The following is a 72,089-nucleotide window of genomic DNA, read 5'->3' on the forward strand; positions in this document are numbered from 1 at the left end:
GACACACACCCATTTGGCCATGTCTTGTCCCGTCGAGGATCGTGAAGAATCTTCCCATAAATGATCGTCATCCCAGCTTTCAAAACTTAACTCCAGGCATTGAATCTGTGGAATAATAATAAAGTCCAAAACAAACTAGAAGGAACAAACAGGAATAAACTAGATAATGTAAAATAAAACAGTTGCATGAGTATGATTATTAAGATGATAGAACGTAAAGGTGTGACTGAACTATCATGGGAGATCTTACCTGACAGGTTGAAGACTCTTTTCCTAGGATCTTATAGAAGTCCATGTCAAATCGTGAGTGACATATCGATACTTCGCGCAGCACAAGGCTGGAAGACATTCCCTTGGCTAAGTCACGCGACAGGGTTCTTCCACACGTCACTTTGTGTAACTTCAATGATCGCTGTAATGGAAACAAACGTGGATTGGTAGTAGAGGAAAAAGAGCAAGCAATTTAAGACGTGCTGCATTCAGTTCATACTTTGATTGACGCCTGGCAAGAAGAAATAAAGATAAAGGAGCTGTGAAAGCCTTTTTGTATTATCTTTTTGTTAGGAGAGCTGAGACTTCATCGTTTTCTACGCATGGCTTCGTAAATGCCGAGTACAGATATTGTACGGAATACAAGGTATTTATACGTCTCATCTCGAGACACAGATCATTCAATATAGTCACAATAAAATTTGAACATATACTAGACTAGTAACATATTGGCAACTGCAACATAATTTTGCTTCTCTCCTATAGTGACACAAAGTTGTTCTGTCATGACATACTATTTCTGGTCCAGACAGCGCTTTTTAAGGACGCTCGTGAAAACGTGTTTTACACAGTGAATACAAAAAAAAAAATAAAAAATTGGAGGAAAAGGCTTCTGCTGAACATAGTTATCATTGATCGATGATAGTTCTGAATCAATTCATGTGCCATTTAATCTCATAACTGCATAGCGAAGTATTTTCTAATCAGACATTCAATTCTATGCGAATTTGCATACACAAAAAGCAGAGGAGGTTAACATTAATAAAGCTTTCACACTCGGTCAACAGTGATCAAGCACAGAAGCCATGGAAGTCGAGACGCACACTAGAAATTACATCGTCATTTTACCTAATCATTTTGTCTGTAAATGACTTTTGAAATCGATATGAAAGCTAATACATCACTCACCACTTGCTTACAGTGCACCATGTACACAACTCCTGACATTGTATGTTCTGATCTGTGTATTGATGGTAAGTATTCTTGCCATCTTTCTCCCACTAACTTGGCGGCCTCCGCAGAATGGCATTCAAACGCAACGTCGATGCAGAACTCCTGGTTAGCATACTTAATCAAGCTGTCGATGATATCAAGGCCAATCTCATTCCCTAATGATGAGGTAAAGTAGAGCACGTGGCGGAACTCTTCATGTCGATAAAGAATCTTGTGTTTCAGTTCGTCATACTTTGCGCGATCATTAGCAAATAGATTCTCGATGTATACCCCTGCAATATATTCTTGGAACAATTTGTGGGGAAATGAAATCGTTGACGTAACTGAAGATTGAATGTTGACATCGCGCCGACGTTCCATATCAATGAAATCTCTCTCTATTGTCAAAATCCCGACTCTGTAACATGTTTCTATGGCATCCAGACAGTTTTTGAATGGCTCTTCAGAGAATGAAAACTTCTTTTCTAATAAACCGACCAGTGCTATCTCACTTACGTCTTTGATAGCCTTGTCGGCTTCCCTTAAACGCTTAGCAACGTCCTGCAAGTGAGGATTATCACGCATTTTTGCTGCGTAATGTTTTTTCAGAAAAGAGATCATTGTTATAAAAATCTTAGAAAAAGTTTGCAAATTTCGAAGTTTCTCTCGGCTCTCCTCATTAAAGTCCTCCCACATGAGGCAAAGCATTGCGCAATAAATGGGAAACGGGGCCATATACGACCGAATGACATCATTTTCTACCATGAATGCGATCAGGTCTCCTGCAAGAGCATCCTTCTTTTTAATCCGAAAATATTTTAAGATGTAAGTCGTCAAATTTTTCTGGTTGAATCCTTCGACTATGATAAAATTGTAAGCTTCATCAAGACTCTTATCCATCGTGAAGTCACTTATTCTCCATGGTCGTGTGGTCACTATTACCTTGCATGATTTATATTTCTCTAATCTTAGAATACCGATGACCTCACTGCTGTTTGTGTCACTCAGTTTCTCGTTAAACTCGTCGAACCCATCAAACACAAGGAGAACTTTACTTGGATTTCTTAAGATGTAGTCGTCTATCTGGTTTGTTGTTGCCAAATTTGATTCAGAGAGATATGTCTTTACAATATCACCGATACTCTTGCCGTCAGAGACATTTCGGAGAGGAATTAGGAGCACCATGTCCAAATCCTGGAGAATCCTTCCCTGGCACCAGTCCCAGGCGATCTTTGCGCAAAGCGTTGTTTTGCCGGCACCTCCTTCACCCTGGACTAGAAGACGCTTTGAAAGGCTTCCGTCTTCACACATGGTCAAAAGATCTTTGTAAGTTATTGTTTTTTTATGCATGCTCCTTTGATCTGTAAGACTCAAATTTGTGTAGATCTCATCCAAATCTGCACTTTCCAAGAAGTTGAGTGGATCTACTTGTACTCTGCGGCGTGACGAGCGGTAGTATTCCTTCAGCTCCTCTTTACAATACTGTACCTGTTCCCTTTCCAGCGATGATCCTTGCAGTGAAGCAAAACAGACCATGAGACAGAATCATTACTATGTGTATATTTATCTATAAATGTATATATTTACATGTACGTAGTCCTACAGCCACTTCATTGCTGCACAGCACTGCACGTATCCATGTTCCATTCCGTCATTCATAGAAGTGAATTAAACGAGAACGTCCTTAGAAGCAGTACACTGCATGCATAGATCCAGTGGATAACATTCCTGTTGAGGATTCCTTCAAAGTTTCGCCTTTAAAAGAACAATGCATCTGAAAGCTTTTAAGAACAGACCCAACTCAGATGTTGGAGACTTGGCGCCGGGAACATTCAGTGTATCTATTTCAATTTAACACGCGTCTCCTTTGATTCTTTACGTGTTTTGTAAATCAGTGTGTAAGCCTTGAATACATTTATTTAAGATAAGGTGAAACACACAACCATTCTTTTCGCAAACCCCGATCACCCACCCCCCCCCCCCAAAAAAAGAGAAAGAAATGGGAAACACATTAAAAAAAAGATATTCTACAATTTACTGAATGAGTAATTATCCTTTGGCGGAGTTACCAGTTTCCATAATGATGAAAGCTGTGGGTATATACTACTGTAAACAGGATGACAGGGCTATTTTTAAAGAGATTGAATATGTAAACATTTCTCATACTTAAAAGCAATTCTGTTTCCATGTTAGATGGCTCTGTTTCGTGTTTGCTCCGCCAACAGGGATTCCAGTCACATCCTGTAAAATAGCAGGATCAACAACAATAAATGCATCAACAGAATGAGCATTGTTAACAGCGCAAATATGAACCAAATAAGGCAGTCCCCCACTACAAGAAGGGACCTTCCCCATTCAAAATGACATAGCTTTTGTAACGAAAATTTCTTTCCAAATAATTTGTTTTATTAGCACACCATTTCGTCTTTATTGTGTGATTACTCATGCATCGCAGCTATCGAAATACCTTTATAATACCACATTGTTCTGCCAAAATCTTTTGCGAAAACTAATGGGAACTTGCTGCCAACTCATACCTCAAAATGAAAATGGGAGTAAGGCAACAAAGATGGATAAATGAACAGAATATCTTTATATTATTATTTGGCTTATTAATCTTAGAATTCATGACACAAATTTTCGAACCAAATATCACTTACAATTTTCCCCAATATATCGATTCAAATTCCTATCATTTTTGGTAGTATTGCATCGTCTCTCATTTCGATTGAATTTAGATTTGAGAGAAGATTCTTCATTTTCCTCCATTTTTTTTTTAATTTGTCTATTGTTCTCATTATTTCAAGGAAGAGCACTCACGCATGAATGACGACTTCTTTTTTTTTTACTTTTGTGCATTGGGAGAGAAATATAAAGGTATTCACTCATACGTAAAGTTACACTTTTTATTGACCTACCAATTTGATAGCCAATTAGATTACTTTTCATATGGAGTATAATACATCAACCTTTAGCCAGATATCTATGAGAAATATAAACTTGAAAAAGTGTTTACTTTTTTTTTGCTCAGTGCATATATATATTCATTTATACGATTATTGATAGATGGGGAAAATACAATATTAACACCTTTTTGTGGAAGATAGTCAGGATGGTATTGTTGCATATACTTTCCAACAAGAAGAACTAGAATGACTATGGCAACAGGTATACAAATGTCACGGAATGAGTAGTCCAATATATATATATATATATATATATACGATTGATAAATGGGGAAAATACAATATTGGCACCTTTTTGTGGAAGATAGTCAGGATGGTATTGTTGCATATACTTTCCAACAAGGAGAGCTAGAATGACGATGGCAACAGGTACGCCAATGAGTAGTCCAATGATGAGTCCCAAATTATCTGGTTTTCCTAAAAATCCACACAGACATAATCATAAACATAGTTAAAACATTTCATTCAATTATTATAAGGCCATTGCAAGTTTTATTGTTTTATCTTGTTGATATATGAACGACGTTATTTCTGTATTCTGCTTGTGTTTGTGTAGTAACAAAGAAGTACACATTGTTTAATGTTATTTTTTTTCTCTCTCTCTCTGTCCCGAGGGGTGTTTCATCAACGTTTGTCAGCGCTGACAATTTCAGCAAAATCCTTAGTTTTGATCGGATGAGATGCTCTGGTCATTGACAGTTACTATGGTGATTGTCAGCGATGACAAATTGTCAGAGCTGATAAACTTTATTGAAACACCCCCCCCAGAATAAAACTAATTATCATCTTTATGATGGTTTCACGATAATAAACGTTTATTAGAATATTATAGCAAAGCAATTAGCTTGCTTAAATTATTATATTAAATCAAATCAAAAATAACGAATATGAATCTAAACCTTTATTCATAAGTATTGGTTTGTTATACATGATTATTCAGTTGTTATTGAAGCTATTGAAAGTCACGGCCCGTTATCATTCAGAAATACAAAAGTGTTTCACGAAACCTGATGTATGAGGTAGAACTGTGATTTCCTCGGTTGAAGTTCCATTCAGCGAGTCACCGGTAGCCACGCATATGAAAGTTTGCTCCGTCCCTTGCTTAGCTGCAACAGTGATTGTCTCGAACCTCTCGTATGTGTCGTCAGAAAGTGTTATCTGCAGCGAACTGACGGAATTCAGTCTCTTTCCCGACTCCTCGACCCACATCATCGAGATGTTTGGTTTGAATCCACTCACGACACACGTAAAATTAGAGGAACGAGTGTTGAAGGAAGTTTGGTACACACATCGACTATGATGGGAGTTACTCTCATCGACGCATTCCTCGATTATATGTCTTGATGCTTTCGCTAGGAAAACAAGAAATTAAACTTTTCACGATACATCGTTGCATTCAAGTTCAAACTTTTACTCGGAAATTAATTAATTTCTTCTTTTTTTTTCTTTGAGAAGTTATACGTTGCGGTATAGCTCGCATTTTCGACGTCTGGAACGTGAAAATGTTCAATTGATAAACGTTTTGACATGTAATAAACATATCTTGACCTAATAATATAAAGTGTTGCCACAGTAGACTTAGGATTCCATTTCTCGTGTCACGATTGTCACAACTATCTAATGTTGTATATATTACAGTTCGGACTTTACTAACGTGGCGTATATTATAACGTATCCCAGAAGTGAATAAAACCCTGATCTCACAAAATGAAGCTTCTGGAATTCGATGATATCAGCTTTCAGGACCAATCACGTTCTCTTTTTGTATAAAGATACCAAATATTAAACTATCAAAGTATAAAACTAATATTGCTAAATATTGCCATCAACATTTTCTTTCTTATTCATACTGCGCAATATCAAAAAAAAAAAGGACAATGTATAGGGCCCTATGTCGTTTATGCCACACTTTTAGTTGAATAGCGACATTCCCTCTTCCACATGTGATATCGACTCATATCTTTTTTTAATTATTAAAAAAAAATCGAAACAAAACAACTACACGAGCTATGATATCTGATTAGATATCCCAAAGGTTCGCCATTCCGAACGTTCGTCAATCCGGAAATGAAATAATGTTCGTAATTCTGAATAATCTTGAGTGAAGAATGGCTCATCCTGATGATTATGTAGAATAGAGGAAAGGACGGCTAACACGGAGGAGTGAAAATATTTCTTTGTTCATCAATAGTACTACAATAACGATTCCAGCTCGTCAATAAGTGTGTATATCATGTGTGTTTTTGCGTGTATTACAATATATACTTGTCTGTGCGGGGTCAGCCCAGGTGACCGACACCCATGAGTCATACAGTCCACGAGTTCGACACTGAAAAAAGAACAAGTTCCATGAGTCATACATCCCACAAGTCATACAGCTCATGAGTTCGACAATAGGCAAATAAGGCCTATGAGTTCGACACTAGGTAAAACAACCAACGAGTTGGACATTGTTACACGGGGCTTTAACGAATCGGTCTTGTGGGCCTGTTTGCTTAGTGTTGAAGTCATGGGCTGTATGACTTGTGGGCTGTATAACTCGAGGACTGTATGATTCATGGGTGCCGAACTCATGACGTACACCCGTCTATGCGTGGGGGTGTGTGGATTTCCGTGTTTTCTTTCAATTCTTTTGCTTGATATCCTTGTTGTGATTGAATGAAAACACTGCATTTTGTCACTGAATGAAGTTTATTTCATTTTCGGAATTACCAATCTTATTTCACTTTCGGATTAACGAACCTTTGAAATGACGAATTGTAACCGCTTCTGCCTATACTTCATACGGATCCTTCAAAGGAAAAGTTTGCTTGCTTGCTTAACCACAGAAACTTGTGTGTAAATGATGTCAGCTACCTTAATAAACAGTTCTAGCTTTACATCGTCGATCTTCGCATGATAAGATTATAGGGGCGTTCGTTACGCCATCCAACAACGCCCTTGTGAATCCCGAATCCGCGTACCTAAAAATGAATACTGGTATTCTTTCGCTATGTGTGAAGTAATTTCAATAAAATGATTATTTTTACATTAATTTCTTGAAATGAAAATTTCCATTTGAACTTGTCCACAAACATACACAAGCATGTATGTAGGCCTATTTATGTGTAAACATAATTACACATGAATAGAAGAAACATATCGGAAAGTGTCATGGTGACAAGAGATTACTTACAGCTAACTGTCACTAAGGTGGAATTCTCTATAACTTGCAAATTCTTCAGCGCCACCTGACAATGATAGCGACCCTCATCTGCCATCTCTAGGTCGCTGATGACGAGGCTGAAGTTTTTGTCGATGGCGAACCGTTCCTCCCAGATCTCAAATTTCTCATCGTAGAATCCAGCCTTTGTCTCCTGCTGCTGCGAGCTGCTCCTCTTGACCCAGACCACACTGAGCGGATCCTCCTTGATGTCGCACTGCAGTCGGATGTCTTCTCCCTTCCATCCCTGATAGTTTGGGACCGTGCCTACAGGTGAGGCTAGACGATGGAAATAGAAATAAAAGCAAGTTAATAATATTGTATGTAGGCAAAAGAGACATACAATAACAGTGTAACGTGATTATGTACGTATGCTAAGTGCATGACATTAAGGCACATGTACTAACAAGTTTTTTTTTGATCAGGCCTGCAATCACTTATTTTTCTCTAATTCATCATTCATCAATTTGGATCTTTTGCATTTCTGTTCATTCATCGTCTTCTTATTCTAAGTTGCACCATCCTGCATTCATTAACCTATCTGTATACTTTGTCCTCATCTACAAAGCTCTGATAATCAAATTGGTTTTACATTCATGCTTCTTGAACAAGACCATTTGTACTAGTTTTCATTCTGTTAGGACCGAATAAATCATTTCACTTGGATATCTGTCAGTGCATTTTGCGTCAGTATTTACAACCATTGAGCGTATGACCACCATTCTCATTTAAAAGATGCACTTTCTCCCGTTATGCGCTTTGTTAGCAGTTCAGCGGTGACATTGTGCCCGTGTACAGCGAGATGACTTTTTTTTTAATGATGCTCTAATTGACTTCAAATGAAATGCAAACATTCGGAGAACTTATGATGTGATTTTAATTGTTGCAACGGACTTTTCCAAAAGCAGCACCTTACATTCTCTCCTGCTCTCCTAAGCGTCTTTTGCTGACTGCCCAGAAACACTATGCAGAAAATTAAGATGACTCATCACTTCAAGCTTTCATATTAAAATGAAGGCCTTCCTTCAAGTATAGTTCGGTCTCAAAGTGCCTTTTAAAATGTCAGAGGGAAAAATATCACTGGTAATGATATCTCTTACACCTCTGATATATACTCAATATTTACACAAAACCTATGACTTTCTTTAAGATCTCTGACATTTTTACCTGGCGTTCACAACTAATCTATCTAATTTATCGTTTGAACATTTTCCCTGACGCTATCACAACTTGAAAGTGTTAATTTCACTGTTTATTGTTACAATAAGAAACATCGAAATCATCCATATCATGCAATCCATGATTTCACATTCGTGCAGATGCGGGGTGCAGATTTTAAATAGGACGTTCTATACCATACATTTTGTCCACAAGAAAAGGATGAGCCGGTAGTAATAAACTTTAAAAAGAGGACCGAACATTAATAAAAAAATTGGAAATAGTGAAAAGATACGGACGTATAAATCCGAAACGTCTCAAATTTTGCAGGTTGGGAGCAAGCTGCAGATGCGATATATACAGACTTGTTAAAAGCATACAGTTTTAATGCAGCGGCGAGTACAATAAAGCATAGCTTTGCTTGGCTTTTATATCATATTTTGTTCTTATTTGTTTCTATTTTTTGAGCCATTATCAAAGAAAATCAATGTAACTGCACGACATGCACGCGATTGGGATAAAGAAATCTGACAAAGTCTAGTTTGAAACATAACCTATGTCTAATACTGATGTGACGTTCTGAATAAGAACGCTGCTAAATCATTTGTGACCCTGCATCACAAAACCAAAACAAAACAAAACAAAACAAAACAAAACGCCAGATATGGATTTCAGCTGAAAGCAAATTCTGAAAGAGCAGGTTTTAATCTTTAAATAATGTATAACTCATTTCACATGGACTCTACAAACCTATCTACTGCTAAATATCGGAAAAGAAGCACACACTCTGAAAAATTGTTTAAGGTGAAAAGATGCTCTGAAGGATTGGGTCTATGCAAGCCCTTATAGGATACCAAAACCCAAAGAGCAATGTGGTTTGAGTGAAAGCAGCAACATTAGTAGAACACTCAGTGAAAGTTTGAGGAAAATCGTATAATCGATGCAAAAGTTATGAATTTTTAAAAGTTTGGTATTGGAATCGCCGGATGGGGAGACTAACAGAGTTTTTGGCGTCATGTGTGGACAACAATATAAAGAAAATATAAAGAAAATTCCCTAAAAATTATTCACTTTTCTAGCATAATGGAAGAGCACTTGACTAAATGCTTTCAGAAAGCAGGGGGAATAATTGCTATCCTCAAGTCCTGAAGATATGTTAGTATCAAGTTGAGGGAATAATTTTCATGAAAATGAATTTATGTGGAATTCCCTTTATATTTTCTTTATATCGTTGCACACACATGACATCATAACCACTAGTAGTATCCTCATACAGCGGTTCCAACACCAAAAGATAAACAATACTTTTGCATGATTTTGTACGATTTTCCTTAAACTTTCACTGATGTGTTTTACTAATGTTGCTGCTTTTACTCAATCCACATTTCTCTTTGGGTTTTGGTTCCTTTTAATCTGCCAAACTGTGCTCTGTGCACTCAATGGGGCAATAAAACTGGATCGATGTAAAACACCATAGCATCAACAACAAAGAGATCATCAGATTAAGTTGAAATTGAGAGCATTTTATTAGCACATCCTATGCATGACTAAAACCAAATGTCAAAGTAGCAACATTATCCTTTCAAAAGTAATTAGAGTTGAAAGTGAAGAGTGTGTTAAGGATTTTTAAGAAATAAAAAGCATATAGACTCTACGACACACCTGATCACACTATTCTACGAAAAAAGGTATTCTAGAGAAACTGCTGAAAATACAATATCCCATTCGTTTTATGATCCCAAACTTTAGAATAATGTAGATGAAGACTTGCTCTTTCAGAGAATATAAAAAACTCAAGATTTATAGGTTGACCCATTTCTCCTATTTTCATAAGATCACACTTTTTATTGGCTTTGTGATGCACGGTAACATTAATTTCCATCTGGGTGTTTACCCTTGAATATCTCCTATCACGGGCCCACCATTACATGTATACTAATTAAGCAAACAGTGCAGACTACAAACACACCTGACTGAATACAACAAGTCCCCTTTCGTGAAGAATAAAAAGAAAAAATCAATTCTTTTGCGGATAGAACTGAATCAAGTAAGTGAGAATAGGGGATTTTGCCACCTGGCATTCTCCAACAACCATAAACAGTGTGATTCTAATTACATTTTTTTCCTGGTTTTAATAGCTCTGTCGAATTTTAAAGACATCTCTTGGTTAGGACTTGACCATTGACTCTCTCGATGTAAATGAGTGTCGACTTATACCAGTAAACAAGAACAACAACAGCAAAAAAAAAAGTTATGCATACCTTTTGCAGCAGAGCCACAGAACACTGAAGCAATCAATGCTAGTAGAAGTCCGAGGTCGTATGTTCTATCCATGTCAATTACTCATATGCTATTAGTCATGCAGTTTATATAAAATAGTGGATAAACGTTTTGATTATTGAGTCCAGCAAGCCTGTCAAATTATCACAGTTATCACAATTCTCAAAAAAGGGCAATAATAGAGCACATCCCATCCAACGCACCCTTTCGGGATCTTTTTGTAGAAAAACAATGCGGAAGTAGATGCGCGATCCCTCAAACCCGATGTTAGGTTCTTTATGATATAGTTATCTATATCTCCATATTTCGCAGATAATGTGACATAAAATAAATAGAACATGCTGTTGACACTTGTTTTTATAGCAGATATATAGTGCAATGTTCAACGAGGGTTTGTATGTTTGCTTGTATATGGATATTGATTGTAATGTTCTCCATTCTCGAATCATGAGCGACATGGTAATCCTTATCGACCCGAGTACTGTATTCTTTTTTCAAGGCCGAGCTGAAATGCAGTTACATTATATTGTTACAATCATATTTTTATGCAGTCCGCAGAATAATTAATATCTACCAAAGGGGTACCATCTCAACCGTTTCGATAGTGTCATAAATTTACTATTCACTCGGGCTGTATATACCGCTCCACATCAGTTCTATTCCTTCAAAGTTTAACCAAATGTACAATGATGCATCTGAGACATTTCATAGTAGTCACTTTGTGACACGAACCAAGGGGTGTTTCATTAAGTTGTTCGTAGAGTTAAGAACGATCAGTCGGTGATTAGTTCTGATGTGCTATACTTATCAGAATTTCAATGATTCAGAACAAGAATTGATCATCAGTCCTTCCTAAGTTGTTTGTAACTTTACGAACAGCTTTATGAAACAGGACCCAAGTTATCCTTGCCATTGCATACTGAGCTGCACTTCATATAATACATGTTATTTTGACACGGAATTCGCACTGACTTGAAAGTTTCTGTCGATATTATCACTAATATCAAGAACATTGTAGTATATATATATATATATATATATATATATATATATGGCACAATGTAATGTAAATTAATACGGATATCATCTAAAGGAATTTGGAAAATATGAATGCCGCGTATTATGTTAAAGTCATATAATAGGAAACCTATGATACGCATGACTTTATGTTCAAAATAACTTTAAATTACTTCATTCTGGAAACATTTCTTTACAACCGACTGTTTCCAACTTTAATCTTACTCCGCAATCCTTTTAATAACAATGCAGGTACACTATACATACTTGTATTAAAGTTCAAGTTCAATGTTTTTTTTCTCCAGCTCAACGCAATCAATAACAGTCCCATATAACAGGTCTACACCCAATGCGGATAAAACTAAAAAGATTATTATCAACAAAATTAATATACAAAGCAGGGTATCTTCTGATGAGAATAGACGAAGTGTCAAAGATACGTCGATTGTACTACTACTGTCGAATACACACTTGACATCTTGTTAATCCTATCTTTTCTATCTTTCCAATCGAATGTTGTTGGGTTTTTCCATAGTAAGATGGTAATCGTATGAAAATGTATTAAAAAAAAATCAGCATCCGTATAACAGACCTTAATGCAGTATGCAGTCACAACATGATAACCTGTAACTCTCTGTATACAAAAACGTCATTGATTGCTCTGTTGTAATAAATAGATCATTTGAAAAGAGTGGACCCAGACTGGGTCTAATCTACGCATTCCGATCAGTCATCTCTCTCTCTCTCTTTCTTTTAGTTTGAACTTATTAATACTAATTAATATACTTAGCAAACTTACCAAACAAACATCTCGCCAAACTTGTTTTCTCAGTTGGACTTGTCCGGGCAAGCAAAACACCTTAACTTTTGGTTGTCGCCAAAACAAAGTGGATGTGTTCTAGCATGTCTTATGTGGACTATACGTGAAATGATTGTGTGTGTAAAATCAAAGTCTTGGCATTAGACCTCAAACGTGACGATAATGTATCAATTTGATATGTTGTGCACACTATGTACTTTGTGCTCAAGGAAAAGTCTCAACAGACATAGTGAATCATGTCCCAGCAGCGTGCTTATCACAACCTTTGGTCTCAAGAGTATTAAACACAGGACTTGCACGAAATTTTTCAAGAGTATTACTTCGCTCTATGACTTGCAGCCACTGTTTGCCATTGGGAGCAATGATTATAAGATATTCTTATTATCACATTTGATGCATATGTATAGTCAGTTGTATCACAAAACATACTTTCCTATAGAAATTTGACAATGAATCCGCAAATATAATGAGATATCATTATGTTACTATAACTCTAGGCGGTTTATTCCAGAAACAATTTTGATAAAACTATTGTTCACGTTTTGTATATTAACAATACTTTACATAGTTTATACGGATTACCATTCCGATGGTTGTTTTTATTCCTAGCACATATTTTTAGAACTATTTTGAATCACAAAAGCTGTTTCTTCCATCTGCAAATGATTAATAGTGTTTTTAAAACATACAATTGACTCTGGTCCCGAACGCATGAAAAAAGAACAGACAACTGTATAGATAAGATCAGTAAAAAAACGATGATGGTTTATCATGTGGAACCTTAACTATATATCCATATACCACAGATAAAAAGCAAATGAACTACATAGGGCGGCTACCTATAAAAGGAAATTAACGTGGGTCCGGAGTCATGCATGACTAGTAGTCTCATGTTGAATACGGCACAACGGAGATCAGAATTCTTCATGAATAAAAACAGAAACTAGTGTAGATGAGATTTGTGTTTTTCTCAATCTTGATCATGGTCTTGTTTTAGAGAGCTTAAGAAGTGAATGAAGGACATGTTGGTGTTGTAGCCCGTTAATGCTCTGACAAGCATCGGACTTGTTTCATTGTCTGTATTGCGAAAGAGGTCGCAGCGTTTTCTCCAGATAATGGAATAAGAATAATTATTTACAAAGCCTGTCCAAAAAGGCAGTGCAAAAATCTTCCCTAGAATATGATCTGGACCCCATTTCATAAAATATGTTAGGTATAACAACTCTTGCTGAAATGTCAACTTCCCATAACAACGGCCAATCAGGAACCTGGATTCTTGTCGTTACGATGACGATTGCTTTTCCAGCAAGAGTTGTTATCATATCAACTTTTTATGAAATGGGGCCCAGAAGGTTTCGTTATGCTTAGTGGCATGGTGACTGAAGTGCTGGGAAGTGGAACGACGTGTACTGGACTACCATGACTGCGGAATAATTACACAAATTTCGAACTGCAGAGTGCAGACAGAGGACCAATGTAGTTTCAGGAGCTAATACATACGAATTGTACAATTACATTGTATACACGATGGTATACTTCCTAACACTTGAGCATGCATGCGCGACATTGCATTACTGCATTATGTCCACGAGCTCCAGGCCCGCCAATAGGTGTCGCCCTCCACTATAAGTTAACTTTTCTTGTGTTGGTCAATATCAAGCTGCCATAGTCAAAAACTAACTTTGCAAGTACAAATGCATAGTATTGGATCTGGTATTTCACTAAGATACATGTAACACATCATCAACAGCGCAGTCTGTTTTTCAATTTAGTGCAAGAATGATTTATAATATACACTTAGCAAATCGATCTACACTGTTATACAAACTATACCGTGGTGACGTTTTGTACTTATCAATTAATAACAAGCAATAGTTAACGTGCTTCGTTGCAGCATTATTGCAAGCTTGACCTTTAACTCGAAATAATTATTTAGATATCAAATATAGCCATGGTTAATTCAGTGGCTCATTGAGAAGGACAAGCAAAAACAACCAAAACTGAAAGAAAGTGAAACCATAGACTGCTGTTGGTGAAAGGAATTTTTTTTTTTTTTTTTTTGGGGGGGGGGGTTGGTTTTTGGTTTGCTTTGTTTTTGTTTTTGTTTTTGTATTTTGCTTAAACATTTAAACTCCATTTATCTACAATATCGAGTTGCACTGCAGAGCCGAACAATGCACGTTTGATTTGAAATTTACAGTGCAGTTAAAATCCTTAAAGGCAGAAAAACATTTGGTCTTGCGTGTTGACATGGTTGAGGTCTTTATTTCAGAACACTTCTTCAAGCCTTTTGGATATTGAGTCACTGCTCATCTGCTGCGAACATCCCTCTCATATAACATAACTCATCCACTTCTTTATTTACCTCTTCTCCATGTATACCACAACCTGGAGTTTTCCTTCTCAGTACCTCCCCCCCCCCCCATGTCCTGTTTCTCCTGTTTACATTCTATTTGCGTTTTCTTAGTGCAGATATTTCCTTGTAAACAAGCCCTGTCGCCTCTCCTCACTTGATATAAGTATATAAAGGTACGGGGGCATCTGACGAGTTTGTAAGTAAAATAACGTAATCTGTTGTTGTTTATGTATCTTACTGTCCTCCCACAACAAGGTTTATATATCTTTCGTGTCTGATAGTACTAATGGGGGTAGTCACATCTTGTTGTTGGTACCACTCAAACACAATGATGGGCAACCAAAGTCGGTTTGTGAGAATAACCTTTGACACAAGCTACCCATAAAAGCATCCTACGGTGTTCTCAGCAGAACAACAGCTTTGTGCAATTTAATAGCCTTGCAGTGATAATTAAAACCTCAAAATCTTTATTAAGAAAGATATCAAAGTAAACAAACACATTTTGAATATAATTATTGTATACGTAAAACATTGTCGTTTTCTACATTATACAGATTCTAAAGCATCTTTCAAGAGTATTACCCTACTGGAATCGATCAGAAATGATGGATTACATATGGCGCACGAAGTTGTCAGGTCTGCAACAACAGGTAAAAAAAAAGTATAAGGAATTGTACACTTTGTACAAACTTAAAATTTGTCTTATCAGTACATACGTAAGACGTACATGTCACCCGCGGCTAAATTTTCGTACAGCACATTTTATACACAGAGTGAAGTTAGTGTGACGTCAAGCGTACGGAATATCATTGTAATAAGACCGATGTATCCTACTTTGGTAACAAAACACTCCACTTAACTGTCGACACTTAAAAGACGATGAGCTTTTTCTTAAGAAAATAATGGCCGGCATATGCAATATCATTATAGTGATTAATTGTAGTCTTTTATCAGGTATTCTAATCAAGTTCTTTGTTTAATATTGTCATCATTTGCAGCCGAGAATAGGATATATTCAACTTAACTATTATTATTATTACGCCGTTTGATCGCTGCCCGAAGGCTGGTCGGAAGGTGCCTCGAATGATGTACGGATTCTTCTCGAATGTAGTCAGGAGACTCCCACATAGCTATCAAATATGGTTTTAATGTTCAAGAACTCAAGAAAAAACTGCAGCTCAAATATTCAAAATGTACGTCGAATGTATTCAACACATTGTATAGAATGTTCAAATTGCGACTTACATTCTATAGTGCTATTAGACTAGGACGTAAATTCAAATGAACGACTTTTGCGTCGAGTTGTTTTTATTGCAACTAATTGACTAATTGCCTTCGTGTATGCCAGTGATTTTTTTTTATTGTGGCTAGTGCTCAAAACAGTGAATAATCAGTGTGTATTCACGTTGATGAAAGGCAAATAATCTATCAGAAAATAAGTAAAAGTATTATATATTTCTGTGTTTAGTGACTTGAAAGATTGATTGTCTGTGCTATTTCATGTCTAAAAGACAGTGATAATTAAGCTACATGAGCCATCGGATGAACAGCTAGACGATAGGCTTGTTGAATAGATACTATACCCGTGTTTGATATGAGAAGAATATAACAACGACTTTAATAGCAGCATGAATTTATAGTTGTGCTGCCCACGCAATCTGAACTGCACAACAAAAAAGAAATAAAAATAAACTTCATACAAGCACACATAATTTTTGTCTGTCGCCATTTTCCATGCTACAAAATGATACCTATACGTCGTAAATCATTTTACATAGTGTATAGTTTTCTCCGACCTTGTTTTCATTAAACATATATTATAAAATTATTATATGTATATAACATATATACATATTGTATATGCATATATATGTATATATACGGCATGTATATAGAGATATAATCATATAATATTCTTAACTATAGAAATACTGAGAATGAGTCTGTGTGCGTGTGTATATATAATTATGTGTATCTGTGCTGTTGGACTTAAATTCTAACACTCTCTCTCTCTCCTCTTATGACATTTACACAATTATCAACATAGCTCAGAAATTTCAAAGGCATATTCAGGTTCAGCAATACTTGTTGTATTGTTTATAGGCATATGTTTAAAAGTCAGGAATTTGCAACTGCCGTTATCAATAAAACCGCGCGTGGAATACAGCTACACTGTCAGATGGGCAAGATAATATACACAGATACAGATACTACACAATAATCTTAGCCAAAAGGCCGAGAAGTACATGCATGTCCAATTCGACATGAAATTAACTCATATGCCATAATACATTAATATTGTACATCATCTTGACAATATCTCATCTATATCACATCTTGTTTGTTTTGCTGCTGATGTCATAATTACATTAGGCCTATTATATCAAAGCTTTTTCAAATCAAAATATTTATGATAAGCAGGTGAGTGCCGTTTAATGATATGTTCCATTTTGACTTTCATCTATTAGACGTTTTTGAAAAATTCAGAGTAATACAAATCTAATAACGATGTGATAAACGTCGTCGGGAACGACCTTTCCGTTGCTTTCAGTTTCCTGATGCTAGCAAGCGGAAGCAAGACTTACTAAGGGTTATACGACTCGTATATTATAATCATTAACTGTTGCAAAACTGCTCATTGCAGACATGCTGATCAATCCATCGGTATAATGTCCCACTCTGACGGTTACAATCATGGGTCCAATGCAGTGCGAAATTAATTTACGATCGTTCTATGGAACACATAGTTATTAATATCAGTCATACAGCTTTACGCGGTGTAGCCCGTGTAGCTCTCATCAGATTTGTAAGCTATACGGAGCGTCGTAGCTCCACGGATAAACTTACTATAACGGTGGACCGCACGTTTGTTGAGAGAATAAGGAAATGGCCTTTGAGTATCTTATACCAAGGAAATATCCTTGCTAACACTATACATTTCTCTTTCATTTTGTGCTGTTCTATGACATCCTTACGCCTACTTGTATACAGTTTGTTTGTTTGTTTGTTAAAATATATTTATTCAGGATAAAAAGTTCAGCAAAAGCTGTTTTACAACAATGTCCTGTATTAAAATAGATATATTTCACGGATATCTCAAGATATATATGTATATGTATACAGTGATATCTCAAGATATATTATGATTATCAGTATCCTGTGTGCTATAACCTGCCCTTTCGAGTATTATTCTTATACCAGTTTTTACTCCGTGAAAATGCATGTTTTACTAACCCTGAAAACAACAAAAGATGCTCATAACGTCCGAATGAAAACATACGTAAAGAGATAAAATATCTATTCACAAAATACATTGGGTTTGCTACACTCTCGTAGAACATCATGTAAAATATAACATTGTGCTCTCTTTATTATAAAAAAGAATACTTTCGCCTGTACAGCATATTGGTGTACGCATCAATTATATATATTTACACGATATATATAATAGTTGCAGCATTCATGTCTATAGGTGCAGCTACAGTTTTGAATGCCATGGCTTGTAGAGGATTCAACATGGATTTCAATAATACACAACTGCATGCATTTCTTGTATAAACGTGGGCGTAAAGCTGCAACCGCATACTCGTATGGATAAACCCTGATCGAAAAGTTTCAGCCTTTGAGGTTGAATGCCAGACAATGATGTATAGAATCGACTAATGAAATGCGAGACCATGCATGACAACCAGGTTTCACCTACTCTGTAACAAATCAAAAGCTAAGCAATATGATATTTACTCTTTGATATGTACACGACTTTCAAGGCCTAAACGGTGTTCACACATACACATTTCGCCACAATATTATTATTTTGTTGAATATCTATTGAAGGTCCTGTTCACCTTTGGGAGCAGTGATTTAAAACATGTTCAACATACCCCATTTGATGCATATGCGTAGGTCTGTAATATCACAAAACATCTTACCATATAAAATATTTGCAATAAAGACTAAAATCTTAGGAGATATCAGTATTTTTCTCAATAAACAATAACTGTAGATGGTTTAGTCTGGAAACATGTTTATTATATCTATAGTTCACATTTTGTGTATTTAACAATGCTTAACATCGATTATACAGATTCAAGTTTTTACAGTGGGTATTTTCATCCCTTTCTTACATTCTAGAACTATCTTAAAACACTAATGCTGGGTTTTTGTTTCATCTGCAAATGGTAAATTATGCCTTTAATCAATTTCAAATTCATGCTGAGCTGTAGAAAGATAGGATATGAAAAATTAAGGATGGGAAGATTTGGGGAGAGATGGCCAAGAAACTTATCAATTAATTCATCAGACTGAACGAAGCTGAATCACGCAGTACCTCTGAACAATACATCAAAAACAATATAACATGAGGGTCAGTCATTCCCATCACTGTTAGTAATATCTTCTCGTAATTATTGAGTTCTAGTTTATGTAATTCGACCTTTGTTGCGTCATGCATCTTACACTCACTGAATGTGGCATACAACAGTCTGAATTCATTCTGTCCAATTAGCGGTCGTACTTCCACATCACTTGAAACTTGACTATAGTTAGTACACCTACTCCTCTATCCAAGATGAAAAGTGGTTAGTAGAATAGACTTCATTAGCATCGACCGCAAGAGAAAGAAGCAAGTCTTCATGTAGCTCCATGACTGTAAAAAGCGAAACTAAACATTATTTCACATTAACAATTACCCTATCTATTATTTTTTTTTACACAGAAATTGTGAAACACTGCTCTGATCCTCTCCGACATTGAAAATTTTCTCTCAAAATTGAAGCGAGATGCCACGTTTCTAAACAAAGCAAAAAAATCGTCCTGTTTGTAGATGGTGTTGCAGCTTTTATTCTTACAACAAATTCGTAAAAAAATAAGTTAAAATACTTTCCCAACTACTCAGACATAAAAGCACACTTACACTGGACAATAATCGTGTGTATATATTTTTTTGTTTTCTTGAAATGCAGGGAAAACAATAAAATGTCACTCCCACACCGCCAAGCCTGCTATTTCTTTCAACAGATTTTCACACCAGCTTCAAATATAATTATTTACATCACAGGAGCTGCAGCAGGGTGATTTTATTTTTCATTCTAAATTCTACTAAGGAATAGTTCAACATCAAAATCGGTTTCTAAAACTGGCTCTATAATATCCAAAGAGCCCACTCGAGTGTAGTCATACTGTAAAATGACGAAAGTTACGATAAAAATGCCGTCAGCAGTGTTGATTCATTCACTATTATGCAATCAGAGTTCAAGTTGCTATCCTATTCTTCGGATAGTTTCAAAGGTAAACTCTTCACATTTCATATTCATGAAACAAATCGATCGAACAGGGGTTCCATGACATTTGGAAATGCGATAATTGTTCCCATGAAATTGCTCCCCTGCAATTGTCGCAGGAGAAAATGTCATGTCACCCGAACGGGAGACGAATCACGAAGCAACTTCGGGAGTCGGCAGTAGGTGACTACCTTACGGTCAACCCTTTGTAGTGATGGATGCATGACTACCTTACGGTGTACCATCCCATCTGCAGTGAATGACTACCTTACAGTTATTCCTCTTGCAGTGGGTGACTACCTTACGGTTTACCCTCTGCAGTGGATGACTACCTTACGGTCAACCCTTTGCAGTGATGGATGCATGACTACCTTCACGGTGTACCATCCCATCTGCAGTGAATGACTACCTTACAGTTATTCCTCTTGCAGTGGGTGACTACCTTACGGTTTACCCTCTGCAGTGGATGACTACCTTACGGTTAACCTTTTGCAGTGATGGATGACTACCTTAAAGTTTACCCTCTGCAGTGGGGGACTACATCACGGTTAATCCTCTCCGGTCCAAAACCTTTGAATGTCATTAATACATTGTGTAGTGTTGTTTCATTTGATGGTTAGAAGAGTTAAAGCTCTTCCAAACTGTCTAGCAGGTTCTTGAGCTCGTCCATGGCAGACTTATCCGCGGGTTTCTCGGACATGACGTCCTGGTTTCCCTGTGGGTGCACGAGATCGGCCTCCTTGTCATGGTCACAAACGTTCTCCGATCCCTGGGCGTCATCACAAAGCATTCTTTTCAGGTCATTGATTGCCGACGGACTGGACTTCGCCTCTTCTTGAATTTCCTCTTGCTCCACCCCCAAATCCTCCTCCTCTTCCTCTCGGGGAGGAACGTCATAGATGTCTTCGTCCTCTCGGGCCGGTGTGTCATATATCGCTCCGTCGTCAATAACGCGCTTCTGCGACCGCCTCCCGTTTTTCGGCGACGGCACAGGGGGCGGGACCGGGGGCGGAGTCGGAGACATTGTCGAGCCCGACGTAGCGACAACATTGCCATTGGAACAGTGTGATTCTCCATCTGATGACGTCACACCGTTCGTGCTACCTAACCCTGCGCTCGAGTCCAAATTGCGGACGTCGTGAGACCCCTGTCCGCTGTCGTCGCTGGCCCGACTCTGTGCGCGACTTTTGCCGCCGCCAACACCGTTTCCTTCGCTTGCCGCCACATACTTGACCGTCTGTGGGACCTTCGAGTTGGAGGACGGCTCAGCTTTGTCGACTTCGAATATGTCGTCGTTCTCCTTCTCGTTGTCGACGGTGCCGATAGGAATGCCCTGGTATTCAGTCTCACTGGCGTCACACTCTACCCCCGAAGACTTTCGCTGTAGTCCACTCGATGAGGTTCCGGGTCGCAAGCCATCCTGCACGTACTTCTTAATCTGTGACAGTTTCCTTGTTCCAGCGCTACTCCTGAGATTTGTGAAAAACGCAAAGCACAAAAGACGGACATCAAATAATAGCGTTGCCTATAGGAACATCCAAGTCACAGTTTCACCTCTGCTCTATGATACAAGATTTCGAAATCTGCATAGGTTTTTATATAATGCCAATTGGCTTACATATAGGCGACGGTTATACGTACAGGTAATTTATTGTAAGCCTGTCCATGACATTCAAGTGATATATCATAGTATACGAGTTTTAAAGAATTGAATTGAATTGAATTTATTTGTTCAGCATAAAAAACAACAGAGAAAGACATTGATGAACAATCATGACAGACAGAGTGAAAACAGAACTTTGGAATACATAAAGCTGAAGGGAAGCAGCCAACGAGGAATTAAAAATTTCTTTAAAATCTGGCCGACCCAGATAATCAATTAAGAGAATGCATTAGTGGAAAATTATTTCATATTTACAAAAACGAGATGAACAAATATACAGTCTATAATCATGTACTGTAATCATTCGTTGGATTTTTCCTAAGTGTCTTCATGACATATAGGACTTTTCATCATATACCTGCACTCTATGATAGCAGGGCATGTGCCTGCCATGTCCTATCATGTCATGGCATCAAAACATATAAACAAAAGAATATTTCGCATCAACATCATGAATATATACATATTTTCTCCCAATTTTTTAAATCCATAGATTGATATGAAGAAACATTATGATGTTGCGTCAAAATTATAAAAATCTCGCGTGAAAAATTTTGAGTTTACTTAAAGCTGCTGACGATGAAACCCCATTTTCATTCTTACCCGAAAAAGTCGCGAGTGTCTGTAACTATTTCGGACATTAAAAAACAAAAAGAACGATGTGAATGATTGGACATGAGCTTCCTATCCAGAAAATGACCGCTAAAGATTGTACTTGTGTACGGAGTGGATTATTCCATGTATGCACTCTTTTTCATTTGTTGTTGTTGAAAGTGACGCCGCATGCTTATTGTTACAAGAAAATGGGCCCCCGCAACATACTTCGCTCGACTAAGGTGTTACGCGTATCTCCCTATCATAGAACTATTGGCAATTTATGTTTGCTAGAAATAACAATGTCACTCCAAACTTGTACCAATCAATTTGGATTAATCAGGCCGTAACAACAAAACAGAAAAGGCAAAAAGAAAACAAAGTATTCCGTGTTTCATATGAGGCCGGGGGTCCGAGTCACGCAGGAAGTTAGGAAATATCAAATTTTGCCAGGGTTAGACTTCTCGCCAGATTTCGCGTTATTTCGGTCAAGGACGATTCTTTATTTTTATCCTCCTATTTCACCCACCCCGCCATGCATGTGCTCTCCGGCAAGGCAAAATGTTTCCCCCTGTCAAAAGCATTCTCATGTAAACTGATGTGAAGGAGGGTGGAGACGAACACAGGCTGTGATACAAAGACACGCTGACTCTGTGAAATCCTGAATTAGATTCACTCTGTCACTGGCTGGATGGAAATTTTGACACGAGGAATCATACCCCCTAACTTTCCCCCCTCTTATCTACTCTTTTCTTTTGTTTGTTTTTGTTTTGCATCACTATTAATGCCTTGGTTTTTGCATTGGCTATAAATGCTGTGGTTACAGGAAATCGAATTCTCCCTGGATATCCACGAGACAAGAGACACGATGGGACACAATTAAATCTTGTGAGATACGCATAAAGCGCCATGTTATCCAAGGGGATTTTGTGAAGCCGCTATAGTCAGTTTGCTGAATATGGGACTAAATCCTCGTATGGATATTGGCATTATAAATACACTGCTGTCTGATGGACTATTCTCTGCCACTTTTCTCTTCCAGGGAATGTGAAAAGGAAAGAAAGACCCGTAAATGAAAGTGGGTCACGCATTGCGAGAAACGAGTAAGGAAATGATTAGTGGGGATTCACCCCTTGTGGTCTGCCGGCATGCATGACGCAATCGATGAGCTGCGTAGTAATGTGGACTGTGGACTCGAAAAAATCAGGAAGAATAGTCTTGCACATTCTTTTCAGTGCCTTTACTGTAAACTCAGTAGGTCTTTAATACATTGTACGTTACAAGCATGCGTAAGCGCGTGGGAAATCAGGGCTATAAGTTGAAATCAGAGCTATAGCATGCATCATTGCATGAGAGGCAAGAAGTGTCGAGTTCGGAGAATGTCTCGATGTCTGGTCACTTGACTTAAAGAAAGACGCAAAATTCTTCCCAACATTTGTGACCGTGCACCTCAAAACGAACATAAAGTCGCACACACTGACTTTGCGTGAGGACTGAAAATAAGTGAAATGGGTCAACCTAGCCGAACTTGACTTTTTCATATTTTCTGAAAGAGCGGGTCTTCTTTTACATTATGCTAAAATTTGGTATCATAAAACGGGCAGGAAAGTGTGTTTTTTTAGCAGTTTATCTCGAACATTCTTGGTAGAATAGTGTGATTAGGTGTGTCTTTAGAATCCCTTTTTCATTTCTGAAAAACCTTGTCCACACTCTTCACTTTCAACTCTAATAACTTTTGAAAGGACAGTGCTACTGTTTTGAAAGTTGGCATTAATTATGGACAGAATGTGTTAATGAGGCATGCTTAATTTCAGTTTAATCTGATAATCCCTTCATTGCTGTTACGCTGGTGGTTTACTTTCTGTTTTTTGTCCCTTTCATCGCACAGCCAGCACGGTTTGGGAAAGAACAAGCGCTTGAATAGACTCTGTACTTCAGAGCCTCTTTTCTCAGTTCACTCTTTTCCTGAGTTTGTGCTTTCTTTCCAATATTTAGATAGGTTAGGAGAGTCCATTTGATTTGAGTTAACATCATTTTAAAGCTTAAAGTCTGCTCTTTCAGAATTTGGTCTTAACTAAAAATTCATGTCTGGAGACTTTTTGTTTGTTTTGAGGTGCAGGGTCACATTTAATCATAATGGTTGAACACTGATGATTCCGAATTGCGGCGAGCATGCAGACATTAAAGGGATGGTGTAGTTTGGGATTGAGATTTGGCATCAGTTTTCCAACTCATTTGTGAGATAATAAGATACCTCTTATAAAATATGAACGAGCATATAATTTTATGAGAAATTCATAGTTTATTTGATGAAAATTGGTTTTGAATCGAGGCTGAGATATTCGGAAACAAAGAGATCCTAATAAAAATGACTCTGTCTTTTTCTTTTGTTTTCGATAAGTATACATGATGCATGTTTTGCCCATTAATTTTTCTTTTCTTTTTCTTCTCTTTCAAGGCTGTCGTATCTTCAAACTATACGCTTATTTGACGACAGTCGTCTGCATTCACACTCCCAATACATGCGCAAAATTCAGTCAGATCATTTGATTCACTTTATCCCGAGTGGTTCCCACTTGACGTGTTCTCTTATTCTTTTCATTTATGATCTCTGTACATGTATATATCAGTTATGTTCGGATGCACACACTGTATGTTTCATTGTCTTGAAAACAAAAAGATGACTGTATTTCATTTGTAATATGTGTTCAATGCAGAAAATTCCCCATAATTTCATTTGAATTGAATTGAATTGAAAAAAAAAGATGGGACCTACCTATTATTACTACCACTTTGTTTTACATGGATAGAGAGAGTGCTCTTCGTCAGACTCAATTAATATAAAGCAAGGTCTATTGAATTTGGAGTTCACAACTAGTGCAAAGGAATATTGGGACTTTTTGCTGTTGTTGTCAACGAGGGCTATGAACCTCAAGACGTCTTTCGATATATCGACGCTTATTACAGCTATGATATAGTTTTGGTTGAGATGTGGGATTCCGATTTTACCTCTTTTTTTGCGAGATATTGAGAAACCACTTATGAAATATTAAAGATAATAAAATTCTGATAGGTATTTAAAGTATATTTGATGAAAATCGGTTTTGAAATGGCTGAGCTAGATATCCAAAAACAAAGTAAAACAAAGTGGTCCTAAAACAATGCTATCTCTCTTATTAGCTGCAAAGTGAGGAACATAGGGCCTCTATACTTACATCATATTTCAAACTAAGTTTCCTGGAACACTGAATATTCACATTCAAAAGCACTAATAATCGTGCGTTTCCGATATCACACACATAACAACCGCCTTTCATGATAATGGATATGGAAACCGTTTATACAACATCATGGTGGACTGAACTGTGCGAGAAGTGACGGAAAAGGGAAGAAGAAAGAGAAGAAGCAGAAGAAGAACAAAGTAGAAGGGGAAGAAGGAAAGAAGAAGGAGGAGAGGAAGATGAAGAGGGAAAGGAGGCAAGGGCAAAGAAGAACTTAGAATATGCTGAAAATAAAAAAAAAAAGAAACTGCAACAAGAAGACTGACTAATGAAGAGAAGATGGGAAAACGAACATGACATCAGCTAGTTAGCGAGGGAGGAGGTTTAACAGCCGAAAACCGCGCTCAGAGACAGTCACCGCACCGGGCGCGCAAGGAATGCTGTCTTCATCGAGAGCATAACGTCCCCAGGTGCGTGTGCGTGACATCTCGTAACGCATTACGTCATACAGCTTTCCTCCTGTCCTCGCACGAATCATGAGTAATCGAACTGTAAGCTAACCCTATGAATACCACTTTCATCTCCTGTCCATAGGTATGTTTATGAAATTTGTGCACAATTGACTACGGTGTTGACACAGGAAGGGTTAAGAAGGTCTTTCACCTGCAAGTAATTCCCCCATAACTATATGTGCATTAAAGGGGATGGTTAGTAACTGATCAGTGGGAATCAGTGGGAATGCTGGGGGATGATTGTTCCAATCCTTGTGGGATTCATTTAAGAGTACATTATATATCTATTGTTGTGTGAAAATTATTTGCTTCAGAATGGTCTCATATTCAAGTAATGTGCAGTTTAATGTTTCCAGGCTGGCATGCCTGTACAGTGACGGGGCATTAAACTGCGCATTACTTGAATATGAGACCTTTCTGAAGCAAATAATTTTCACACAACAATAGATATATAATGTTACTCTAAATGAATCTCACAAGAATTGGAACAATCATCCCCCAGCATTTCCACTGATTCCCACTAATCAGTTACTCGCCATCCCCTTTAAAACTTATCAAACCAAGGAGGTACCTATAGGAGAGCTTGCCCAGTATACCTCCTTGAATAAACCACGTAAAAATACACATGTGAGATTAATGCGTTCCATAACATAATCGAATTTAATGATCACGTTTGTTCACGCTTACCCTGGCATTTTCAAGGTGGGAGGGGGACAAGGAAGGGTAGGGAGTCGCTGATCAAACTTAACTCGGAGTTTCTTAAAGGCGGACTACATGTAGTTTTTTCAAGTGTTTTGTGAATCGAAGAACAGACAATGCCGACTACGGATGGTAAAGTGTTTGAAACATAATTATCTAGCCTAAAATTATCAATGTGATACTAATCACGTCGTTTGTTTTCGTACGAACAGACTTCAATACAAATTGATAGATGTGATTTTGCACTTTATTTAGTGCAATGGATCTACATGGCTCAAACCACTGATCATCATGATTCAAACCATATCAATTTAGAGATGATTAGCATGGCAAACGGTACTCAAATGCGTATATTACCCACACTTCCCGTAGAAGTAGATTGAGAAAGAGGAAATCAGATACAGAAGAGAGAATGCGCAGTTGAAATAAAGAAGGAGTTAGAGGAATCAAATCTCTCATTCCCAAACTGATGCCGTGGCGTTCCCGACATGTTTTATTTCTCTTCTTGTATTCGATCCTAAAATCAGATCACCTATAAGATGTTCATTTTCAACTGAACATTCCCAAAGTGATGTCCTCTTGTTTCTCCTGTTTTCAAATGATTCATATGTCTCGATCTATGTGGATAGATTAATTTAACTGACTTATGAGATTCACGGGTCAACTTGCCTTTCTGTTCATTCCAAAGGTCATAATGCATTCCACAACCACGCATCCTTTTGTTAAAGACTGATAAAGGTTATAATGCAAAATGTCTCTAACTCCGTGTAAAGCGCGTGTAACACCGTGTAAGTCGACAGATATTATCTGGTCCTGTTTATTTTGTCGATATATTTCAAGCGAGCTTTGTTGCAAATTGCTTGTATGAAAATAAGAGTGTGATGATATTGTAATAAGCAAAAGCTACTGTTTCCCCTAGGATTTCCTCGTGCAAAATTTGTAACAAATACCGGTAGATCTAGCTGCGTTTATGCGTTGGTCTATGCGGTTGCGGTATATGCGGTATCCGTTATGCGGTATGCAGTGTATGTTTAGGTATGGGTAAATACTAAGAATAAAGTATATGATAGGACAGCACATTAGTAGCTACATGACTGTTATTAGAGATCGTTCGGAAGTATGTAGGATAGACAGATATGTAGATATAGATGACAGATTAATTGACAACTGTGAAAAAGAAGACTTAAATTATTTGGAAATGAACTCAGACAGACGGATATAATATTAGCAAATCAGTGATATAGATAATCAGTGTCTTCCGTGAAGAGTAAAGGCGCATGCACGTATTACGAATGTCATATAACGTTGTGACTGTCTATCACTACGGCAACCTTCTGTTTACATCGTATTTCAACCAACCGTCTGTCCTTCCCGCTGCCGCCATATTTCGAGGTGATCCCCTCCGTATGTCCAGTGAAGCATCGGGCCTGCATGGCAGCGTGGAAGGCTTTCACCCACTGGTCCTGTTCGTAGGCGCTCTCAGTCATCTGAAGAAAATGCAAGAAAGCAAGAAATGTTACACTTTAGAGGGATGGGGGGGGGGGGAATGACAGAAACTATAATGCTCTCGGCATCACTGGCTTAGAATATATTCTACTGGCATTGTACATAAACATATTATACCCTTCACGAGACTGGAAGAGTTAAGGGTTGTTTACCTCTTTTGCAAACGTCACGAAATTTTGCATAAATTATGTCTCCCAACGTCGTTTATGAATGAACTCTTATGACAGTTCAACTCAATTTTTTTTTTTTTTTTTTTTTTGCAGAAATGAAAAACTGAACTCATGTCAGTCGAAATTACGATTCTCATTTGAAATGAGAATAACGGTTGAATTTTCCTTTTCCGGGTTCAATTAGATGCATTGAAATCTATAGTATTATTTCCCCCCTCAATCATAAAGAAGTTTCAGTTTCATTATTCTGAGGACTGAATATACCATAACTCAAGAATGAATGGAATCCAACAATCTTCAGGGTTGCAAAAGAGATGCACGAACTTTAAAGGGAAACAGACACACTGCTTGCTTTTTCTCACAGGATAATGTCGTCAGGATTTTCACCATCCATCGTAATTCCTGAATTATAAAGAGGCGCAAAAATCTATTGTTGTCTTTGCCCAAATAAAAATGGTACACATTTGGCAAAATTGTCATGAAATTTGATAGCATTATGGTAGGATTGGTACGGCGGCGATTCAAACCATGATTCAATCAATAAGTCACTTCTAGCGGAAGAAGCTCTTCTTATGTAAGCGTGACCAAATAAAGCCAATATTAAGACCAAGGCTGATGAAATGATATGTTTCTTAAAAGAAAGAATACGTCTCACGTCACATGTCATAGTAAACTACTCTCTGTTTAAATACTGTTATTTACAGAATTTCTTTTTTTTTTCTGACTTAAAGATTATAAACTAACACTGATTAGTTGTTCCTGTGAGCATTCTCTAGCATGATTTGATTACTCGGGTTTAACGTCAGATTCTTGACCTTTATCCCACTGTTGGAAATGCAGTAGTCATCACACCAGTTTAGATTATACTCAGCTACATTCTGTTACAGACATCAACATATCCTTGATGATTATATAGGAAGATATATTGATGCACTGGATTATCTCGATGTACTTCAAAATAATCATATATAATTTTACTCGCCGTGGATAAAGGGAAACTGCGTAATTCGGGTCATTTCGTGACCTTTCGTTTTGCTCATGCGCAAACCGTCACAACGACTTTACTCGCTTCGACTTCGCCATTTTTTTTTTCTGATGGATGAAGGTGGAAACGCAGACGTGCTCGATCGAAACCTGACTGGACGCCTCTCGGGCTATGACATTTGTCGCTATTGGCTTGGACATTCTCGGGGAAATGAGCATTTCCCTTCCGTATGACACACACGCGTGATAGGGGTCTTCACTGTTCTGTTGAAGCAACTGATTTTCTGTCCGTAAGGATAGCCCAGTTTTTTTGGTCACACTTTCATCGTGTTTTCAGCAAGCTCATCCAACAAAGCTCTAGCATGTGAGTTTGCAACTGTTAGAAGGAAACCAAGTGTCGGCATTTAAGTCAAATGCTATGCTTCATACTGGTAGATATGATGTTGATTTCACGTTGTGCTTGGCACAAGGAGAATCTTTTTCTTCACAACAATAATAAAATCAAATAGTAATGAAAGTAATTCTATAACGCTACGTCGGACGTACGCTTCAGCTTATACTTTCTGCATCTAGCAGGCTTTGATAACTATGTAAACTGAACTCTCCTTCACCTCTTCTTCTTCTCTTGGGCGTTAACCTTCTCTTTTTGTCTACTTCTTTTTCTGTTTCTTTGTTTTCTACCTCTTCTGTAGATACCGAAACTTTTACATTTCCCCATTTCTTCATTCTCGTTATTATCAAATATAATGATCGTCCTTCATATACTTCTTTGAAAGTTTGATAATCATCATCGTCATTTTATATTTCTTCTTCTCCTCCTCCTTCTTGTTCCTCTCCTCTTATCTTTTTTTCCCCAACTGTTTGGAGTCGGTAACCATGGCGACGCGCCAAGAAACATTCACTGATAACATCAGATGAACTCCACCGTCTGATTGCCGCGCGCATTATCATTGACACAGACACTCACGAATACGTGGGTCTTCTGCAGAGTGATTATCTCGAAAGGGTACTTCTGGCTGTTGGTGTACTGCTTCTTCACCGTCTGTACATTGATGAGGGGTAGGACGTCCAGACACTCCTGTAACCATGGAAACAAAGAGATTTAATCATGAGCGTTTCCAGGAAGAAGACAATGTAGAACGTTGAGAAGGCTTGGTTTGTCTTGTCAGAAACTCAGAATGCCAGAGGAGAAAGAAATGGCGAGGCGAAATAAGAAATATATCTTAAACGACACAGCAGTATAATATAGTCATCGTGGATGATGAAATAGAAAAGGATAAAATCGGAAACCACAATCACGCGCGAAGAACCGAAAGAATGATACATGGACATAAACAAACAGATGGATGAATGAATAGGTAAATACTGAAATAGATAGAAGGATAAATAGATAGATAGATAGTTAAATAGATTTGACAAAGTGACTGGAGAGAGGTTAAGAAATCGATACATTATGTACCAAATCTGTTTGAATTCCCTCACATGCTAAAACCAATATATGTTATACGATTAAAACGTTTGCCTTTCCTATACCTAACTTTTGAAATAAAAGATTCCGTAGTTCAATCAATCAGAATAATGAGATCCTTTCTACAAAGAAATGTCTCTAATGCAAGAATGGACGATTAATAAATCCACACTCGTATTTCGTGACGGAAAAGAAATAAAAGAAGTCAACTTACTCCACTATTTCTGGCGTCATCCTCCGACTTGTAAGTGATGAGTGCGTCTGAGTTCAAGCAAAACCATCTCTTTCTCACGCTCTGAAACAGATAAACAGAAAATAGAAGAAAATAAAGCCATGCCATCATACAAAAACTGCGTGCAGCTTATAACCTTACGAGTATCGATGTTGTTAGGGGCGATATGTCATGCTACAAAACATCTTTCGACTAACAACAACTCTGATTCAGCCATGACGATGCCGACTAAATAAAGTTTCTCAAAGTGCATGTTATGAAGTTTTATTTCTTGTATAGCAAGGAAAATGACACGAGGTGAAGTGGTAAAGCTTCTTTGGGCACTAATCCGGCGATTTCTGACATTTCAGGGTCTGTTATCATAATATAGGTCTACAGGTGGTAATTATTGCTATTAAAACCAGTACTTTGAACAATGTAAGCAGACGTTTTTGGACACTCTAGACAGAGTTGCTAAACGTTTGACTTTTGCCATGATGATAAGACAAACGCAGCGAAAGCGTACGATGGATAAGGAAATAAAAAGAAAAGAAGAACGCTTGCATGAAATATTAAATCCCAGAAAAAATCTACACTTTACGCTCCATGAAACTGCTAAAATCAACTTTGTGATAAAAAGGGGCTCACAGAGTCCCGTGAGAAAGGGACCAGAATACACGCTCTGACGTATAGAAACACAGTGAGAAAAGCGAGCTTCTCTCTCTTTTTTTTTTCCGTGTATGTTTTGTTTAGATAGTCCACTATGCAACACACTCAACATAATATAAATGCAAACAGAGCCATAGAATGACATTTGGAAACTACTTCACTGCTATTGACTATGATGATGATGTTCATCATTCACACCGACAAAACATGACAACAAAGTGCTGATTGATCCACATTATTTTACAATGGGGCATAACTTCTTTAAGCAGACAACAGCCCGGTAACCATAGTTACCGCACTACACGCGGGAAGGGAGCATTGTACAAGCGCGACATAAGAGGTTTTTCTTTCAGCCAGGAACTTATGTACCGCACATTGAGGTATTGACTCGATGTGAAATTGCTGTAGTACCGAAAATGGATATCGAGATAATGTGCATACACGCATACTGTTCAGTATGTGAGCATGAATTGCTCTAGTGGCAGCTGATAAGCATGCCATCGGTTTTGTGCATTTCGATGAATAAGATTGACCTAAATCATGTGAACAAAATATCTAACGCATCAAAATTAATAATGGCGGTGACATCTCCTTTGTAACTTATTTCCCCCTTTTAACTTTACTGCACAATGGAGAATCGGTTCAATGTTGCAAACATTTGTAACCTTGACATCCATGTTTTTTTTTTTTGTTTTTTTTTTGGGGGGGGGGGAGGAGTGGGAGGGTCGACACTCTAGATTTGAAAGAAAATGATAGGTAGGCCTATTTGTATATAGCCATATTCGCTTCTCTAATAGCAGAGCCTGTGGCTTACTTTGTGTGAGCATATAATCGCTCTTCTGTGATTTCAGCTAACATTTTTTTTTGGCATGATTTCCGTTACATAGATGAGATTGTAAGGTCTTGAGAGCCAGGATTGAAGACAGGGGTGATCGTGATCATGTATCACGAACATTCAATATTCGTCATGCTTATTTCTCAGTACAAGTCTACGCAGTTTCTGAAGTTTAATCGGAAACTTTAAAGGTACTGTTTACCATTGGGAGCAGTGATTTAATAATAAAAAAAAATGTTCGAGCTATCACGTTTGATGCTTATGTTTAAGTCAGTTGTATAACAAAACAGCCTACCACATAAAAAAAAATCATAATAAAACCTAGAATATAAGGAAATAACACTATCTTTTCTTAATAAACCATAACCAGATAGCGGTTTTGGATACTAGAAACATTTTTGATATAAAAAGGCACATATTGCTTACATTTTGTTAATTTAACAATACTTAACATTCATTATACTGGCCTTTTTACATTGATTGTTTCTATCCTAACTCACATTTTAGGATTACTTTGAGTTTTTGTTTCACCAGCAAATGGTATAAATAATGCCTTCAAAGTAACATGTCACAGGAGGACGACTCCGAGTTCAATACATCTATTAGGACCGCTATTACCCCCGGAAGAAAGATGAGTCTATAGGTATGATTGATGGGGTGAGGGGTTCTTTGAGAGGGGTTTCCGACATAAGTCACCATGCCGGACGCCTGACTCAAAACGGGCCCCTACCCTCGACAGCCCGTCAGAGTGCCCCGTCGGGAGACCGGTCCGGAAGCAACCGGCATGGTGGGGGTAGCGGACTGAAGGAAATCAAACACGATTCAGGATTTGTCATAACGTGCTGTTGAGAGGGAATCCGTCTCTCTGCAGTTAGGTATGAGCATCTCTCTCAGTGGAATAAGAGTCACTAAATATCTACCTTGCTTGTCGACATCGACAAGACAATGTATCAAAGCGTATACCGTCGCCTATACCTAGCATTCAATTCATCTTAAACAAACAAACAATCAAAAACAAACAAACAAACAAGCAAGCGTGCAATTATTGATTTGTCACGCGCATTTGGCGATAGAAAGCTTTACATTTGCGACGCGAACGCAAAGACGACGCAGCCTCCCGGGTTGGACACTGGAAACAGCTTTCTCGCTAATGTGCAGAACACCATTTTCCCTCTAATTAACGTCGTCTTAGCGTTCGCGTCGCATACTTATTACTTACGCGCTATCAACAGTGTCCGCACCGATCGGATATATAAGCAAAAGATGTCGCGGAAGCGTCTACTTGTATGCATGATGTTGAATTTGGCACATACAAAGATTTCGTTTGGAAGTTACATCTAAATGGGCTAAATGGCAGATTAAAATGTTGTTAAATTTCCTTTCTTTATAATTATCTTCACAATGCGGATACCGGCATGCATGGATGCATGTACAATGTAAATGGAGTTTGTTGTTACTTTACAGAATCTCTTATTGAAGTAGGCCTTTCAACTACCATAATACTGTTTGGGAGTTTTATAAAAATAATCACACCATGCATTACCATTGGATGAAAATTAATAAATCGGAACCGTTATGGCGCCGGTAAACTTTTCCCCTTGGTGCATGCAGTACGCATCTATCCGAAGTAAGTTCTATACTGCTTGCTGACATCACTTTCCGTTTCGCCTAAAGTGTTGCTGATGATTACAGCCTAAAGTGCTATTTCCGATGAACGTGCATGCTTAATAGAGATTCGATGGTAAAATGTTATCCTGTGCACTTAGTATACAGTAATCACAATAAGCCAATTAAACCGACTAGCTGCTTGAACTAGATGATTTCAGAATTGAAACCCGATAACATGACACTTGATCGCTTCTCTTTCGAGAAGGATACGAAAAAAAATTCTTTCACGTACAGCCCTGAATTACGTTCTCTGCAAGATAGCCAGATTGTCGTGCCAGAGTTATCTTTTTTTTTATTGCAACTGATTGACAAAATTGCCCTTCATCGACGTAAATAAGCAACGATTATTGCTTTAGTATAATAAAAAAAAATGATGGCATACCCGCTGCTACAAGGGATAAGAGCCATTGGCTGTCGGACGAAAGCTCGTTAGTCTATTAGTGGATTTGACGCCTGATGTTAGTATCATTGGTTCGAGTCCAACCCGAGTAAATATGTCCATGATATTATTTTATCATAGTTATTTCTAAAGACAGAATAATCGGTGCTCATTTAGGTCGATGAAGGACAACTTGTCAATCAGCTGCAATACAAAAATATACAAAATCGACGCAGAGTTAACTTATCGCATGTGAACTGTTGAATGCTAGCGTAAACCGGAAAAAAAAAATCATATTGTATAGTGCGAGGTGATAAACGGTCATGGTGACGATTCACACGAAAGCTACCATATTACACATGGTACAAATGGTTCTTAAGTGTTTCTTTATTTCAACTGCGAGGAAACGACAGCATAAAGTCGCGATTATGGTAATCAAACTGAAAAAAAAAAATGGGTATTGGAATCCTTGACTCCAACGGTTTTACTTAACAAATCTAATAATGTCTAAAGACTGAGATCTCTATGATCAGTCGTTGATATTACATTGATATTGATAATGATGCTGCTTCCAACAAGCGCAGTACCTTGATAATGTGAACCTGAAATTGTCTGGCTATAGATTTTGCGCAAAGGTCGGAGAAAACCCCCCGACACAATTGCGTTAGCAACGCATAAAAGACGTGTTCAAACAATACACTCAGCTGTGCGAATTGACTGAATGCAGCAATATTAACATAACACATCAGTGAAAGTTCAAAAGTTATGACTCTTGAAAGTTTTTGAGTAGTCTGGATGAGAGGACTACAATGTACTACAGTTTGTGATGTCACGAAATGTACATTATGATATACAGAAAATAACACAAACTTTCATTTTTGTAAATGAAAACTGTACACATTCCCTAAACGTGTTGCTGACACACGTAAAGCACAATAATTGTTCCCATGCACTGTTTTCTGAAAGAGGTAAGTCAAGCCTCTTTTATGTTGCTATCAAAATATGAAATTATGTTAAATTCTCTTCAGTATCATTGTACATACGTGACATCACAAACTGTAGTAGTCTTCTCATCCAGTGTTGACTGAACAGAAATGTTTCTCAAACTTTTACTGATGTGTTCTATTACTATTGCTGCATTCACTCAATCCACGCATGTATGCTGATGAATTGTCCTTTAAAGGTGACCCTCGCAGTTTGTACGTAACACTTTAATAACAAAACAAAGCCCCAGTTTCACTTCTTGCCATCTTTCAGACCTCCATGTGTGTAATAAGACCTAAACAGGACGATATGTAACATGATTACTGTCATCTTTAATACGGCGACTTACGGTGACATGTCATTTCCGCTTCTGTCATAATTATATGTCATTGAATTAACAAAATGAGAATTAGGTATAGTCACCACAAGAGAAATCAACTACCGAGGACTGCAGCTCACAGTTTGGAGAAAGAGAGAATGGGGAAAGGGGAGGGGGAGGGGGAGGGGGAGGGGGCGGGGGGATTGGTAGGTGTGAGTCAACGTGCACTCACAAGGGGCCCTCTAAAGGGGAGGGGGGGGGGGGTCTCATAAGCAAAACACCAGTAGGCCTAACTGTTCACTTTCACATGTGAACTCTTTTCTGTAATTTTGACTGCATGCCGAAATGACGAGAGCTTTCCCCTGCAGGACTATGTGTCCACCAATTCTGATGTGACTTGCCTTCATCAAAATTAAACCGTTATTGTTCATTCCAATACCAACTTGATATGTAAGACATATACCCTCTTCTATATCTGCCACACTGCCACTATTGTAAAGGGTACTATAGTATTTCATTTGAGCTTTCATTCACACTTTCAGTATCAAAGCTCTTAGTTGTGTTTGTGTGTGTGTGTGTGTGTGTGTGTGTGTTTGATATATGAATGAAATACATTATAGTCCAGCGATGAATTAACTCTGTCCTAAGTGGTTCTAGACTCTCACTTTGTTAACTACAGCTCTCGATGTTTCCAGGAATAGAAAATGCGAGAGAGAGAGAGAGAGAGGGGGGGGGGGGGGGAGGGAGAGGGGGGGGGGGGGGGAGAGAGAGAGAAGCACAAAGAGATGGACCTGAAACTATTGCAATTTACGACCGAATCTATCGCAACGCCAACAAATAAAACAACATGCACTTTATCTTTCTTCCTTTGGTTGACTGATAATGGAGTTAAATGCATTATAAGGTTGAAACTTCTTTGATAGGGCCATTATACAACGTCAATGAAGATATGAAAATAAGTAAACTAGACCAGTTTTGGGCGTGTTTATACAAGTTTTGCGTCAGACTAATTAGCGAGCTGCTTATTTTGTAACTTTATGCTGTCTGTAAACATGACTTATCATAATCATCATCAGTATCGGATGTCTGATAATATCATCAATTGATCTCTATAGATTAGTTAATGGGACTATTAATAGCTGTCTAGTAATAGTCATGCCTGTGTAGTATTCAGGCTTCTATATTCTGAAGTATACATTCCTTTGAAGCTGGCATGACGTATGAGTTTTGACAAAATATAGGGATAGAATAAAATCATCTTCAGACCAGGCGTCTGAAGCACCGATGACCTATACACTGTAGATGCTTATTAATAATGTTTACAGGGTTGAAATAAGCAAGTACGTGGGGTTTTGTGTCTAAATTCTGCCAAGAAAAGCGAAAGTGTTCTTTGCTATTTCTAATCGGAGACTAAAAATCAAATGATGCATAAAAAATAAACCAACAAAATAATATGATACTTCTTTGGTGATCATAGACATAATCATAACTTTGCGGCTCTGAGTCGGCCAAGAATTTCATACTCTCCACGAAATTTCTAATTACTTTTGACAGATTAAGAAATAGAACCCAAAAGAGGAAAGGGTATCTGACAGTTTGGCTCTCGATCAAGACCTCTCACGCCAAGTGTCAGCGTGTGACTCACTCATGCTTATAAGAGCCCCCATCGGGTCTGTATAAGTTCAGCCAGCCAGCAAAGCTTTCTCTTTGCGCAGAATATGTTGCAGTCTCATGTTGAAATTCGAGGAAGCGAATCGCCTCTGAAGAGCCCTTGCAGCTACTCTTTGTGATACTGAATACCACTTCAAACGTAATGAAACCGACCTCTTCCGATTGAATTTCATCATATTCCGATAAAAGAGAAAGAAAGAATGATATTTGGATATGCTGATAGATAGGTTCAAGGTCATTCATTTCATAACTATAGATTTGGATAGGTTTCACGGTCATTCATAATTATCATAATTATGTAATAACATTTTATTATGTATATCATTACATACTGATAGCTGCAATGAATAATAGACAAGGGGGTTATGCACTGCAACAACTCTGACTCAACAATTAGATCATAATTACTGTTATTAGGCAATCAGATAATTTTGATCTTGTATCTCAGCTGAAAGTTAATGTTTATACAATGACAGGAACAAATATATATGGAAATAGAAGTTGAAAAAAAATGGTTTGTCAAGCTTAAAAAATACAGCACATGAAACCTTTTTAAGTTTTCCTTGCGGAGGCGAAACGACGAGCGCCTCCAAAGGTGATCGGACACTCTTGCTATTTTTGTGTTTATTGACGTCACGGAGACGTAAAAGCCTTGTTATCATTTTCCGACAGTGAGGGTCTACGTTTCATACCTCCATTTGGTCTTGATCCATTGATACAAGATATGAAATATACTGAAAAAGATTGTGAGGAGGAATGCCACTCGGTATTCAAAGGGATTTGGTTGAGATGGGGATTCAGGTGTCAACCTTCTTTGCGCCATAATAAGTTATTAGAAACCACTCGTATGAAATACATAATTGAGTATACGATAGGAATTAAAATTTTATTTGATGAAAATCAGCCGCTTCAAAATCGGTTATCATAAAATAAACTTTTAGCTATTCTCAGAATTATATGCTCTTTACTATTTCATATTAGTGCTTACTAATTAATTGGAAAAAAGTTAAACCTTGAATACCCATCTCAACCAAAGCTATACCATCCATTTGAATTTTGCGAGTAGAATAGAAACGAATCGAATTGAATACATTATAGATGAAAAATGATAGAGTAAAGAAGTTGTCAAATAATATCATACTATACCTTTTTTCACGAAAGAGTAACTTCATGCAAATGTAATGTGATTATGATGAAAACACCTCACAATTCTCGCTATCGTTTACGAAAAAAAAATAATAAAAAGTTTAAAAATCTGAAATCAGGGTTTAGGCGCTAAAGTAGGACCTAACAGCCTTTAAAGTTATCATCTCCAAGTTCTTGCGATTATACTGTATTTAAGCATAAAACAAGCGACACAAGCTGTTTCTCATTCTTTAGATCATCAGACAAAAGAAAGTAAATATTCTTAAACGTGCCATATATTTTACAATAATTTTTCTTCTATATTTTTTTTTTCAGATTACCTGGATACTTGCTACAAAAGACCTTCCAAACTAAATTGTCTAGGCATCATCTGTCATTCATTGTTTAGGTACCTAATATGATTAACAAAATATATTGAAGAGCACCTTTCCGAATACTGAGCATAACTTGTTTCTATTTTACTAAAATGATAAACAAAAGACATCGAAAGTCCTTCCCCACCTCAGCTTTCTGACCTGAAGTCCAAAAGTTTCTCAAAATTATGTACAATGTTTAGGCCCTACCCTTGCCACACTTCTGTTTGTATATGATATTGGTCTGTTCATTGAGGTCAAATTGAAAATAGAGCTGAAATTTCCGTTATTTCCTATGGATACTTGGAATCGTTGGATATTTTGATACATGACGGATAACATTAATTTTGATATTGGGTATCTATACTGTTTGAAGAAATATGGACATACTCTTATGCCCATATTTTGTGCATGTTTGATAATGGTACCACAGCAACCTCCTGCTAGGCTTTGTACCTTTTTAAGCATGCTGTTATGATTATGTTTTTTATGACAGTTATGCTTGTTCATGATATGGTCAAGATGAAATGATATCTTGCTAAGTTATGTCAGAACTGATGAGTAATATTGGACAAAATTACAAGAAGTATCAATCATTAGAATGCTATTCATCCTACAATGAAGCTGTTATAAACCAACCAATGCACAGTAAGCTCAAAATCAGATGAGCGTACACCATACACAAAACATAATCAGGCGTGAGTGTAGGTAAGAAATCAGCGGCATTAAAAAACGTACAAGTGATTGAAACAGGGAGTTGGACTGTGGAGATAAAGCTCCGTAGTTTGACGGAGATAGAGAAAGAGAGCTAAAAGTGACGAGAGGGATGGAAGTGGTGGGGAGGGGAGGTTTGAATACATGTAGGGCTATAAGAGGTCTTAAAGCAACGATGTATTGCAGTTTGAAGGGATTACGAATTTGCACCCTACGGACACACACACACGCACTCCCGTTCCTTTTATCTGTACACATTGGCCAATTAGGGATTTCCCCCTCTTTCGCGCTCATCCATCAGACGAGATATGCTGAGCCGTGGAAACGCTAGGTGACTTAACCACGGGCTCTTTTTCTTACCTTAGCAACTGCCTTCTTTCTCTGAAGGTATCCCTGTCTAAAGGTGTTCCCGTCCATGTCATTCCTAATGTGCATCATACTAGCAGCGGACGGAACAGCCGGGAGCTGTTGGGCGATATGGAGTAGATTCTTATCCCGAGACTACTAAGTAACTCTATGAAGGGCCACGCCAAAGTGCATGTACGTCACTTCAGTTAATGTTTTCGCAAACAGAGCGTTCACGTGGAAACGTTGTAGCACATTCTCCGCTTGCCATTGGTGGCCATTGAAATAATTATGTATGTAGACTGGAAAGTCTTGACGTTCCTTTCTGTGACGTAGTTTACAAGATCCTTTGGTTTCAGAGACCGTGATCACTCAGCGACGCGGTCCAGACTGCACGGAAACCAAGCTCATTGCTTTTCGATGATGAGGGGCGACGTACACGTTAAGCGTTATCAATTCATACCTGCGCGGAGAGTCCCTGGGAAGGGAGAGAAGGGGAGAGACATAATAACTGGAAGACGCATGGGCACATGCACGCATTTTGATCAATTCATACCTGTACAAAAAGATTCCTTGGACCAAAGAGGGAAAGGGGGGGGGGGGGGAGAAATGAAGACCGAGAGACACGATTGTTATGTAAAGAAGTGGTGAAAGAAGTGTATACAAAACTCAGTGGCGTGTTGACATTCTGCAATCGCCCATGCGAACACCAGAAGCACCTCTGAACAAAGAGCATGAAACCGTCTGCAGAAAAAGACCCGCGAGAATCACTCAAAGCGGAAGTAGCAGCGAGAAATGTTTAGGACTGATGTAGTCCATGTGGCTGAACGCGGAGAAAACGATATTTCTCCAGCACCCCTTTGGCATGCATCACCTTTGATGATGACGATTTTGCCGAATTGGGAAGAGTACTACCAGTATATTGCCAACCGTCTTATTTTCATTTATGACTTTTCAAACATGATAAACAAAATCGAATGAAACATAATTATGCCCTGCGCATGGCGTGACGCTTCAATCGGCAAGACTGCCACTATATTACCGTTTTTAGAGTGACTACAAGAGGAGAAATAATGGATAATGCACGCTATAGGCAGATTAAAAACAACGTTTTCATAAACTTGTCAGCTTACGATGGTCCACGCTAGGCTGCTGATAAATATGACGTATGCAGAAATCAGTGGACAAAATGTGTCAGCATTATTCTTAGCGATATCGCAGGAACTAATCGCCACAGTTCCATCATCTCTCTCTTTTCTTATAAGTAATCATAAGTGTTGAAGAGACAGATAAATGCATACTCTTGCAAAGAGTGGGGGCACTGTGGCATAGTGGATAAGACTCCCGACTCCCGATCGGAGGACCCGAGTTCGAATCCCGCCCAGTGCTTACGTCCTTGGGCAAGATGTTTTTACCCGCTGTGTCCCTCTCGACCCAGGTGTATAAATGGGTACCTGGCAACGCTATTTAAGGTGAACTGGACGGAAACTGAAACTTACCATAGACTACCGAGGTTACCTGCACTATGTAAAGCGCGGAACAAACAAAACACATCCGAAACTAACAAAACATTAACGGAACAATGCATAGTATTAACCATCCCTGCTATAGTCTATTCCCTTTACCTGTAGATAAATATTACCTGATGCTTCGCATTTGCAGATCTCGGATATGTACTGTGCACGACTGCATTATAGGATTCGTATTTTAATATCAATTTCAGTTTTAGGAAATCTTCCTTCAAAGCCTGGGAAAGCGCGGGAGGAGGAGGAGGAGGAGGAGGCGGGGGGGGGGGGGTAGGGATGGGGTGGGAGGCGGTAGAGGGAAACGTAATTTCATCCAGTGATAAAAAAGTAGCATGTACACATGAACCCAACAATACAAACATGCTCCACAGGGTCATTCCGTCTGGTATTAATGGTCAAAGTGAGCTGAATTATTGATCTTTGGACTTATTGAATTCATTTGCATTGGAAATCATTTGCATACCCTTTGCCTATATATAGAACCGTGTTTATTTCTGTTTTCTCATGGTCAGGAAACCGCCATGCTATTAAAAAGTCGCCTATTTTCATTGATCACCGATGCTTGCAGGATTCTCTCATGCAGCTACATTGCTATTGCATACGCTGGTCATGCAATCGAGTAGCAAATGGTACATCATGAACAGTCTTTTTTTCAGATCTTTAGTTTTTCACTGAGTTTTGGATAGTAGAACGAAGCGTTGCAGTTTAATGATTAGCGGATCTTTGTAGTTTTGGATCAACCGAACCTGACACACACTGCCACATTGGACATTGAGTTCTCTTCAAAACAATCAAAAGATATAGAAATCTCAACTACAAATATACTACACTATCATGCATGCCGCCTTACTACCCACAGACAACAGTAATCTGAGATCACTTTGTTAAAAATAACTTAAGCGAGAACTGTGGCCAGAAGTTAGTTACAAACATTTCGCAAAATTCTCAATACTCTAAAACATACTTACGACTTCGGGCAAGCTTGGGGGCTACTTGCTCGCCGCCGAACGAACGTCAACGTATCGGAGAAGTCTGGCATACGTCCTGTGAAAATACGGCTCAGACACGTCGAGTGTCTGTACACAACGGGCCTGAGGGTGACGGAATGAAACCAGTGAAGAGCTCCACTGTGCAGCACAGAGCTGTGAGCATCCCGAGTCACACCTGCTCTCTGATCCGCGTGTGTTCACCGAGTTAACGCACGGTTCCAGATTGGTGGGTTGCGCAGCACTATAGGCATAAGCGATCGCGGAAAACAACAACACAACCACAAAAGGACAAAATTAAAGGGATGATACAGTATTGGTGGAGATGAGAATTGGGCTTATAACTTTTTGGGAGATACCAAGAAAACACTTATTAAATGGTACAGAGCATAACATTTTAAGAGGAATTCAAAGTTTATTTGATGACAATCGGGTTTGGAATGACCGAAACATCCAAAAACAAAGTAAAACAAACTTGTGATCGTAATAAAGTGTAGGTCCCTCACTTATTAGAATCACTCTTTTTTGGATATCTCAGCCATTTCAAAACAAATTTTCATCAAATAAACGTTGAATTCATCATGGAATTACACGCTCTTTCATATTTCATTTAGGTTTCTCATTATCTCACAAAATATGTTAGAAACCTGAAGTTAGGTCTCTACCAGAACTATACGATCCCTTTAAAATAAGAGGAGTTTCGCTCAATCAACCTCAGTGTGCTAAACGTGTTTACATGAAGTTAACAAAGGTCAGTTTGTACACGTACAGGAAAAAATCGCTTGTGCTTGAATGTAGGAAGTAGAGAAAACAACTGAACACTGAAAAACATAATGAATGAAATTGAACAAGGAAGTAATCAGCACGAGAGTGACCATTTGAATGTTCATCACCTCAAGTTACGTTCAGTAGATAACAATAGTCAAGAAAAAAGTGTCGATGACGCCAACCGTGTCATGTTCCTTATTTGCTTGGGAAGGGGGTGTGAATCATCACACATAATATTTCATTTTCACTAACTATTATGCTTTTGTCGTCACATCGCTTCTCTCCATGCCTTAAAGGACAAGTTCACCTTCATAAACATAAGGATTGAGAGAATGCAACAATATTAGTAGAACACATCAGTGAAAGTTTGAGGAAAATTGGACAATCGATGCAAAAGTTATGAATTTTTAAAATTTTTGTGTTGGAACTGCTGGATGAGGAGACTACTACAGCTTGTGAGTCATATGCGTACAACAGTATAAAGAAAATGTAAAGAAAATTCAACATATTTTCACTTTTTTCGCATAATAAAAGAGCACTTGACTTGCCTCTTTCTAAAGGCAGGGGGAATAATATTACCCATAACATTTGTCGGTAACGAGTAGGGGGAATGCGTACTTTTTTCAAAAGATGAAATTTTGTGAAATTCTCTTTATATTTTCCTTATATTGTTGTACGCATGTGACATCTAAGTTATTCACACACTGCAGTAGTCTTCTCATCCAGCGGTTACTGCACAAAAACTTCAAAAATTCATAACTTTTGAACGGATTGTCCGATTTCCCTCAAACTTTCAATGATGTGTTCTACTAATATTGATACATTCTCTCAATCCTTATGTTTATGAAGGTGAACTTGTCCTTTAAAGGTTTTGAAGAGAAAAGAGTCCTTATAATAGTCAAGAACTCAGGAAATGACGAGAAAGTGATGAGTCAACCCTTTGTTATCTTATCCACAAGGAAGTCATTATCTTATCACTTGAAGACAATGACCACAAAATCGAATAACTTCATTCGTGTAAAATTGAGATATTTGAGATTAAAGGGGAAGTCCGGGCGATTTTCATAATTAGGATATTTTACATCATGTAGTAGGCCTACATAAATCGACAGATCCATGTTTAGATTTGTGGAACCAATTGCGGTCCTTGAGCAGAGAAACCAATACTCTGAAGAGCCCAACACATGTCACACTGAACAAGGATGATGACATTGCAGCTTCACCTTAAGAATACATGGGTCGGGGCTCACCATATAAGAATGCATGAGTAGGGGCTCTCCATATGAACGCATGAGTAGGAGGCTCCAGAAACAATATATTAGTAATTCTATTACAACGCCGCTATGCTTTCTTCCTTTATTCTGCTTCCTTGAGTCCCCCACTCATGCATTCGTATGTTGAAGGTGCTATGTCTTTATCCTTGTTCATTGTGATCTGTTATAAATTTTGAAAACATTCTTATTCCTTATCCTAATCACTCTGAATTCTGAAACTCTATGTACCCAGTAAAACCAATTCATAGTTGATCAAAATAAAATGTACAAGTATGAAAATCATCCGGAGTTCTCCTTTAAAGCTTGTACAACAAAGAAAACTATAATAAATATAAGGAATATTCCTAATCTTAATATCAGAAATTTTCCCTTTTTTGTAACAAGTGTGTGATGAAGTATTACTGGAAAATTTTTGTTTTGGTTTGTTTGTTTGTTTGTTTGTCTGTTTGTTTTTTGCTCTATCTGATGAAGGACTTACTTCAAAGGAAGGTATTGTATTGGTTGAGGTGAGGATTCTATTCTTTAATTTATACTTAGATATGACTATATGAAATGTTAAAGGTCCTGTTTACCTTTGGGAGAAGTGATTTAAAAAAATGTTCAAGATATCACATTTGATGCAAATGTGTAGGTCTGTTGTATCACAAAACATCCTACCATATAAGATTTTCGCAAAAAAGTCTAAAATATAAGGAGATATCAATATTTTTCTCAGTAAACCATAACTGTAGACGGTTTAGCCTGGAAACATTTTTGTTATAACTTTTGTTCACATTTTGTGTATTTAACAACACTTAACATCAATTATATGGATTTAAATTTTTACAGTGGTTGTTTTTATCCCTAACTCACATTTTAGAACTATCTTAAAGCACTAATACCGGGTTTTTGTTTCATTTACAAATGGTAAATTATGTCTTTAAAGAGCATGCAATCCTAAGGGGAATTCAAAGTTTATTTGATGAAAATCAGTTTTGAAATAGCTGAGATATCCAAAAACAAAGTAAGTTCAGTTTAAAGTGGCAGTCACTCCAACATTTGTTTGTTTAAATAATAACGAGAGAAATGTTAAGAAAAAACGAGATTATGGCTGAAGATTATGAGTTGTATTATGTTGACATTTAGACAATAAAACTGTCCATGCAGGGCTAAAAAAGTTTTGAAAAAAAAATCCCAAAGTAAAAGAAAACGATTTTGATAAAAGTTGGGTCCCATCTTTTATTTAGTACACTTTGTTTTGGATACATCAGCCATTTCAAAACCAGTTTCAAATAAATTTTAATTTCCTCTTAGAATTATACGCTTTTCCAGATTTCATTAGAAGATTCTCATTATCTAAAAGAAAAGAAAAATCATCATAAAAAAAAGTTGGAAACTTGAAGCTCCATCTCAACCGAAACTCCATACAATCCCTTTAAACTGTTTGAAAATGACGGTTAACCCGCTTTGCAATCAAACACGTCATTTGGTTTCTTTTGTTACGTAGTTCTCCTGAAAAGACAATGGAATACAATCGCCGTCTTCTTGGATTACACGATAGTCTTGGATTACATGATAGTCTCAGATGTGATGAACACTCTATATATTAAAAGAAGGCATATCTTGACCTTAAAGGGATCGTATAGTTTTGGTTGAGAGCTAACTTCAGGTTTCCAACACGTTTTTTTTTTTTCTTAATGAAATAAAGATAAATCTCTCATAAAACATGAAAGAGCATGTAATTCCAAGAGGAATTCAACGTTTATTTGATGAAAATTGGTTTTGAAATGGCTGAGATATCCAAAACAGAGCGATCGTAATAAATGGTTGGACCCACCTTTTATCATGATCACTTTCTTTTAATTTGTTTTTTTGGATGTTTCAGACATTCCAGAACCGATTTTCATCAAATAAACCTTGAATTCCTCTTAGAATGGTATGCTCTGTATTATTTCATAACGGATTTCTTGGTATCTCGCAAAAAGATAAAGGGATGGTATAGTATTGGTGGAGATGAGGATTGGGCTTTTAACTTTCTGCGAGATAGCAAGAAACCACTTATGAAATAAAACAGAGCATATCGTTTTGCAATGGCTGAGACATCCAAAAACTAAGTAAAACAAAGCGATCCTAATAAAAGGTGGGTCCCACCTTTTATTAGGATTGCTCAGTTTTGGATTTCTAAGCCATTTCAAAACCAATTTTCGTCAAATAAACATTGAATCCCTCTTGGAATTACATGCTCTTTCATATTTCATAAGAGTTACTCATTATCCCACCAAAAAATCTTAGAAACCCGAAGTTAGGTTTGAACTAAAACTATACGATCCCTTTAAAAGCTTAATCCTCGTCTCCACCAATACTATAATATGGTATTGATATTGATTATCATTGAAATTATCATGTCTTTGAGGCGTTAGTGTCCTAGTGGATCTCATAGAGGGAAGTGCATTCAACATCCACAGTTAACTCTCATTCCCTCTTTATCATGCTCATGTACGTGAAAATTATTTTTTTGTGCTATATATCTTTGGCACGGTCACTGACGGTTATGTCCCAAGCGTTGAATCCATTACACATACCCCCAGCCGTTTGTAACACTTGAACAGAGCCATCTAAAGGGATCTGCGCTGGAAATGGTTAAAGCGTCATCTCTTGTCCACGATATTGTAGCAATGCACCCAGACGTACGTGTTGGTTTGGCGACGGCAGGTTTGGCCTGACATTAAGACATTCCAGACGATTCTTACAATTATACATCATGAAGTATTGAATTGATAGTGTCACGTATAGATTTGTGGAATTTAAAGTTTGTGAACCTATACCATTAGTTCCGTTGGCAACTGCCCGAAAAAAAGTTGGCACCAAACACGCGTTTCGGTTACAATTACATAAATATGTTGGCGTGTAACTGTATCGTCTTATGCGTCTCCTCTTGGCTTGCAACAAAATTTGCTCTAAACTTTCGTTATGAAATAAAATCATTCGGAACAATAAAACAAAGAAACAAACATATAGAAAACTATCCCCTGTTTCTAAATTTAGATGTTGATTAAGACATGATACAACTTGAATTCAATTTCAATTTCAATATCATTTTTTATTGTCCATTTGGAAATTCCTTCTATTTCGAGTCTTACACATGAACACAGAATAAACAGTGAACAAACATAGTATTGTACTCACAAAACCACGAGACATTAATCATGCATGCAATTTGGACATACATTATAACATACAAGATTTGCGTATAAAAGTTTATGGTGTGTTTTTTTTTTTAAATTGTCATATCTATGTTATTGTTACTTATTGTTAAACCGGAGCATTATAAAGTTGTTTCTTACAATTGTGTTTACAACAATGTATTGTAATTAATTGACATTTAGACTACTATTTTGCATGTTTTTCAGTAAACCATTATCAATCAGTCAAAATGCCGAATCTTAAGAAATTGATATCATTATTATCAAATCAATGGGAAAGTTACAAGTAATGGCATTAATCATTATTCTTACCAACGCAATAAAATTTTTGGATTATAATTGATATTCTTGTTTCTTGAAGCATTGCGTACGTTTAAAGGGGAAGGCTAGTAACTGATCAGTGGGAATCAGTGCGAATGCTGGGGGATGATTGTTCCAATTCTTGTGGGATTCATTTAAGAGTACATTATATATCTATCGTTGTGTGAAAATTATTTGCTTCAGAATGGTCTCATATTCAAGTAATGTGCAGCTTAATGCCCCGTCACTGACCAGGCATGCTAACCTGGAAACATTAAACTGCACATTACTTGAATATGAGACCATTCTGAAGCAAATAATTTTCACACAACAATAGATATATAATGTACTCTTGAATGAATCCCATAAGGATTGGAACAATCATCTCCTAGCATTTCCACTGATTCCCACTGATCAGTTACTAGCCATCCCCTTTAAAAGTTCTATAACAGTAAACGTTTCATCCGAACCGAATTGACCTGTCATCGTCAAGTGGTTTGAATTTGCAGTCGTTTTGACAATCATTTTATTTTAAGTCACCTTGAATGTGAATCTGAGGTCCCTTTCAAGACCTTTATGTCCAATATACACCTGTGAGACTCCTGCGCGGTTCCACCTATCACTGTTAGAACAACGCGAAGCACGCCATCTACGGTGAACCGCAGCATCAACAGACCCAAATCCCTTTAATTTCGCCTCTTGACAAGAGTTGTTAATGTATCTCTTTACCAACATAGATCCAAGTTTCACACATACCTGTTCTGACTAACAAAATTAAGTTGCCTTAGGCTTGCCCGATATAGATAGAATAAATGCGTAAGCAGAGGATTCTGCTGGCACTGAAACAATAATGGTTTCCTATATTGAAAGGGAAAACACAGTAGTCAACTGCCCTCGTGGGTATCGATAATCGTTGCCGCCTATCCATTCAGAGGTGCCCTGGCGGACATCAGGGATGACCTCCAGCAAATTGGTTTCATATCAGCTGGACGTCGAAACCCTAACGACCACGGTTTGATGCGTGGCTGGATGAGGAAAGAACAATACGACTCCACTTGATTTTCATCACATTTCATTATTCTTTGAATGATATAGCAACATTTTATAATTTCATTAATTTCATTTCCAACGAAAATTGCAATAAAACATTTGAATACACATAATTTCATAAAATTAGTAAAACATTGCAATGAAAGAAATTGCTGAGAATTGAAGCACAATAATTTTGTGAACTTTAATTGATTAATCATGAATTCTCGTTCTTCATCAGGTATTGAAAAAGAGAGATAGAGAAGAGACAGAGAGTGAAAGAGGTAAGGAGAAAGAGGCAGAAAGAGGCGGGGGATAAGACTTTTTACTAGAAACAATCTATACGTGGTAATTTGGGAAATTCCAAAGGTCTCAAAGTACAATGTACAGTAGTTTCAAGCTGAATGAAGGTTACCTGTCGAAGTTCGGAAGAGCTACACGGAGGCTGCAAGCAGCAACGGAAGGTGGGATGCGACCGTAACGGTGTTTATGAAGAGTTTTATCGCAAAATGGGTGCGGTCAGATAGAGCAAAATGATATTTTCTTATTATTTCCTTGTCTAGCAGCTTTTATCGCAAACATCTCAACTTAACAAGAATAGAGCTGGCTCGTTTTGCGATAAAACTCATTATATACATGGACTTGGGTTCTTAAGCCACTTTGGGAGCAAAGCAGAGAACCAGACAATCGTGTTGTGTATTTCAGAGAGTACTGGTACCGCTCCCTCTGTCATTGCATTGATTAGCGCCATCTACTGTTCGACTCTTCTTACGCTCCTCCGTAGTGAAACAAGAAAAAGGTCTGGAAATAACTCACCTCAACTGCTTGTCATTAACAAAGAATATAGATGAATTGCGTCATCTTACTCATGTGACAGATTTCGATGTATTATCGTTAAGTGAAACTCATTTGAATGACACCATAAAAGATAATGAATTAAATATTGATTCATATAATTTTCTTAGGAAAGACAGAAACCGCTCAGATGGCGGAGTAGCTATGTATTTAAAAGAAAACATTGTTTTTAAAGTAAGAACTGATTTAGAAGAGAAAGAACTTGAAATTATTGTAGTTGAATTTTTTTGCCAAATGCTAAGCCATTGTTTGTAGTAGTATGGTACAGACCACCAAATACGACCTCGGCAGTTTTTCAACTTTTCGAGAAAGTTTTACAGAAATTAGATGATACTGGTACGGATTATTTGATATTAGGTGATATGAATTGCGATATGCTTAGTCCTCAGTCATGGCAAACGAGAAGACTTTGTGACATAACAGAAAATTTCGGTTTGGTATAATGTGTAAAATCACCAACAAGAGTAACTTCAGTGACAAGTACATTGGTGGATGTGATATTAACAAGTAACGAAGATAATATAAGAAATGCTAAAGTGTTACCAATCGCTTTGAGTGATCATTATCTCATATATTGTGCATGGGGTTATACAAAGCAAGGTAAAGACGGTCTGCACAGGTATATGTATAGCAGAAATATAAAGAAAATAAATATATTGCTGTATAAAGATGATATGAATTCACTGACATGGACAGATGTTTTTGAAGAGCAAGATGCTGAGAAGGCATACATATTATTTGAGAACAAGTTCAAGGGAATAGTAGATAAACATGCACCTTTACGGAAGAAGAGAGTAAAAAAAAAAATCACCGTGGATAAATGAATGTATTATTGAACTTATTCAAAATACAAATAAACAAAAGAAAAAAGCTAAAGAGACGCAATCACCTGATGACTGGGATCGATACAGAGTATTAAGAAATAAAGTCACTGCTCAAATACGTTTGGCGAAGAAAGAATATATTTCAGCATCTATTTCTTCTTGCCAGGGTCAGTCAGGTGATATCTGGAAAGCACTGCAATATGTACTCCCACAGAAAAACAAAACTTGTGCCATTAATCAGATTGGGGAAAATGGAATAGAAATTGAGGACAAAAATGTAATAGCAGAAAAGATGAATTTGTATTTCACAAACATAGGCAAACAAATACAGGAAACTATCTCAACCGATGATGATTTTCACAGCAGACATGAAGGAGAAGAAATGAATGATGGCTACAATAATAATGATGATAATGAAGATGATGATGAAGAAGAAAATGAGAGTAATAATGAATTTGATTTCAAAGAAATAACTGAACAAGAAGTGTTGGATACGTTGAATGGTTTACAGGAAAATAAATCAAGTGGTTTAGACACAATCCCAGCATCCCTAATAAAGCCGTAGCAAGTTACATTGTCAGACCTCTTACTCACATTTTCAATATGTCCATAATGCATGGCTCATTTCCCAGAGAATGGAAATTGTCACGGGTAACCCCGATCCACAAAGGAGGGGATAAGAGTGACATGGGGAATTATAAACCTATATCTGTTTTACCCATTTTTGCTAAAATTATGGAGAAATTAGTATGTAACCAGTTTTACAGATATTTTGATTGAAGAATCTATATTGAGTGAAAGTCAGTTTGGCTTTAGACCGAAACATTCGACTGAAACAGCTCTATTGAATGTGACGGCAAACTGGTCAGATTGAAACGAAGTTGAAACGAAGGAGTATTTCTTATTATGGGACAAAACTGTGGAATAATTTGAGAGATGATATTAAGGTAGCAAATTGGGGTGAGTTTAAAAGGCGAGTAAATGAGGATGACAGTGTTTTAGCCTGAGCAAAGGAACTTTTATTGTTCAGATAATATTTGTGATTATATCTTTTATTTTATTAAAGAATTTGGGGCGGGTGGGTTGTAGTTGTGTGTGTGTGTGTGTGTGTGTGTGTGTGTGTGTGTGTGTACGCGTAGGTTAGGGTAGTTAGAGGGGATGTGCAGTGTTCGTTTTACAGCAATCTGTTATCAATAGTTTTAAGTGTGTTTTTCGTGTGTGTTAGATACTATTTCGGTAATTTTGTATTTTATCTTATTCTATTGTTTTTATTAATCAAGTAATTATTTAATTAATTATTTCAAGATATTTATGATTTTAAGTTTTAATGGAAATGTTTTTCTATTTTGTAATTTGATAGTCTTGCCTGTTTTGTGTCTTGCCTACGATATTATGTTTAATGGATTTGTGTAGTTTTATGTAGTTTTTATTTGCTTTGTATCTATGATGATGAAGCACGTTATGTATACTTGTTTTTATTGCACGGACTGACTGAAAAACAGACGTGGCTGATGTTAGTACCGTGGTTAAATAAAATGAATGAATGAATGAATGAATAAAACAATGCTGCAGCTTTGTAGGAAGGACGTATTAAACTAAAATTATTCTCTCAGGACAAGGTTCCCTCCGTCATGAACTAAAAGAAAGAGAGAGAGGGAAAGCGAGAGATGTAACAACATCAAAGCATGTTGATACATTTACTGAGACAGTTGGGACGAGTTATTCGTCGATAAGTTTATCATGTTGGCATTTTGTTAAAGACATACTTCAGACAAGAGTTGTTTTGTTTTTGTTGCCATGCGTTCACTTTATCGATAAACCCCGTTCACACAGCGCTTTACGGCTTAATCACGGCCAAAACACGTCAAAAAGTGGTCTCCCGTGAAGCAGACGATGTTGTTCGCGTTGATGTCGAGTTTAAGACGAGCTACGGTCGATTTCTTACTCAAACAAGTAGAGTAAGAAAATTTACGGTCGACGTGGCAGGACGCGGGGGAAAATCTGAACGGCCTCGGACGCGGTAAAAAGTTTTGAACTGCTCAAAATTTTATTCCGCGGACAACCACGGGTGGCACACGTGGTAAAGACGTGCAACATATGTGAAACACACGTGATAATCCGTGTTTCGGCAGTGATTAAAACTTGGGGAGACGCGGTAAAGACGCGAAAGTAAGGCCCCAGTCACATAATGCTCTGCGTCCGGCGTTACGTCCAAAAAAGTCATTTTTTCTGCGGACTCCCTCGGATCCCTTGCCGTCACCAGAAAATTCTTACAAAACATACGGGGAAAAATGCGGGCGATACGGAGAGATACGACCAAATGCGAATACTTGCGTCCACTTGCGGATATTCTTACGAATCGGTACGTAATTTGTTCTTTGAACTTGCGTAAACTTCCGAATAGTTCTGAACACTTGCGGAGAGTTGCGAATATTTACGGAGAGTTGCGAATATTTACGGAGAGTTGCGAATATTTACGGAGAGTTGCGGATATTGTCGGATAGTTACGGATAGTTACAGATTGTTATAAATGATTATGGACAATATGGTTTTCCCTGAAGATCCCTGCCAAGTCAGTGTATTATGACAGCAAGTTTATCACATATTGGACTGTCTTATATTGTACACTGGGGGAAACTGAAATTGAATTACGTACAAGTTGTAAAAAAATTTACGTATTCCTTTACTTTGCTTTACAGTAATAAACGATGAAATTTTGAACTTGAAGTTTAAATTTTATTTGTGCAACTCAAATATGAATAAACATCATAAATGTAAAGAATACATAACCTAATTATACCACAAATAGAATACAATATAGATCGATAAGTTAAACAGTAGAGTAAGAAAATATTTCTTACAGTCATGGAATAGGCAAACTGTGGTTACGCTGTCATTGCGCAGTGATATTCATGACTTACTGGGTTATGTTAAGGAGATTGTTATAATAAAGCAATGCTTATCAAATTTCCAAAAAAAGACATTGGGACTTTCGAACATCCCTCCCACACCCAAATAAAATATATTAAAAAAGATGTAATACACATTTCACATAGCGTAAAGTGGGTCAGACTATAGAGAAATATCAAATTTGTTCTCATTTGATATAGTTTATCGCTGTCCAACTCCTTCCCCGGCCAGAAAAGTGAATAATATGCTGTCATCCCATCCCCTACAAAAAAAAATATTGCCTTTTTCGAAAAATATACATTCAAAGAGTGCAAGAAAAAAAAGGTTCAGCACCAAGGGTCAACCGATGTCATGTGTATATGGGTGCCACCTAAAATGACCATTTGTCGGAGAAATTTCATAACTTGACCATGCGGTTCTGCCTCTCCATTGCTCCGACTGTGTTGTAGCATTCCTTCAGGTAAGGGTGCTGCAGCATGGCAACACGAGTTATGTGGCTTCCCACGAGTCTCTGTGTTCCCATGCGAGTGGAAAACGGAAAACGTCGAAGGACGTAATCGTCCGCAGCATCCGTAGCTGTCCGCAGATATCCGTAAGCGGACGAAAGTGTTGTGATACGTTAACTTGCGGTTACTTTCGGATACTTACGGTGGACGTAAATGAACGCAAGCGGACGGGAGGTAAATTATTTTGCGGATGGTCTGCGTCCAAGCTACTGATAGTTACGTTCAGTTACGGATAGTTACGTTCAGTTACGGATAATTACGTTTGGATACGGTTACTTGCGTAAGTCTGCATCCGTGGAGTCCCTCTTTGAAATTGTGAACATTTCAACATTTCGCAGGCTTGGCGCCGTCATTTTACGTTTCTTTACGGATGAATTGCGGACAGTTACGTCTACATACGTCCCTGCGGATGCCTGCGTCCACGCTGCGTCCCCCTGCGTCCACTCATCCGTATCTATCCACGGCCGACGTAACCCATCGTAAAGCACTGTGTGACTGGGGCATAGCGGTCTGTCACGGGCAGAGCACGGTCATCTGACGCGTGTTACGCATTGGTATCACGGGAAATAGCGTGTGATTAGCGTCTTATCGCAAATGAATTTTTCTGCGTACACACACGTGGCTGGACGTGGTTAGCCGTGCTTAGGCAGTGCTTCAGCAGTGGAACAGCCGCCAACGGCCATACCCCGTACAAAGTACGGCCAAACCAAAATTGACCATAAAAAAATTACCACTTACGACCACGTCCACCAGATTTTCATAACTTTTTGTACGTGGTTTGGACGTGGAGTGCTGTGTGACCGGAGCTATAGTCCACATGGTCAAATTTAAGCTTTGTTTTTCTCTCTCTGCATAATCACGTATTCTGTTTTATAAACCGCGGTACAGTCAAAATTGGGCGTAATAACGTTGCCATGATAGTCGATTGTATCAATTTTCAAGACAAGGCCTAGGGAAATTATATGTATATACATATATGTATATATATATATATATATATATATATATATATATATATATATATATACATATATATATTGTCCTTTTATGTATAAAAAGCGAAGATTGCATGTCAAACGGTTTATCTTTTATGTTGCAATTCCGAAATCCTATAGGATATCATTTTGAATTTTTTTATTTACTTTCAACTGTTACAATAATTGTCCTTGCACTTAAGTGAACCACTCAGTGATCTGTAGCTTTACTTCATGTACAGGGAAACTTAAATGATACAGACAGATATAAAGATTGATGAATAGATAAATGGAATTACTGGTAAATGTAGCTAAATTTATACAAGAAATAAATAAACGCATAAACTCATCAATAATCCAAATATCTTCATACAATTACATATATATATATATATATATATATATATATATATATACATACATACATACATACATACATATGCATACATACATATATGACTAGAGAGAGGGGGAGGGGGAGGGTTGGATCAGAGAGTGGGAAGAACCACCTCGAGAAAAAAAAAAAACGACAAACATAATGGCCACTGTCCCTACAGCAGCCTCAGATGGTGGCGCTATTTGGCGACGGATCGCAGACGAGTCACCAAGTCAGAGGACATGCAGTGAGATGTTCCCCGAAAAGGCGGGAAAATGAGAACGAGAAATGCTGACATCTCGTGTCAGAAACATGATGGCCGTATTAATCAGACGATCCCCGCCGGGCGTGAAGGCACGTACGCCCAAAATGATATCAGCCTATAGATCGGGAGCAGGGAAGTACTTTGCTAATTAGACATTATGACTTCACAATGACTGTTAACTACTCTCAATGCGCAAAAATTTCCGGCGTAAAAAAAAAGAATATTAATAATAAACATGGAAAATTGAGGCATACAGATTACCATGGCTAATATTCTTTCTTTCTTTCTTTGCTTGTAGTCTTCACAAGAATACACCATCATCTTAACGATGATGATCTTAACGATGATGATAGTGATGATGGTAAGGATTTTAACAGAAACAGTACGACTAGTAACTAGTAATGGTATTGAATGTAATGATGATGATGATGATAATCATAATAATAATAATAATAATAATAATAATAATAATAATAATAGTAATGATAATAATAATAATAATGATAATAACAATAACAAAAATAACTAATAATGATAATAAAAATAACAATAATAATAATAACAACAATAATAATAATATAATCAGTATTATATTTACAAGTACAGCTTAAGTGGTATTAGCATCATTGATCTTGTTATGTTGTCATAATAATCATGTTAAAATCAGTAGGCCTAATCAATCGGCACTTTCGCAGCAAAGATAAGCGGAACAAGATAGATCCAGGCAGTTTATTGTTATGAAATGAAGAAGTCAAAATGAGAGAGAGAGAGAGAGCAGACGTGACCGAATGAAAAGAAAAGGGAAGTGAATGAGAAAGGACAAGAAAATTGGGAGAAAAAAAAAATTACAGATTTTATTCAAAGAAGTCGGAGTAACGCGCGAAGGATGACAGAGTTGACTCAGTCATCGTAGTTCGGTTTCAGCAAAAATGGTGAAAACGTTCTACCAAGCATGCTCATATACAATCGCACCTTTACTGGGGCGTGATGGTCCCCACGGTTGCGTACGACGTACTTCAGAGGGCGCTATTGACACCAAAACCACCGGCTAAGACGTGCGCTCATCCACGGCGAACCCAATCATGTAACGAGATAGCCAGCGAGTAGCAGACAATTCGATCTGTTTATCTCCCGCCTTGATCTCCTTTTCGCGCCATTCAAATGTAATTCACTTATTCAAGAAATCAAATTAATAACATAATATTTCGAACAAATACAAATCTTCGGCGATGTCACTTCACATCTCGACAAGCCGCAAACATGAAGAATTCATCGGTAATAAAACATCATCAGCTTCTCTTACTTCCGCCGCTGCCCCGTCAGGCCCCACAGAGCGCCGTCTTATTTGCACTATAATTGCCGGGCATTTCTATCGCCGTCCAGCATTTTTTTTTCTCTCTTCTTCTTCGCCGCTCTTACCCCTTAGCAGGCTGTCACAAAGTTTCGCTCAAATTAAAGTTATCAGTATCAATATTGACTGTCTTTTAGCGCTAATTTGCTGCGCTCGAAGGCAAAAAAAAAGTGCAAATGGGAAATAGAATATGACCGAATGGAGCACATTTTCTGTAAATTCTAATCGCCTTTTATTACTTGCCTCTCTTCGTAAGCCCTCCGTCTCCCCTCTCTCTCCATCTCTCTCTTACTCTTCTTCTTCCCTTCTGTTTTCTAGTACTTTTACATGCACTTACAAGCAGTGTAACAAGCCGACTAAAAGAACGGCCCCAAGGTTTTTGACTTCATGGGCTAAGAACAAGAAACCCCGAATACACCCGCACCATGTTTGCGCAGAGATGGCATTTTTGCAAATGTAAATATCGCTGCGGGCCACTCCCGGGGCTTTCCGATCAATTTGCATCAGCGCCTTATATAAGATTCAAAATGGCGTCAATGATGTAAGACGAGTAGGTAATCCTCCATCACAAGCTCCTCTGCTTCCCCCTTCTCCCTCTCTAGTTCGTCTCATTCCTCCTCCTCCTCCTCCTTTTCAGGTACTAACAGTCATCATTTGGATTTTTTTTGTGCTTTACCTCTATACAAAGTCAGCCTATTTTCTAAAGGCTCTTCAACAATTCTTTCTTTCTTCTTCTTCTTCTTTCTCTTTGTGTGTGTGTGTATGTGTGTGTGTGTGTGTGTGTGTGTGTGTGTGTCCACTTCCTATAAAACGCTAGTCATTTCAACAGAATTTCGTTACAGTATACAGACCCATTTCACTCTACACACTGCTGTGACGGAGAATGTAAGGTAAATTACCTTCCAGTTTGATAATGAGACTCAATGTTTAGCTCATGAATAATGAAGACCAATCTTTCTATCAAACGAACTGTTTGAATAAAATTATGTCTCGCTGCTGGCAAGATGTGCATTCAAGTTAAATCGAGCCTTTTCACGTTTGCGACGAATTGCAAACGAGAGCGGCTGTCTTTCAAAGAGCTGATGTAGACCTATCTTAGTTTGATTGTAGCTTTGACACCATTTTATCTTGTAAACGCATTTCATCAAAGTCTCAGATAGAACTAATGTGTTCTTTTTCATTTTTGTGTGTGTGTTTAAAACCTTAATATACATTTATTAAAAATTGCTTAGTCTGTGTATGCCTTTCCCCTCACGAAATGGATTAAGATCACAAACCTTATAGCTGATACAAAGCTTGATACGGGTAGCACTATAGATACTTCAACCTATGCACGAGTATGATATTCTGATGAATTTCGTGTTGTAGCGAGCTTTTCATAAATCACACACAATCTCATTTCAGGTACACGGGATTGCCTTTTATTTTTTAAAGTCCTGAAAATATGAAATAGTACTCAGCTTTTTTTAAATCCTGTTTTTCCTATACATAACAAATGAACAACAGTTCATACTGAAAATGTGTGTGTGCTTTTTTAGTTATTCAATTTGTCGAGTCTCATTATACTTATTAGGATCAAGACAATTTGACTATTAGAAAGTAGGCTGAAAAACCCAAACAAAACAAAACAAATTAAAATAAGACAAAACAAAACAAATTAGAGTGATGTAAAGCATGCGGAAACCCTCATTTTCGCTCACTGAATGGCTCAGTCATCATGTTAAGATTATTTCCACTTGCATGATTTTCCATAACAAAAAGGATGTTCAGTAGCCAAATAAGCGTTCAGATAAATCAGAATAAAATAAATAGCATAACAAACCAAAAACCAAACGAGAAGTAAATGCAATGTAATCCAATCATTTAGTGGAGTAGACTGTATTGAGATGAACAGAATTGAGTTATTTGTATATAGCACCAAAGACTATCAGGGATTAATTAGTTAACAATGATAGCAATTGACTCATTGTTTAAAGTTAATTACAATATATACTATTTAGAAAAGGACAAACTTTCGCCGGGAGAATGTTATGAAACTTGTATTTAAGGCTTGGGCAAAACATTTTCCCCCCGAATGGTGAGGATGACTTGCAAAGATCCCTGAGAAAAGCAAAATTTTGACATTGATAGTTAATTCTATGATTGCCAAATTGTTGTACGTCGAATTAAACTGAAGACCTAATCTTGCAGTTGACAATTTGAAATTCAAATTAATTCATCGTAAGCAATCGTTTATCCTTGAAATGCATATTGGTAAATTCATATGAACTGATGAAGAATGGTTTCAGAGAATTGAAAGAATGCTTGGATATGTGAACAAAACGCTAATGTAAATATAAATAAATGAATATAAGAAATAAGAGTAATCACTTTCTGTACTTGTGAAATATGGGTTCAAAGTGTAGGAAGAGATAGTATCCAAAATGAAAGAGAATTGAATTCACACGTAGAATCCTTGTAATTAAAACAATACCGGTTGCCGTCTTTACGGTTCAGCAATGTGTCTCTGATTATTATCTATTGGTCCTACACCTCCACAAGAAATCAGAGTTACACTTCGCATACCAGAAATCCAAATTACCATGGAAATCGAGCATGACTGTGTACTTTTCCTTAAAAACTTAGCTCGTCATTTCACTCCTTATACTTTCAAAGAAAACGACAAAAAATAAGTTGAAATAGTAATCATCGATATTCCCCCATGCCCCATGCGAGGGCCTGTGCTAATTTTGTATTCTTCAAGCCATTAGGTGTTTTCCTATATATGTGCAATCTATATAGGGGAAATGAAGGAAGAAAGGAGAAAGAAGTAAAAAAAAAGATATAAAAAGGGAAAGATTTTTTTTCTGTACATTTTAGCAATGGTTAGCTTTCCTACTTCTCAAATCCAACTTCAAGAGATAAATCTGAGAAAAAGGAGTCTTTAATCATCTGCATCTTTCGCGAGTGAAGCGCTTTCCCGAAGTCAAGCAAGTTATTTTATGAGATCTTCATCCAGATCCAACTTAACCCTAATTCCATCACTCTCCAATCTTTGCAGAAATCCGAAATAATACATCGACAGTCACATTATCAGGCCATTATTCCAAAGCTTAGCGTCATGAGTGGCCAAAAGACCGTAACACTATTACGTTGCAAATCCGAATTTCGTCAACAAAAATGATGCCTTTAATGAAAATGCCCTAGATGCAAGGCAGAAGTTATTATTATGGTAATGTCGGTTAGGATAAAGGAATCGATCGGAAAAAGAACAGAGAGACAGAGAGAGAGAGAGAGAGAAATAGAAATGAACATGGAAACATTCAGCGCTGTGTAAGACTTCATTAAAACCAAGGCGGCGGCCCAAAGCGTCAGTCAAGAATCAAATATAACCGGCTTCCACGCGCTTTTCATCTTCTTTCTTTCGATGAAGGTGTTTCGTGTTATATTTCAAATTAAATTTACATCAAACGGCAATCTCTCTCGGGGTATTTTTTTTTCTTTGCCTTGGTACACGCTCAATCTTGAGAATAACATAGCGATTCATATCTATTATCTGTAAATTTACATTTATACGGCAAATATTGCCTAACTTTCTTCGCTAGCCCACTCGCATGATTGCTCTGCTATGATTTTGTCTCCGTGCAGTGTGATGAGAAAGAGTTCAAATATCGAATCTTCGTCCTCGATTATACAGCTTCATTTCGGAGGTTGCATTCCAGATTTGATACTCATTTCTTTCTACTCTATTTCTAGAGAGAAAAAGTAAAGTACCGCAGTAACAGCACAATATAAAACATTCCTAAACTAAACATGTTCTTTGTATTGCCTGTATCAATAGCAGAACGTTCATAAATACGCGCGCGCGAGTCTATCGTAATCTTCACATTTTATTACCTTGTCACGCAAGAAAGAGACCGTAGATCTGAGGGTAATTTTGAACCTAACAAGTTTAGACAATAAAGCGAAATATTCTTCTCATGTTATGTCTTCTGTGTAGGAAACCACCGACGTGTGTCATGACATTTACAAGTTCAATTATGACGTAGGCAACAAAACAGAAGGTTCGATTATGACGCAGGCAACAAAATAGAAACAATGTAAATCAGGCGTTTCGAGTAATCAATTTGTAAAATAATATGCTCAGCTTGTGTCAATGAGGGTGATGACATCCTAGTGTACCTATAATGTCTGTATAAGAGCATCTTCCTTGATAACGATGAAACTAAAGCCTGTCTGTATAAAAGCGTCTTAATTTCTTGATAGCGATGAATCCTCTCTTTTTTTGTCTGTTTTTATCTCCTGCGTTGCTAGACGGATGCTGATCAAGAGCCACGTTTGTCGGATAAAACTGAAGACGCCACGTGCAAAGACCACTCTACGGACGGACAGCAGGTGGTGGCTACCTCCGAGGGAAATTGAATCATACATCAAACAGATTAAATTACTTTCGAAACAAGTTTCCAGGGTTCATCGCGGGGAAATTTGCAACGAATGCATCTCTCTCGCGTAATTTACCCGTCAAGAGGCGAATCGCAGCATGTATATCGAGTGATCGCCGGCTTGTAGTGCGAGTATATATACGGCCGTCTATCTAATAATAGAATGATTATTACTGAACTTGTACAATCACATGCATCATGTAACAGTAACTGACTTAAAATAGCTAGATATATCACGTTAGAATATAATATATCTAAACATACTTCATCAAAGAAAATCTTGATCAGGGTGAGGTGGCTAGTTTTGTCTATATTGAGCTGAATTAACTCTCAGATTCAACAGCATTAATAAGCACTTAAGATTGAGGGTTTGTATTAAGTATGAGTAGGCATGAACGAAACATGCCCACTTCCCACGAGTTGTATTTCTATTCACACCCATCACAATTAACTAGTGAACGCACAATGAGCTTCACATGAGGTAAGTAGCTCACAATACAGCTCTCATTATGACTACAAAGGCGGCTATCCTTTATAGTATGGAGTGCACTGTTCGTTTAGCGGTATGAGCAAAATGAAGTTATTCACTTAGAAAATTATCAATAACCCTGCACGCTGTCCCTTTTCTGTAGCTTACATGACTTATTTCATGGTCAGAAAATTAAGGAGAACTGCAGATCACAGCATGTAAGAACCTTCTCTTCCTTTCCCCTCCCCCTTTTCTGTTCTTGTCTAAAGTCGCTGCCAGGCGATAACCTCGACGCGGAAAATTCACATGATTTTACAGTTGCTTTTATATGGCCTCCACACTGCAACACGAAGGAGGGACTGCAGAGGAACATGACATTTGGTTTCCACGGCTGTCATTTTTCCCAATCATGTTCATTAATATTATGCTAACCATCATCATTAATAAGCAAGCTCTTTTCCTCTCTTCCCAACCGAGTTTACTCAGAACCATTCAAGCTCAACACGTGTCTCACGCTGTATCCTTGCAATTCATTTTCGTTTCATCTGTTTCTTTGTTTGTTTGTTTGTTTTTTATTCATTTTTTTTTTTTGGTCGAAAGACCTCGAGCTTTTAATTGCTGATCAAAACGAAACTCTCTCAGATTTAACTCGCTAGCATCATTTCACGCCGATCTCTACAGTGCTTATTGTCTGAAGTTTCCTCGCGAATGCACATGATAAGCGACCCGATTTATATTGATTTTTATTCTAACTTATTTTTTGTGTGCGTGTGTGTGTGCGCGTGTGTGTGTGCGTGGATGGATCGGCATTTTTTGGCTTTGATTAAATCATTGGCTTAATATTGCCCTCTCTTTACGGATCGGGCGGACGAATAAGGGCTTCCGGACCGAAGAAAGCGGGCGGATGTTTCCATGAAGAGGACACAAACAATGCGCTGCGCACAAGCAGACAAGTCCAGATGATTAAGCCATTATCTACGACATCGTTTCTGACCCACAAATTTGTCAGCCCTTCGTTCATACACAATGACGCGCGTATAATATCGTTGGTCGTCATTGAATGATATAAAATAATCGATTCAATGAAATTGTACAGACATTTCCCCTGACAATTATATGCCCTTTTGTCAATGCATAGAATAATTTTTAATTACACCACGTCTTGTCTAGTCGGAAAAGGGAAACATAATTCAAATTAAGCGGAACGGTTTTGTTTTTGCATCATACTATAGAGATCAAGGTTAAACTTTCGTTGTCATAACATGTTTGAGATATAATATATCATTATACACATCTTCATTCATTTATAAACTCCGTTGAAGAATTTGGAATTGAGAGAAAAATCGTTATACACCTGAAAAAAAAACCAACTATCTGTAGTGAGCCATTCCGTGATGAAATTATTATGATGATTATGTTTGATATATTCATCAAATTCATCAATAGTCTCTCTCTCCCTCTCTCTCTCCATCTCTCTCTCTCTCTCTCACACTCTCAGCAGGTCTCAAGACTGTGCCTATGGTTAATAACTTATAGATTTATTTTCTATAACTTTTTAGGACCTAGGTATATCAAAACACTTTTGACAGGTTGCAAGTAACAATGACAGCGTTAACGCCATCAAATTAAGATCGTATGACAGCGATGATAAAACTGATATGAGTAGTGATAGTAGATGCAATTAAATTGAAAATGTAGTTCAACGATCTCAGTAATACACTTGTCCAATTACTGTCCTGATGATCCGATGGTTAAATCAGTCAAGAGGCAAAAAAGCAAGGAAGGTTTATGAGCTGAAACAGAACAGAATAAAATACAACAAAGCACAAATTTAAATGCAAGATGGTACTGTTATATCTTACGTAAAGTGAATATATTGGACTTCATTTTGAGAAGTCTTTGGCTCATTCGAGTGATGTTCGGAAAGATACAAGATTCAATATTATAGAACGCCTGTGACCTATTACAAAACTTGTAGTGTGGAAAGAATAAAGAAATATTTCAAATTAATATCACTTGCGCTCGCCCCCATCCTCGTTGCAGAGAGTAATAAAGAGCCCTGCGTGAAGTTTTTACACACCATTACAAGGTCTCGTATTCAATGAGCGGGCTGGCATTGTGCCCCGGCGCTTCGCTATCTAAACAGTTGGAAATTAGTGAATCTACACGTTCTAACTACTTAATATCCGGCAGTGTTATTATCACGAGCAGTTCGTGCGAGCGTGTGTAGTCATATGTTCGTCGCACAGGCGGAAGGAGAATCGCGGGGGGGTCTCATTCGATTTAATCACAATACCTGGCCCTTTTTCTCTCACTTCTACCTACAGTGGTTTCCACATAAAGTTAGAGTAACCAAAAGTAAACACACAGAGGCGAGAATTGCCACATTTATTGAATAAAATGAAGAGAAAAAAAGAGATGGGGGAAAAGTCAAATATTAACATTCATCTGAACGCGGGTGAAAAGCACAACTTTACTCCACGTCAGCAACCGGGGCGAGCCCGCGAATGCGCTGGCTGCTTTCGAAAGGAAGTATCGGTACAATGGGTACATATAATACCAAACCTGTACCGGGGAAAAAAGAGAGAGGAGAGAAAATTGGACAAAAAAGCAGATTCTTGGCCATCTTGTCCGTAGTGATATCGATTATTATACCGACACTACCTTGATTTTCCGCTCATCGAGTCAAAATTTATTCATGACGAAGAGTGAGAATGGCGCCGAGGGAACAGGGCAGGGAGAGAGAGGGAGAGACGGGGGGGGGGGGGTAGTGGTTTTGTAGCAAAAAGATAAAGTAAAAAGTGGAACGATGGCGAAGAGAGAAGTTTGTTTCGTAATCAATGCAGAGCTGAGATATTTTGGAGCCCTTCGCGGAATGATCAAATTACGGAGCTTTCTTTTCGTTGACTTTCATGCTGCGGTTATTTTCGAGCAGTGTCGATGACGCGGTGTTTAATGAAGCCGTAAAAATTGCCATGAAGCAAAATCGATTTTTTTTTCATTCTATTCCCCTTTGCTTCCACTATTGAATGCATTATCATTCAGAGGAGTCCTAGGTCCTCCCTTCCAGAATGATCGCATCTCAATTCATGCTCAACAGACTTGTTGCTGCGTAACATATTCGGCGTTCGAGCTTGAGTTTTTCTCTGAATGCGTATGTGCCCCCACGTTGGGGTGCCGTGGTCTTGTGGTCACACACACTGCGCCTCTGGTGAGATGGCCCAGGATTCAAACCCTGCCATGGCATATTTGTATCTATGAGCTGCAAGAGATCTCATAAAAATCGCTCCTTTTTACTCAGGTGTAAAAATCGGTACCAGAAAGGAAGCTAAACAGCAATGTGGTTTGATTTATGCATTATGTTTTGTTTTTTAATATACATAGGGCCTATATGTATAGAATACATAATAACGTTGGATTGCATTTTAAAGGGAGACAATGTGTTATTACTATTATTATCAATTTATCAACGTGATTTAGGGTACAACTTTGTGTTTTCAAATATAATATCCCATTTAATCTGTGCTTTATTACTGACACGCTTATGACACATTATTTTCAATACATTGTCTCCGAAAGGTGCGATCTTGAGGAATATATGTATATACGTGTACATACATACACACACACACACACATACACACACACACATACACACACACACACACACACACACACACACACATATATATATATATATATATATATATATATATATATATACATGTATACCAGTAGCCAGAAAGGAAAGAATGCTAGATAACACATTTAACATTTACTCTCTCCAGGAGGACGCACTCTCAGAGAGGATTAACCCACATTCTGACTTTAAGACCAGCATGGCGCCAGTGTTTCGTTACAATTATAAGCATTCTGGAACTCGAACGAGGCGAATGAATACAAATATTGAATCTGCACACTTTTGAACCAGTCAGTCACTTCTTCGTTAAAGATCCCCTGATTGCCACCATGATACCAACTTTACAAATTGCAACAATGTCACTGGGCGCTGAGCGTTTCATTGATCATGAAAACCCAAAAGATATAGAGCAAAATTATACTGCATAGAGATAGAAAGCATGGTAAGGGCTAATTTACAGTGACAGCCATTGGGTAGCAAATGCCATTTCAACCTGCGCTCAATTCTCCGAGTGAAAAATGTGTGAAAATGTTCGAGATGTTCAAAAGTGTGTTTGTAAGGATCATGCGCTTCAGAAAAAAAAAAAACAGAACAAAAAGTCAAAAGTCGACATATAGCTATGAAACACAATAATATCACAACTAAAAATATCAGCGGATTTGCATTAAAGAGAGCTTGTAAAACTACAGACAACAAAATATTATGATAAGATGTAATAAGGAAACAGATGGTAAACTCACTGGGCAACTTGCAAGAAGAAGATTTGTAAGTGTGAAAATACGATTTAGGAAAAGCAACACAAAAAAGGAAAGGAATTTGGCGTTTGATATGAAGACGTAATAGATAACGCTTCCACTGTAGCTTATGACATTGTATGACGTTTCAATATGAAGGCAAAATCCATTTATGCAAATGCATGTTGACTATAATGTTGATTCATGACTTCCTCAACATCACTTACATGGCCAAAATAATACCTCATGATAGCAAAATAATAATTATTTTCATGATTTTTCTTCCGATTACAATTTTCTATCTATCTATCTATCTATCTATCTATCTATCTATCTATCTACGTAGGCCTACATGTATGTATGTATCTACCCATCTATCTATCTATCTATCTATCAATCTATCTATCTATCTATCTATCTATCTATCTATCTATCTATCTATCTATCTATCTATCTATCTACATAATGTAGGCCTTCATGTATGTATGTATGTATGTATCTATCTATCCATCCATCCATCCATCTATCTATCTATCTATCTATCTATCTATCTATCCATTTCTATCTATTTTTCATCGCATTAGCATTGATTGGCAGATAATGGCAGAATCCTGATTTGGAAGGGGTTTCTTGTATCCTGGTAATCTGAAGAAAAATTGTACAAGTATTATTATGAAGATCAGGGTAATGGGAATCAATACAATTCAGCATGCATTTGTATTGCACAGTTCCTAATGATAGTGCCTTCAGTGTCAAAACCAATTCAAGCTATATTGTGCCTTGGCAATCTACAAATTACTTCTAACATTTTCAATTTCCATATTTTGCAGGTAATATCTGTTTACCCCTTTTTCTCTTTTTTGTATAAAATCATCCATAAAGACGAAAACTAAATACCGTATATATCTCGTTTTAATCATAAAAGTTCGTGTTTAAAACTATGTTTAAACATGGAGCTACTTGCTCCATGGTGTGCAAAGAACGTTTGGATGTTCGTTTTTTTTTAAAGTAACTAATGATCAGATGTTACTGAATGATTGTACATTGAAAGATCGCAAAGGACACCTCAAAATAAAATGTCTATGCTCTGCACTCTATTACTCCCTAAAGTACGAAAGCATTCATTACTTGAAAAGAGTATTTGAATCGAGGCACTGTACGGCGAAGTGCAGAAAATCAATCTTTTGATCAGGGAAAATACAAGAATCTGTCATTTTCTCCCTCGTCTATTACTTCGGCATGCAGGCTCGCTGTTCATTTCAACAGTGTCACCATTGAAAACGAGTACTCCAAGAAACCGAGTGGCGGGAACCGAACTCAAAATTTATCAATATGAAAAGCATCCATTCCCCTTTGATTTCGAGAGGCCCGTCCTCAAAGTAAATTTATGACTTTTTGTTTTCTTCAAGGGGCGGAATTTATTCATGTTATTCTAAGGGATGTGTATACGGAGTTGTCTCGCCTAGGTATCGATCGATTTAGATGGAGGAGGCAATTTGCTAAAGTCGTGGCAACAGAGGTGAAATTATACAGATAATGAATAACAAACGTGCCCGCGCTCTACTATAGAACGGTATGCTCGACACATTATTTTTTTTATATATTTTGTACCTCCTCGCGTGGATTTTATGGATTGCAAAAATTGATGCCATATCGACGTTTTCCGTTAAGACGATGCACGATATATATTTTTTCCACTCAAGTACCTAAAATGCCCATTTCCATCCACTGCTAACATTGCATCACTCCAGAAGGACATGGAAATGAGGAGCATGAAATGAAATGAAATGAAATGAAATGAAATGAAATGAAATGAAATGAAATTTCACATAGTTTGTATATATTTTGAAAAGAATGTAAGGATATCTATAGCTGGAAATGTTTTTGAAGTGCAGGTACTGAGTAAAGAGAGAAGTTTAACATAAGTTTGAGTTTCAGGACCTCTTGGTTTTTCGGAAATGAATTAGTTTTCAAAGGAAAAAACCTGAAAATCAGATTCAGTATCCACATGGTTCATCTTTAATTCCTTGATGTTCAAGGAAATGATAGAGCAAGCCGAGGCCAAGATCTTCCTTGAGAAATTAAGCTACCGCAATATTAAACAGTGTATATTAATCTAAAACACGAGATTCAACTTACACTGTAGTGTGTTTTTGTCCATGTATTTTAATATCATCATAGAATTTCTGAAATTAAGCCACAGCAATGTTAAACAACGTCTTGTAATCCAAAACAAAATCCAAACCGTCCTAACAAAAGGTGGGTCCCACCTTTTATTAGGTTCATTTTGTTTTACTTTGTTTTTGGATATCTCAGCCATGTCAAATCAAAATTTGATTAGATAAACTTTGAATTCCCCTTAGATTGTATGCTCTTTCATATCTAAAATAAACGGTTTCTAATTATCTCGCAAAATGTTAAAACCTGCATCCCTATCTTAACCAAAACTACTGAGTACACTATCCCTAAAATGCATACCAAGAAGTTAAGGGACTATAATGATTCAAAAAGTAATATTGGTAAAAATTGACCACGAGCTGTTGTCTTTTCAAAAAATAGATATTTCCTTGTGAACATTAAATTGTACATATACGTCACCGATATTTTCCGGTTGCAATCTATTGTCGGATCTCCTTGTTTTATTGTATTAATGCTGTGTATCATCGGTTACCAAAGAGTCAAGCTTTTTACTTATTGTAGGTAACCGCGTCCTGTATGGAAAGTTATATATGACGTATGCAATTACATTACAGATGAATGTGTAATGAAATTGTCGAAAATGTGCAAAATAACCATACTGTGTAGTACCATATAAGTATAATGTTTGATGATATTGCTGAAAATTGATGGGAATGTAAAGCAATGCCATACAGAGAATACAGACAATAAACAAATTGAATCAAATCAAATACTGTTGCATTTCATTGTTCTTATTATCCTGCAGCCTCCTCTTTGAAAGGCTTATTGCCAGACGTGATCCCAAATAGATCACCATCCCCTTAAACCTATTCGTAGATTCAGTTTATCATTGGTGTTGTATGAGTGTGATGTCTTCTTTACACCGTGAATTCGGCAACAAGCGAGGAAGTCGATTATGCGTTTGTGCGCATTCATACAAGCGTTCGCTGGCAAACTTGGATGATCTTTCTGGCGCCACGTTTTTTTTTTTCTTGTAAGTGTGTGTGTGTGTGTGTGTGTGTGTGTGTGTGTGTGTGTGTGTGTGTGTGTGCGTTCTCGATGGTTTTTCATTAGTTTCTTTTTTCCGTATGTGTATCCCTCCATTTCCCTCTCCGCAGCCTTCTCTGGCCGTCTGCTATTGCCTATGGCACACAGTGAGCATTATCCACACTGCATGCAACACAGGCTTTTATAAGTCATTATCTAGGGGAAGGTATTATCACCGGCTAGCACACACAATTAGACGCACACATTAAGTTGGAAAGTGTTAGGCGGCCGCCGCAGGGGTGGATTTACCCCAGCCACCGAATTTCATTCTGGTGATCGAAATGCACAAATACATTGGGGTGTGAGGGAGAGAGAATCAGCGGCGCCACGGGTGCAATGATATCATGGGGGGGGGGGGGGGAGTAGAAAAACTTGCGCCTCACTGCTTTAGTCAATTGGTTTTTTAGTCATCGTATAAGTAATCATTGTGACTTCTTGTGGCGTCATCACCAATATATGCTTGATACTTACAGTATTCATTTTTAAAACTTGTCTAAAAACATTGAATAAAGTTTATAAAAGTCCAAAAAAGGGAACTAGATACATGATGTCACTGCGATGAATTCGAATTGATAGTAGACTTTCCGAGAGAAGAAATTTCGTAATAGTATCTAATCGTCAGTGCAAAGAAACGTAAAGTGTAATGATGTTTGGGTGATAGCCATGAACTATGAGAGTGTTACCGATAACGTAATAATGCAGTAACGCAATAGGTGAAGATAAACGTTTCGAAAGATTTAATCCATTTTGATTTGTAATGTCAAGAAATGTCGACCGAAAACTTGAAATAATAGTCCGTTTTCTTTTGCTGTTAGAGTTTCTGTCCTTCCCAAGGAATTAAAATCTAGGTTGAGCAGCGAATAATTATTGCTGTTATTAATCTGCAAACCTCAAAATCAGAGAGTCTATCTTGAAGATGTAGTCGCTGGTTTATGATGCGATTTTTCATTTTCATTTGACAAATAGAGAAACCTCGAGTCAAAAATAAAAGTGAAGGGGGGAATTCTTTCCCCCTGTCTTGACCGTCGTCACCCCGGCTCCACAGCTCCGGAGGGATTCGCGGTTTAATGAATACAGAAAAGCGTGCGAGGGCAAGAAACAAGCGAAAACCAATAACAGAACAACAGTCGGACGGGAGATCATGCATGACAATCCAAATAGAAAATGGGCCAATTTGGGTGGACAAAATACCCTCCTAGAAACAGAGGAGAGAGAATTAAATGGTAGTTAAATTTGGAAGAGGGCATGAATTTTTATTAGGGGGATATCGGCACGAAAGGAAGAGATATGTGAGCAAGAGAGGGGGAAAAACAAGGCCATGGAGTAGATGGCGAATGAGAAAAGAAGCGAGAGCGCGCGAAAAGAAGAAATAAAAGTCATCGGGATAGTATCAACTTGCGCAGTGTGTATTTGACTAGCGCGGCATAGCCCCAGGTCATACAGCGAGCTCCGGATCAATTGGGGAAGAAAGAGGCTTGTTTCGGGAAATGAAATTGACTTGCCCAGCGACCCAAATTAAGAGAAACGGATTGCTGAAGGAATGTAATAGATGATGATATTCGTGAGGAGGCAGTAGAAAAAAAAGGAAAAAAGAACAAGAGAAACTGACGCAAAAGTAGAAGCGGATTACTTCGATTAACGGTCAAGGAAATTACCATTATAGAGCGATGAATAGATCATGATCGAGCGCCAACCAAACAAGAGTGTGAGTTGTGAGTGGGAGCAGGGCGTCGATACTATTCCTCAGCGAAAATTCAGACAGATCCTAAGGAGAAACAACTAGAGTAGGGCCTACTAAATACGTGTCAGCTGCTTTGTTTCCATGTGTTCGTCTCAACAGACAGTGTGGATGTTTGTACAAAACTTTTTTTTAATCTAAAAAGAAGAGAGACTAATGAAACTAAAACGGGATTCGATTAGAGATTTGAAGAACATGTTAACTGGTTTTGGCGATGGGATGCGACAAAATGTCTTCGGCAAACTGCATCTGCAAAGAAGCTACATTGTCCCTGTAGAGACGCACAAACATGATCGTCTACAGTGTCTACTGAGATGGGTGTGTGAGCATTTGACAAAATATGT

At 37.7% G+C, this 72,089-nt stretch overlaps 1 protein-coding gene across 3 annotated transcripts; it reads right to left on the bottom strand.

Moving 5' to 3' along the window:
• Positions 1-18,367: 18,367 nt before the first annotated feature.
• On the bottom strand, positions 18,368-43,032 carry LOC139729023 (uncharacterized). Of its 3 annotated transcripts, XR_011710850.1 has the most exons (7): positions 42,887-43,032; positions 40,408-40,870; positions 31,313-31,393; positions 30,598-30,708; positions 28,330-28,457; positions 20,614-21,750; positions 18,368-20,472 (listed from the first exon to the last, which is right to left on the bottom strand). XR_011710850.1 is itself a non-coding variant. In XM_071639946.1 (6 exons), the coding sequence occupies exons 2-6, from the start codon at positions 40,483-40,485 to the stop codon at positions 20,907-20,909; spliced, it is 1,242 nt and encodes a 413-aa protein (XP_071496047.1). In that variant the 5' UTR covers positions 40,486-40,870; positions 42,887-43,032; the 3' UTR covers positions 18,368-20,906. The 3 variants fall into 3 exon arrangements, 2 of the variants coding, with proteins under 2 accessions (XP_071496047.1, XP_071496048.1); XM_071639946.1 differs by having other exon boundaries at positions 18,368-21,750; XM_071639947.1 differs by having other exon boundaries at positions 18,368-21,750; positions 42,883-43,031.
• Positions 43,033-72,089: the final 29,057 nt, after the last annotated feature.

This window comes from Diadema antillarum, unplaced genomic scaffold (genome assembly GCF_040938485.1).
Source record: "Diadema antillarum isolate AM-2024a unplaced genomic scaffold, OU_Dant_1.0 seq00000216_RagTag, whole genome shotgun sequence".
Taxonomy (NCBI): domain Eukaryota; kingdom Metazoa; phylum Echinodermata; class Echinoidea; order Diadematoida; family Diadematidae; genus Diadema; species Diadema antillarum.

What these genes read in the sequence shown, in the direction of transcription:
- LOC139729023 (XM_071639946.1), bottom strand. Translation starts at nt 40,485, where the DNA reads ATGATGCACATTAGGAATGACATGGACGGGAACACCTTTAGACAGGGA. An exon ending in ATGACGCCAGAAATAGTGGA is followed by an intron (nt 30,709 to 31,312) that starts GTAAGTTGACTT and finishes CCATGGTTACAG; the next exon opens with GAGTGTCTGGACGTCCTACC. An exon ending in TGCAGAAGACCCACGTATTC is followed by an intron (nt 28,458 to 30,597) that starts GTGAGTGTCTGT and finishes CATTTTCTTCAG; the next exon opens with ATGACTGAGAGCGCCTACGA.